Source organism: Balaenoptera physalus, assembly GCF_965194825.1.
Source record: "Balaenoptera physalus genome assembly, chromosome: 16".
Classification (NCBI taxonomy): domain Eukaryota; kingdom Metazoa; phylum Chordata; class Mammalia; order Artiodactyla; family Balaenopteridae; genus Balaenoptera; species Balaenoptera physalus.
Window position 1 is genome coordinate 92,762,908 of NC_138898.1, and position 68,963 is coordinate 92,831,870.

Below are 68,963 nucleotides of genomic sequence, written 5' to 3' on the forward strand. Positions count from 1 at the left end.
GACCCCAGTGGGACCCCCACCAGCCACTCCACAGAGAAGCTGTTCCTGCAAGACCTGGGGAGCTGCCAGGCACCTTTGCTTTGCATACACGTTTCTTGGCACAAGAAGGAGCGGAAAAGATGTTGATGTGACACACACTCACACGTGTACACTGGCGTGTGCACACACTCTCGTGTGCACACCCATCTGAACACACTTGCAGGTGTATGCTCTGCTCAACCATGCGCACACGCAATGCACACTCATTCACACCCACGCGTGCACACTCACCAGGGCTCACAGAAGCACACCTGGCAGACACACACACATGGCCCGTGCACGCCCAGTGTCCAGACACACACAGAGCACCCCAGGTGGGGAACCCTCTCTGCTCCCAGTGGTCAGGGCCCAGGGCAGACAGGACTTCCCGTCACACCCGGTGGACGCAGCGATCCCACTGACGGTGCCCTTGGCCTGGACCAGTATCTGAGGGAGGCGACGTGCTGAGCCCCTGACCCTTCCCCGCAAAATGCACCAGGCCTTCCTCCTGTGTCCCTCCTCTGGCTGAAATGCCAGGCTCCCTGCGTGTGGATGGAGTCCAGGCTCCACTGCCGCAGAATCAGTGGCGTGGCCTCCCCAGGCTTCTTGTGGGGAGCAGACCCTCCTGTCCCCATCACCTGAATGAGGCTCTGTCATCCAGGATGCCCGTAAGTGGGCGGGGGGGGGGGGCAGGCGGTGTAACCCTCAGGAGCCTGGCCCCTCAAGCCTCGGGCTTTGCTGCGCCCGCCATGTCTCCCACACCGAGAGGCCCTGGGACTTGCGGTCTGTGGCTCCCCATCTACATTTGAAGGGATGGAGGCAGGTATGAAGCAATTAATGGCAGGAATGGATACAGATCCCCTCACCATCTGGAACTCAGTGCTTTTCGTGGGTGTCTGAAGAGACAGCTGGTCTGAACCTTCTCTTCTTGCCCCCAGTTCAGGGACAAACAGTGTGGTCTCTTGGATCGTGGGTCCCTGGGCTTGGTGGGGCGGAGGGCACACATCAGCTGCCCCAGAGGACGGCGGGCTCCTGGGTGAGAAGTGTGGATGGAAAACCACCACCTGATGGGCAACAGGGTGAGGGCCGGGCAGGAACCCAGGAAGGGAGGACCCATCCTCCCGCCTCCCCACTCGCATCCCGCACAGAGCCAAGCAAAGTCGGAGGACGGAGAGCTCCAAAGTTCCCACTCCATTTCCGCTTTTTGAAAACGGCACAGCCGCGCAACCTCTCTCAGTTTATTATAAATCTAATACTGTGAGTTTCAGCTGAGTGAACTCACGTCTTGTTTGGACTCTGGGCCTGAAGTCGCCTAAAGCTGGGGAAACGTAATTGCACAGCCGCACGTGAGGACAGTTAATTTGTCCTCAGCGGCAGCCTGACAAGCTGTGCCTTCGGTTCTGGGGAACCGGTTTCTCCAGAACAGCAAGGCCCATTTACATAAGATGCACTTGGTATTTTTAACAGGATGAAAACAAGCAATTTTGCAAATGTTTATGGACTGTTAATTTGGCCAAACGCAGAAGCAAATCCAGGTAACAGACTGTCCTTCCTGGGTTCCTCTTGAAGTCAGGCCTGCGGGCCTCACACCAGGCTGACCCCCGTGGTGGGGGGCGAGGGCAGTGCTGACTCCCGCCTGACTGGGGGGGCGGAAGGTTAGTCTGCTCAGGGGTCCACACCCTCGAATTCCCAGATTCGGGTCCCTGGCACTTGCTCAGGGGTCGAACGCTAGTGGACGCAGTGAGTGGGTGGAGGGGCCCGGAGTGTGATTACCTCTAACCTCCTGGCCAGAGGGTGTTACCTCCTTCTCAGCCAGGCATCCTGGGCACTTGGAGTGGGGAGGGGGGGCCCAGGACCTGCCCCCCTGAACCTCAGTTTCCCCATCTGTGAAATAGAGCTGTGTGTCTGCCTGTCGCTGCTCACAGGGCTGCTGGAGCTGGCAGGACAAGGCCACTCGTGTTTACATATAGGCTTGGCAGTCGAGGGCTCTGGAAAGGGGAGCCACCCCTGTGGGGATGAGGGGAGGCGGCCGGAGGGGGCATCCACCCCCCCTTGGTTGTCATTACCCTGTCCTCCCCTCAGCCCTGCAGCACCCAGCTTGGGTGCAGGCCCCTCGCTCGGCCGGCTGCTCTGAACAGGGACACCCCGCGGTCCGTGGGCGGGATGCCGCACAGCCCGGCAACCTGCTCCGCACAGCGGCAGCTCGCACGCGTCTCCCACACGCAGCCCCCTGACTTTGCTAATGGAAACCTGGTGATCCATGACGCGTGTGGCAGACATCTGCTTGGGGTAATGTGCTGGTGATGTACGTATCGGTGATCAATCAGCGGATTTGCAAGAGAGGCATAAAGTGTTTAATTATAATTGCGTTGGGCAGGTGTGGCTGGTGGAGGCGACATTTGAATAGGTCAGGCCAGCCCTCGCCCCGCTGTGTTGTTGGGGATTAAATGCCATTCACTCTGAGGGCTGGGAGGCTTTCTGAAGTCGCAAGGTGTCACACACTGGCAAATTGAAAATGTCCCTTTGCTTCTAAAAACATGATTGATATCCTTTGCAAAACAAATGCTACACCTCGCAGTACACAGATCTCGTGGCCCGGTGCCGCCCCGTGGCTGCGGCCGCCGTGGGCCTTTGCCCAGGAACGTGTGCAGGGAGGCCTATCCGAGGCCTCCTCCCACTCCAAGGCTGGTGCCTCCAGATTGTCTGCTCAGGGCAAAGCGTCTTCCCATCTCAATGAGGCTTGATCACCAGAACGAAACTCAGGAAGAGAACTCGAAAGATAAAATGAAACGTTATTTGCTCAGTTGGTAGCAGAAAAATATATCTTCAGATACTCTATATGCCGTATACTTGTGTATAGAACCACCTGTATCCTGTCACCACCTGAATTATACCTGGTATAATTTAAGATGATGCTTTCGGCACAACTGACAAGGGGGTATAAGTAAGAGGAAGGAGACAGACATAACACATGCCCACGAGGCACACGCGTGCTCACACGTGCACGTGACCACGGCACGGAGGAAGCCGTGTGTTAGCAGCCTGACCCCGGAGTCACACGCCTGCGTCCTGGACCTGGGCCTGCTGTGCTGCAGGTCCCCGACTTGTAAATGGGATGAGGGGAACAGGGCTGGGGTGCTGGCCAGCGGACAGTTGGCACTGGGGGCTCAGCACTGTGCCTGGCCAGCCCTGAGAGCCCACAGACACTGGCTGCTTCCCCAGCAAAGAGTGCTGGCGTGGGTGTTTGCGAAGGCACGGTGATCTCCATGTTACAGACCCTGGTCCTCTCCTGTTGACAGAGGCTGCCTTTGGCGGCCTGGCCAGGCCGAGAGGACGCTGGCGGAGCGAGTGGGCACATCACCGCCAGTGCCCCTTTCTGGAGTCAGGGCTCGGCACCTCACATGAGTTACCCCCCTCTTCTCAAACCAGTGAAAGGAACACGTGGGGTTTCTATTTACAGGGCGGGTGAAGGAAGGAATACTGTGATTTAATGAAATGCCCAGCCTTCTGAATCAGACGCGAAGCCGAGTGTAAGCGTGTATTTTGCGTGATTCAGCCTGTCTAGGCTGCTGCCTGCCTTCATCTACCCCCAGCCCCAGTTCCTCCGAGTCCGATAAAGCAAGACTGTAGTTCCCAGTCGAGACAGCCGGCCTCCTTGGGTGTGTTTTTGCCGTTTACAAAATTAGCCAATCATTGTCACCTAGTGAATCAGATTAGGTGTAATCCATACTAATGTTCAAATTAAGTCAGGGAAAGCAATTAACTCTGCAAAAAAGGGCTGGTGAAAAATGATAAGGTTGGTCAAATAGTTTCAGTGTGCATAATTGTGTTTTTTAAATGCCCATCTTTACACGGTAATTAAATCATTTACATTTCAAATGGATGCACCCACCTCCAATGCTTGTAACTGTGCACTCCCTAACCATACACCTCACAGTGCAGCGGGAATTTACCAGCTGTCTGCCTCGGAATGTCTGCTTTCTCGGGAAACCAGCTGGATGGACTGTACCAGAATAGGGCTTACTCCCTGCTCAGAAGAATCAAGAAAAGTGTGCTTTGCCCCCATGCTGTCCCAAATTTGGACCTCCCTCCCTTCCCCCTCCCACCCTTCCTTCCTTCGTTTATAAAAAGTACACAGAAGTTTTAAAACAATCATCAAATATTCTGCCCACAACACGAGATGCATTTGTCACTTCCAATCACATTACCCATAACAGGGACACAGTCAGAAACCTTGGGCCACATTCACGGGATTGATTAATAGCTGACTCGACCGTCTGCACTTTATTATTATTGCTTTCAGCTCTAAAGGAAGATGCCCACCAGCTTCACTGACTGGACACTTAGCTCACCGGCAGCTTCGCGCGCATCCGTCTATGAAGCAAACGCTCCAACGTTACCTTGACTCTAAGTGAATGTGACCCTGAACCCACGTTCTTAGTCCTCAAGCAGGATCACCCGGTGAGTCTAGAGCAAACCCTTAAGTCGTCAAACGGGAACCCGATGGGTTTCATCTGAAGGGATAAAGCCACAAAATGGAAATGAGTGCCTTTCATCAGATCACCGTCTTTCCCTCCAACCTAGGCTGGTTTCGGCGTTCAGCCTGAGTCTGTGGAAGTCTGTGGGATGTGGCAGAACCTCATTTCTCCACTTGAGGTGGGCCCGAACCACCCACAAGACCCCAGACTGATTGGCTGCCAGCCCCGGAGGGGGAGCAGCCTCAGCCCCTCTCACATCGTCCAAAGGTGAAGGTTCATTTGCTGGGCCTCCTCCAGCCGAGGGTATCTGCCCTCCTGCGCGTAGGGCGACCTGAGCCCGGGAAAGGGGTCGGGGGCGGAGAGGATGTAGTCGATGCTGAACTTGATGTCCCTGTGTGCCTCCCTCCCCAGGGCGGCGGGGCTGGCTGGGGTTGGGGCCTCGCGGCGGGGGACGGGGTTCCCCCTCGCAGTGGCCGGCTCAGGGGGACCCCGGGGCGCTTCCGCGTCTGCCGCGTGCGTCCCCCTCGCCTCCTCGCGCTTGGGGCCGCGCCGCCGCCGCCGCCGCCGGTAGTTGCCGTTCTCGAAAAGGTCCAGTAGCGACTCGCAGCCGCCGGCGAAGGTCCAGTAGTTACCTTTGCCCTTCTCGTGTCCATGGGTCCGCGGCACCTGTGCGAGCGAGGGGCTCAGCGCCCGGCTGGCTCCCAGGTGCGACCCGCCCGTCGCGCGCGCTCACTCGGGGCCACTTAGGGTGAGCCCTGGGCAGCCCTGGAACGACACGCCCCGGCCTGGGGTTGGGGGCGTCGCCTGGTGAGCCGGTGGAGGCAGCCCAGTTTGCTAGGAATGAACTTTCCAGCCACCGCCGCTGCAAAGTACACCCCCGCTCCCCCCCGCCAATCAGGGATGACCTGGTCCAGGTGTTGCAAGGCCTGGGACCCTCAGGGGCCGCTCGGGGGCGGGGGCGGGGAAGGGGCTCACCTTGACGAAGCAGCTGTTGAGGGACAGGTTGTGGCGGATGGAGTTCTGCCAGGCGCGCTGGTTGGCGCGGTAATAGGGGAACTTGCGCATGATGAAGTCGTAGATGCCCGACAGGGTCACCTTGCCCGTCGGGCTCTGCTGAATGGCCATGGCGATCAGCGCGATGTAGCTGCAAACAGCGGCGCTCAGGCCAGGCGGGCGCCGGAGGCGGGACCCCGGAGCGCGTCTGGAGTCTCCCCGCCTGCCCTTCCCGGCCGGACCCGCTCTGCTCTGCCTTCCCGCAGGGCGCCGAGAACTCCCAGCGCCGCTCTGCGCAGACCCCAGAAGCTCTCCCTCACACCTGGGGGTTCCCCGGGGAGGGTGGAGAAGCTTCTCGGCTACCTCCAAACGTGCGGACGAGAAGAGACCCCTCCCTCATCCCAGGTGGGTCTTGGCCCCCTCGCGGAGGCAGGCTGCTGTCCCCTGCGGCCCCGCCCCGGCTCCGCGGTCACCTGTACGCCGGCCGCGTGAGCCGCTTCTCCTCGTCCGAGCTGCCCGCGGGGTAGTCGTCGGCGTCGTAATTGAAGCAATTGTAGGGATACTGCGAGCTGTCAAACATCGTGGTGCGCCGGCGCCTGCGGGGCCGCCGCTGCCGCCGCCTCCTCCGCGCCGCCCGCCGGCGCTCCAGGTCTGCGCGGAGGTTCTCCCTGGCGCAGCGCAGCAGCGTCTGAACTGTCGGCTGCTCTCCTCCTGAGCTGGGAACCCGGGTTTCTGGGGTCCCCCCGCCCGCCCCCACCCCGTCCTCTCTCATCCAATCCCGGAGCAGGGGAGGCCCCAGTCACAGGTAGAGCGGCCGAGGGGAGCGGAGCGGGCTCGCGGTGGGCCTCTGACCGGCGGCAGGAGGAGGGAGCCGTGCGCTGGGTGGACCGACGGGCAGGGCGCCCACAGCCACCTCTCCGGCCTGATGCGCCTCGCGCTTCCCGCGCCGGCCCCAGACTTCAGGGCAGAGCTCGCTGGGTCCCCCAAGCCTGGACCCACTCCAGACATGTAGGTTCTTCCCTGGCTCCTGGCTCCCCAGAGTGGGCTCCTGAGCTGCCAGGAGCCAGGCCACAGAGAGGGCGGGGGCTATCGCCCCCTCCCCACCAGGCTCTGCACCTCCGGCCTGCAGCCCCAGAGCAGCAGTGGTCCAGGGTGTGTCCTGCCTGGACACTGGGTCAGAGCCGGGCCAGAGACACAGGGTCCAGCACATCCTCCAGCGCCCTGTGTCCCCGATGCACTGTCTCTCACTGTCCCTCCTCCAGGGGCCCGGTGCGGGGCTCTGAGCCCAGTGGCCACCTGCTCTGTATCCGGCTTCTGCAGCCTGGGGTGAAGAGCTTGCACTTCTCATCAGCCAAGCCACTGCTTCACTGGTCCCTTCTGGGGGGATTGGGCCACCGGTGGGGGCATGTGGGAGAGACGACAGGGGTAGGACGCTTTAGGAAGAAGAAGTGAGGTGGGATCTTAAGGGGCCCCCTTTGTTTCAAGTTGGACGTGCCACCCAAAGGCATTTCCATGAATAATCCACAGAATTCCGGCCACGAGCCCTGTCTGTGAGTTTCCATGAATAATCCACAGAATTCCGGCCACGAGCCCTGTCTGTGAGTTTCCATGAATAACCCACAGAATTCCGGCCACGAGCCCTGTCTGTGAGTTTCCATGAATAATCCACAGAACTCCGGCCACGAGCCCTGTCTGTGAGTTTCCATGAATAATCCACAGAATTCCGGCCACGAGCCCTGTCTGTGAGTCCGCCCAAGGCCAGGACACCTGGATGGTCTTCCAGAAGATTTTACCTTCCAAGCTGCACCTGGAGCTCTGAAATGACCTGTGCTCAGTCCAGCCCATTGGCCCAGGAGGGCCTGCTGCTGCCCACCTTGCTGAAGAAGAGTGGTGGGCCTGCTGGGGTGGGGCGCGTCCAGGTCCTGTGGCCCCGGGGGCAGCTATGCCAGCGCCCTTCCCGCTTTGGCTCCTGTTCGGGTGGGATCTGAGGTGCACTCGGGCTCAGATGCATTCATTGGCTCCACAACTTCCTCTCTACCAGGTGTCAAAATTTAAAATGCTGGAACGTGAGAACAGAAATCGGTACAGCCCTTGGGAAAACATTTTGGTTGTTTCTTTAAAAACTAAACTTGCAACTACCACGTGACCCGGCAGCTGCACTCTTGGGCGTTTATTCCAAGTGAAGACTTAACTTCACACAAGCACTTGTGACACGTGTTCATAGTGGCTTTATTCCTCTTTTCCCCAAACTGGAATCAGCCCAGATGTCCTTCAGCAGGGAAGCACTGGACAAGCTGGGGTCCAGCCACATCAGGGGCACCACCAGCAGTGCAGAGGGACCAGCGACTGATACAGCTGAGACCTGGGTGAAGCTCTGACAGAGGCAGGTCTGCACAGTGAAGATAGCAGGACTCCTACTCTCACAGCAATAAAACCAGAAATCTGCACAATCACGACTCTTCTTGAATCTGTCAGAGAACTAAGGTTTCAGGGCAACAACTCAAGCCCCGGGGGACAGGCCCATCAGAGGAGAGCGGGGCTGAAGGCCCACTTGCCTGCAGCAGGCGGGCGGACAGGGTGGTGAGTCGCTGAAGCCACGCGAGTGCTGGCGGGAGAGCCCGGAGCCCTGACAGGACAGGTGGAAGCACGCCCTGCTCTCTCGTGGACCGGCTCTCTCAGGGACCTCACTGGATGCACGGGAGGAAGAGAGGGAGCAGGGGGCCGTCTGGAAAGGTCTCCTGCGCGCCAGGCCTGGGGGTGTGGAATCGCACAGCTCCCTCCCGGAACAAAACAGAATCTGCCCAGGGAAGGTGACAGCCAGCTGTTGCCCCGTCCCAGAGGTGCTGCAGGTCCTGAGACAGGGAGGAGCTTCTGAAGCATTAAAGAGGGGACGGTGGAGGAAACAGCTCCATTTGTTCACTAGTTTAATTGAATAGAAAATGAAGGCTGGCTGGTTAGAAAACCTCCCAAACGTGTTTTGGTTTCCTAGGCTTCTGAAACGTGCTTGACTTACTTCTGAAAATAACATTAATTTGGGGCCCGGCAGAGAGAAGGAAGGCTTCTCTGGTCTTTAAGCCAAAAATTCCCTCCAAATACCACTAATACTGGCAGGACCAGATGCAGTCACAGGCCAGCAGTGTTCTAAGATTCTTTATGCTTTTTACGCTCACTCACTTCTCAGGACAATCCTGTGAGTCAGGCCTTTTGTTTAGTCCCCTTTACCGGGACGGAGAGGGCGAACGGCTCGCCCGAAATCACAGCACTCGTGTGGGGTGGAGCAGGATTTGAGCCCAGGCCCTTCAGGAAAGGACGTGACAGCAGTTCCAGGGGTTGGGAGGCGGCCTGCGGGAGCTTGCACGCCTGTCCACCGGGAGGCCTATCCGAAGATGGGGGAGACCAGCCGGAGGGGCTGCAGCCTGTGTTTGGGAACAGTCCTGGACCCCAGCAGCCCTCGCCCAGCATGTCTGATGCAGAAACGTCACAAACGGTACAAGAGGAGGGTGTGTGGGGGGGGAGACGGGACTCACGTGATTGCTATAGCGTCTTAGAAGTTACTCATACGCTTTTGTGTTTTGTAGTTAAAAGCTGTGTTTGCTACAGAAAGTTTATAAAGTAGAGAAAGGTGAAAAAATAAAAATCCTCACACATGGCAGCTCTCCCCCTTCACAATAGGTCCAGAGAGAGGGGCAGGAGCCCGGGGTGCCCTGTAGCCCAGCTTTGGCCGTGACCTGCTACCACTCACATATCCTATTGGCCTCAAAGACAATTTGGGCACCTGGCGGCGGGGGCTCACCCGGCGTGAATATCAGGAGGTGTGGACCCCTGGGGGCCTGCTTGGGGGCTGCTACCACACACGGGGAATTGGGAACCCTCGACCCCAACGGCGGGGACTGCGTGCGGTCTGCAGAGGATCAGGAAGGCTGGAACGATGGGCCGGGCCAGCCTGGACGCAGGGCCGGGAGGGCTGTGCCTCTGTGGAAGCTGACCGTTTCAGTGTCAGGAGAGCAGGCCAGGGCGGAGGGGGCTGAACCAGGCAGAGCTGCCGGCCTGTATGTGCTGGAGCTGTGCTCCTTTTGTCCTCACGTGGCTCCCAGTCTAGTGGGAAGTGGGCACTGGCCAGATGACCTCAGAAACACATGATCTGACGGGGGGGGGGGCATCCATGGGAGAACGCACTGAGGTCACCCAGGCTAAAGGCTAGGAAACCTTCCAGGATGAGACGTTTGAGCAGCACTTGGAATAAGAATTAATGAAATAAGGGTGGGGCGGGGGCAGACAGCTCCAGGGTGGAAGGCTGCGCTAAGACCCAGGGGCACCATGGAGATGGTGCTTCTAGAAGCTTCTGGAAGGCCAGAGCTCTTCAACCCTCCAGATGAATTCCATATTCTTCTTCTTCTTTGGTGTTGGAAGTATGTATCAGTGTACAGAACTTGTATTCAACACTCACTGAAGAATGACCCACTGACTCTGTAGGTATTTTTTGGCCCAGGCACTGTGCTAGGTCCTAGACAACAGGGGACCAAGGTCAACAGCCCCCTCACCTGGGCTCCGGGCCTGGCCTGGGGGGCTGGTGGGGCCACCCTGAGCCCCTGGACACTGAAAGAACAGGCTGGCCTGGTGGGGGCCTGGGGAGCCACTGGTAGGGCTTGCTGATGGTCTGGCTGGCTGAGGGACCCATGTGCCAGGCAGCTGAGGGTCTTTGTACCCCCTCTGCTTCTGAGGTGTTGGATTCTGATCCTGAGGACCTAGGGGACTTCTGAGGCCAGACTCTGGTCATCTCTGCCCTGGGGAGGCTGGTCTTGCTTTTCTCAGGTTCTCCTCTAGGTGGTGCAAGGGGACCAGACATGGGCTGTGTCCTCAGCGCAGGCCTCCCAGGCGCCCCCAGGACGGCAGTGACCACAGGAATACATCCAGCTGAGTGTAGCTGGGGTGCTGCGACCTGCAGCAGGGACGGGACAGAGCACAGGCCTTGGGCAGGGCTGGCTGCCTGGAGCCGCCGCAGCAGCCTAGCGGGGCTGCCCTGGGCCTGGTGTGCACCCCACAGACCCCGCACTGCAGCCGGCCCCGAGGCCCCCTCATCCGGTGTCCTCTCCCCGCTTATCCCATTAAAGCCGAGAGGCCAGGAGCTGCCCCTCCCCTTGGGGACGGGATGGACACTGTCCCAGGCCCTGGCCAGCCCACACCCCAGCTCCCGAAAGCCAGCTCCAAGAAGAGTAAGAAAGACCCCTCTGTGCAGGTGGGGACCCCGCTCACAGGGGCTTTGGAACTCTGCTCTCCTGATGAAGGTGAGGTTCATTCAAGCCCCCTCCGGTCCCCCAGGCCAAGGCTTCTGAGGCGTCTCTGCTCACCTGCTTCTGTCATGGTCCCTTTGGGTGGGGGGGACATTGACTCTAGGGAGAGCTTCCTGTGAGGGCTGAGCAGGACCTCCGGAGGGTGGCCTGGGGGCCATTGCGTCTGGCCTCCCGGGGAGCCTGCACCTCTGGGCATGGTCTTTGGGGGACTGGCCCCAGGAATGTGCACATTTGACTTGCTCCCAGGTGGGGAGGGCCAGGGCCCATGAGGGCCCTCTGCCAGCCCCCTCCTCGGGCCTCCCTGCCTTTCATCCTTCTCAGGCTTGTGGGTGGGGCCTGGGAGTGAGGGTGAGCCCACCACCTGCACCCCTGGAGCCCCACTGACACTCTCCGTCCCTCGGGCCCACGGGGCAGGGGTCCTGCACGCGTCCGCAGCTATATACTGATTTATTTAGTCATTTACTTGTTTTAATTCAGGAAGTGGTCTCTGCCCTCAGAGGGGTTGCCTCCTGCCTCTTGATTCTCCACAACCAGGCCCCAGGCCGACTGAAGGAGGGTTTTTGTTTTGATTTCCCCCCAGTTGGTTTTTTTAATCATGTTTGAATTCTTAACCCTTTCTCCTCAGCCCTGTGGCAGGTGCTGTCCTACTGTGGGCCAAGCAGGCTGCCTAACTCTTGTGGGGAAGCAGACTTTCACCTAGAGGAATTTAACCAAAAACCTTTTCTTTCATCTTGTTCCGGGCTTCCTCCAGCCCCCTCGCCCCCTCAGCCCCTCCCTCTGCAGATCTGGGCCCCAAACACCACAGGCTCCCGCGTTAATTCAGGAAAGTCCCTTTACCTGTCTGGGCCTCGGTGTAGATGGTGAAAACGGGCAGAATGGAATTCAGATTTTACCTGCACGGCTGTCGTGAGCAGCACACGGGACAAGGCAGGAGGGCCCTGGGCTGGCGGCGTGCCGGTCTCGCCGGGCTCACAGCTCAGGCCCTGCCCCTATCTCTCCTCCCATCCAGCAGCTTTACCTGCTGTTTGAATTTGTATCAAAGTAATAGATAAACACAGTTTTAAAAGTCAAATAACACTACAGATCAGATCATGGACAAGAGCAGACCCCTGCCCACCTCACCCCTGTTCTCGAAGCAAAGACCCAGAGAAATCACTTTCTGTAAGTCTCCCTGGGTGTGTTGTTCTTTGTCTCGTTTGTGCATTACCTCCATGTTTCTAAATGACAGGCTTTTCATTTTTAAGTTTTACAAAATACCTACCAACTTCCTACCTGAGAGAGGACCAGCCCCTCCCAATTCAGTTGCATCACATTTTCCTTTCGGGGAAACAGTGCTGATTGCTGACAGGGCCATGTCTGTGAACCTCAACGCGGCCGAGCCAGACCGTCCTCGACTGTGTTTCCTTCCTTGCGTGGCTGTCTCGCGGAAGTAACCCGTTCTCCCAGCTGCCGTCCTAGGCCTGTCCTCACCCTGACGAGGCCACAGCCTTTTCCCACAGAAGGACTGGGTCCTCGCTGTTCCCGTTTTCCTGGGGACTGTACTCCGAGCCCTGTTTGGTAACTTTCATCATCACGCCGGGGTCCCACCCCCCGTCCCGTTTTCCTTTTTCTTGACTTCTTCCTGGTCCCGCACCCCCCGGCAGCGTCCCTGGGGCCTCGAGGTGTGTGCGCACGGTCTGTTCGCTGCATGTCTGTCTGTCTCTCCCAGCCTCACCTCCCGGCTTCCCACTGGCGTCTCGGCCGCTGCCCCAGCTCTGGAGCCTCTGAGAGCACTGCTTGCTGTGTGCTAAGGGGACGAGACCCTGTGCTACCCGAGAGGTGTCAGTCAGGCTCCTCCGAAGCTCCTCCCAGCAAGGCCTCGACTCCCGTGTCTGGCTTTGCATCAGCCAATTGTAGCGAGAATCCTGTTAACTCAGTTGGACGAGAGACCCCTGGCCCGCCATCACCGAGAATCCTGGTTTAGCCAGAACCCCTGATGCAGTGATTTCCCATCCCCCACCTCCCCTGCTCCTTGGCTGTCAATCCCTACCTTCCAGGCTGCACTGGGAATTGAGCCAGTTCTGCACTGAGGCCTTTGTTTGTCCCCGCTGCAATGCTGCTGAACGAACCTGTCTCCATGGCTTTAACTGCTGTCCAGCTCTGGGCCCCTTGGGCAGCTCTGCAGAGCTCAGAACCTCCTTTGTGACACTGCTTGGCCTTTGAGGGGTAGCAGATGTCACCTAACGTGTGCCTCTTTGGCATAACCATTATTCTGAGCTGATTATTTTGAGAAACAATGGCGCAGAAATTGCCCTTCTGGGAGGGACGTTCGCGTGGTTAAGGAAATCTCCCTCTGTGAGTGTCTCTCTCTCTGTACCTGAACGGGGGTGACTCTGCATCAGGAGAGGCTCTTACTGGGGAGAAGCACAGATTTAAATCCACGTGACCACCACACCCTCATTTCTGTTCTTCTTCGTCACCCCCATAACTGGCTTCCCCCACACCCTTCTTCTTTTGTCTTTAGCTCCGGGAATTCTGAGGGGCTGAGAAGCTCTGTGTCAGCAATGGGGGACAAAGACCACATGTGTATTTCTGATCATGCCCTGGGTGCCGTACCAGGACACCACAGACGGCGCAGCTGAAACACAGACTCTTCTCTCTGTTCTGGGGTTGTTTCTGGTGAGGCCTCTCTCCCGGCTTGCAGGCGGCTGTGTCCTCCCCGCACCCCACATGGCCTCCCCTCCTGTGCGCGTGGGGAGATCTGTGGGGTGGCAGGTGAGGGAACCTCTCGTAAAAGGCACAGGGGCTGTGATTTCTCTGCTCCATGAACTGAGGTTCACGTGAGTCCTCGCCGTCCTGCAGGCTCCCTCCAGGGTTGGGCCCCGCCCACACGCCCCAGCCTTCGGGCTGGGAGGCGGCCAGTGTCCCCTCCCTCCAGCAGGGCGTTGGGGGACTGGCTCTCTCAGGCCACCCTTGGCTCAGCCCCTCCCTCGCCGTCCCCGTGGCCAGTCCAGCCACCACTGTCCTGGCTCCTGCTGGGTAAACACGGTGCCCACGTGATGCCAGGCCTGTAGAGACTCTGGGGCCCACGTGTGACTTCAGGGATCTCCACTCAGCTCCCTGGGAGCAGCCGCACCAAGAGCGGGACAGGCTGTCCCCGCCACCCCAAGCCCCTCCTTCCAGCCTGGACACTGGGCCACACCTGGTTCTAGGACTCACTCTTTTGGAGGGCGGGTGGGCAGGCAGCTGAGCACCACGGAGTGAGGGACCCAGACCCCAGCGAGGCCCCAGCACACACTTGCTGAATCTTTATTGCACTTTTACCACATTGCAAACTATTCCACGAAAATGCCGTGAAAGTAACCAGCTGCCCGGCCACATGACCATGTCACACACGTGCACAGGCTTCCGAAGCAAGTCAGAAGGTGCTGTGAAGACAGCCTGGGCAGCCAGGAAATGGGTCCTTCACGTCGCCCAACGCCTCCGTGGTGTTCATCGGTCGACGTGAGTCCGTGACAGCCTCAGGAGCCTCCTGCAGCCCCAGACAACTCTCAGCCCCGGGGAGCGAGGAGAGTTTTTACTGTACGTTCGGTCCAGAGTGGGAGCCCTTCGCAGGAGCACCTGGCCCTGCTGGGCGGCCCTCCGTGGGATTTGCTGGGTGGTCGGGGTCTGCAGAGATGTCTCTATTTATGTACATTTACACCAGGTATAAATACAAAATAGTAAATAAAGACTTCCTTTCCATACGAAAGGGTGGTGGCCCACCGCCAGGCCGCCGCTGTCCACGGGGGCAGCGTGCTCCCGCCGGCCCGCCCTGGTCTGCAAAGTGAGGAGCACGCGTCCCCGGGCAGCCCGTCAGCTCCTGCGCTGGCCCGTGTGCCCGGCAGCTGGCCTGGCCACGGCTCGCGGTCACTACCTCCTGGCAGAGGCTCTGTGTTCGGGGCTTAGGTCGTCCTCCACGACGTTGTGCAGGCCGTCCTTCTCCACGCAGTCCCTGACCGCCTGCAGCACGACGCGCAGCCGCCGGTCCAGAGCCTCCAGGTGCGGCTGGTACAGGACGGGGGCCACGCGGTCCCCGCGCAGGGACTCGGCCATCAGCAGACTCAGCTTGTGCTCCTCCTTAGCCAGGAGCTGCAGCCGCAGGTACGTGGACCTCCTGATCCTGCAGGGAGAACGACGTCAGGCCGGCACCGGGAGGAGGAGCCTGGCCGTCAGCTGCAGCTGCCCCGAGCAGGGGCGCCGGCTCGGCCCCTGGCCCACTCCAGCCCCGGCCTCTCAGAAGCACGCGGTGAGGGTCCTGCCTCCAAGAGGGGCCCGTGTGGGCCCAGCGGTGTCCAACGGGCCCCCGTTATTCCCGGCAGATGGTTGGGGGGAGGGAGGCAGCCCCGGCTTGGCTTGCTCGTTGTCTGGGCCGGGCGACACGGAGCTGCCCCGGAGCCGAGCAGGTGTTTAGCCCCACAGCCTGTTTCCCCATCTGCTAAAGGAGGGGCTGGGTTGGGAGCCCCGAGAAGGGTGGCAGAGTGGGAGCCCGGGGCTTCGGTGTCTTCCTCTGCAAGGTGGGCTACTACGGTGACAAGGAGCTGGGTCCTGGGAGGAGCTCTGGGAACTGCCGGGGTGGGGACGGGAAGGCTTGGCCTCATCTGCGGCCGCGGCAGCCTCTGGCCTCCTGCGCAGTGACAGGGCCAGCCCAGGGGTGGGGCCCTCGGGGAGGGGCAGAGCCGCACCTGCAGCACTGCTGTAAAGGCACCAGGATGGAAAGCTCATCATGGGAGTATTTTCCAAACCTGCGGGAAGAAGAGCAGAGCTGTGGAGAGGCCGCTTGCAGGGGGACACCGTGCGCAGAGCCCAAGCACGGGGACAGGAGCATCAGAGCAGGCGGTACCCGCGTGGGCCCTGCCAGGCTGCGGGGTCTGTGGGGGCCTGGCAGTGCGGCCTGGCCCCTGCTGTCCAGCCCCAGGTGCAGGGCCTGGGACGAGGCAGGTGCCTGAAAGCAGCCTGACCTTCTGGCCACTGGACTGAGCAGAAGTTCAAAAGCGAGAGGTCCTGGGCAGGCTGAGTGGAGAAGGCTCGAGGGCGGGTCAGCCTAGGGTCTAGCTGCAGGGGCATCTTTTACAGCTGGGAACGAGTGACCCACAGACGTAACTGCCTAGGTGCCCAGAGCTGATTCCCCTGAGGCATCTGAGAACTTGCAGCTCTGACCACTGGAGTGGCCTGTCCCCTGCACACACACCCACTCCAGGCCTCAGTCTCCCCAGCTCACAGGCTCACAGGAGTCCTGGCCAGAACCCTGTGTCACATAGGGGGGCCTTTGGGGCTGTGCCGTCCCTCCCCACGGAGCGCCTGCTCCCCCAGGCCTGGGTGGGGACACGGCCAGCCCTTCCCTGCGTCTGGAAGGACTCACCCTCTCCCATTGTCCAAGTGGATGATAAACGTCTTGTTCCCAAACTTCTCGAAGGTCTCGTAGTGATGGCGGTCCATGTTGCCTGTAGGGACAAGCCTGCTGGGAGCCTGTGTGCAGCTCAGAAGCGTCCCCTCCCTCCCCCGTCTGGCCTCCAAGCCGGGGGAACCGGGTACGAGCAGGACCGCGGTGGCTGGCTCTAGGGCAGGCCGGTGGCCCCGGACGTACCCATGAGGAAGTCGAAGATGGTCATGTCCATGACGTCCAGGATGCGGTGGCTGCTGTCGTAGGGCGGCGTCTGCTTCACCTCCTCGCAGTAGTCAGGGTCTACTTCCCACCTGCAGGGGAGCCGGCATGAGAGGCGCAGGCTCCTCTGTAGACAAGGAGGACCCAACCAGCCTCTGGGGCCGCCCGGCTCGGTACACCGGGTTCACGGGGCAGCAAGAGGGACCGGGTGAGAAAAGGTGTCACCGCAGAACAAAGTGTCTGCAGATGACACCCGCCAGCGGTGGGCTGAGGCTGCATTAACAGGAGCACGGGGCTGGGAGGTGATGGAGCCACACCACGCGGAGGCCACGTATTTGGGGGGGGGCTGGACAGCACACTTGCAAGGACGTCTCCGTGGCTGGAGGGACTGTGTCTCTCTTGCGAGAAGAGCAGGGGTCTGAAGCCTCGTCCTAACACGGAGAGATCCCAGTGGCCAGTGAGTACCCAGTTCCCAAGCGAGGGGCCCATCTGAGCATCTGCTCCCACACACTTGGCCCCGCCGCTCCTCACACCGAGCTTGTTCCCTGCTGCAGGTCGGGCAGAAGCCAGCCCTCTGGAGATCCCAGGGAGTCAGGATCCTGGAGTCCCCGGCCCAACGTGCCCCCGACTCACTCTGCCTTCTTGCGCTTGTGGTATGAGCGTCGCCAGGGGTTCCGCCAGGTCTTCCTCTTGGCCAGGGACAGGTCAGGCAGAAAGGCAGCCAGCGAGCCCTCGATCTGGTCTGGCTTCCCGCACAGGGCATGCTCCGTGGAGCAGTAGTAGGAACACTCCCCGTAGAAGCAGATGTTGTTGGCTGTGGGTGGGGGACACGCCGTCAGCGGGGCCCCTCGGGCAGCGTCCCCGTGCGGCCCCTCCCGGGCACCCGTCCTGGGCCAGCGTGTCTGCACCACATCCGACTCGTCCCTCCCCTGGGCAGGGCTCACCCACACTCTCACGCTTGACCTCAGCCGCCTGCTCCAACCCCGCATCACAGACCACGGGGCCACACAGCTCGGGACTTAGAGCTCGGATCTGAACCTGAGCTCTTTCTCGGCACCCTCGAAACTAAGTCTGGAGTCTGTGGAGATTCTGTCCAGTGGCTTGAAAAAGGCCCTCATACCAAGAAAAAACAGTGAGACTCAGCCGGGGGGGCGGGGGAGATGCTCGCAAACCGTAAGCATCCAGTATTTGCACACAGAAGGGCTCCTACGTCTCAGTAACGAAAAGATGAACAACCCAATCAATAAAGAGCTCCTACGTCTCAGTAACGAAAAGATGAACAACCCAATCAATAAATGGGCAAAGGAGTTCAAAGGGTATTTCTCCAAAGAAAATATAGAAATGGTCAACAAGGACACGAAAAGATGCTCGACACCGTTAGTTACCAGGGAAATGCAAATCCAATCCACAATTTCTCAACCAGTAGGATAGTTTTGATCAAAAGAACAGATAATAACTAGTGTGTTGAGGGTGTGGAGAAATTGGATCCTTAACACAGTGCTGGTGGGAATGTCAAATGGTGCAGCTGCTGCGAAAAACAGTCAGAAAGTTGGACACAGAGCTACCACGTGACCCGGCCATCCCACTCCCAGGCACACGCCCGAGAGGAATGAAGACACACATCCACACAGACACTTGCACACAGGTGTTCACAGCAGGCCATTCCGGCAGTCAGAGTGGAACCAGCCCACATGCTCGTCAAGGGATGGGCAGATCAACACAGTGTGGTTCATCCATAAAATGTAACAATATTAAACCACAAAAGGAGTGAAGTGTAACACCTGCTACCACGTAGATGAACCATGAGCATTATGCCCAGTGGCTGAAGCCAGGCACCGCTTACGTGCAACACTGGGAACAGGCAAATCCACGCGGAAACACTGGCGGCTGCCAGGGCAGAGCGGGGGTGACTTTGAATAGGGACGGGGTTTCTCTTGGGGTGAGCAAATGTCCTGGACTCAGAGAGCAGCGACTTGCACAGCACTGAGAACGTACTAGAAAGCACTGAACGGCACACTTCAGGTGTTGGGTTTACGACGTGCGGGTTATATCCCCACAAAGAAGCGTGATTTGAGGAGCACTGGGCGGGGAGCAGGCCGCAGCCACGCCTCAGTGCTGGGCGTGGCGGGTCTGTCCGTGCATTTACCAACGGAACCATGTTCTCAGGGTCAATCACTTCCTTCCTTTGCTGGGGAAACACACCCCGAGACTGGGGTGTGCAGAAATACAGGGCCAGAGCCCCAGGCACCACTGCAAGCCCCCTTCCCTGTGCGAACGGCTGGTTTCCAGGCCAGGGGTCCCCCCTCCTGCTGCACATCCTGCCCGAGTGACACTTGTGACCTTCTCTGGCTACAGGCAGCAGTCACACCCCTTGGAATGGAAGCACAGGCTTGGCGGTTCCTCTGAACACTCAAGAGTCTCAGCCAGGTCAGGACACGGGGATGGGAGCCAGCTCCCACACACCCCCTGCGTCCCCCACCTCAGGGTCTCGCAGCTGCTGCAGAGTCATGACTGTCGGGCGATCAAAGGAAGATCAGCCTGAGATCTCGTCTGTGTAGACACAGTTCAATCTCAGCCCATTTTCAGGAGGAAAATACTTTCCTGAGCCCTGGAATTTGTCCCTCTAATAGCCTAAGCTGGCTTTAGATGGATTCATGTGAAAAGAGAGGCAGTCCCTTGGGCCCACGGCCTCTTCCTCATCAGAGACCCAAATCCAGTCTCTAAAGGGACGTCCAGGGTGGGGCTCCGATAGCCCATAGCCTCTCGCTTCTCAGCTGTGCAGCCTCGGGGGAGGCCCTTCACCTCTCTGTGCCTCGGTCTCCTCTGAACGGGGACTGCAGCAGTTTTGAGGCTGAGTGTTAAACTTGTGACCCGAGGGAGGAGTGAGGGGCCGGTCACGGCAGCGCCCTGCACGTGGAGAGAAGGGGGCTTGAGGAGGTAGTCCTGGCTCATCTTAATAATGACACTCAAGACAGACAGCTCGGGGTGGCCGGGGCCAGGTCACCAGGAGGGCCTGCCTGCTCCAGCCCCCAGAGGACTGGGATGAGATGCGCTGCCTGGGCAGGGAGCCTCGTCTCGGAGAGGATCAGGAGGTCCCAACACCCGCCAGCCTGAGGGTCCCGGAGGGTCCAGGCACGCCCTTCTCTGAATGTTTCAGGGGTTTGCCGGCTGGAGGTTGCCAAGATGTCATATGGGGCAGGGCTTCTGGGGAGGGGCCTGAGGATGCCCGGGTGCAGTTCTGGAAACCCCTCTGGCCCTCAGTGGGACTCTGGACACTGACCACAGTGTGTGGACAGAGGCCCAGTGACCACCCAGCCAGACAGCGGCCGACATGGCAGGAAAAGAGCCGATTTAAAAGTGGGGCTGAGTGGCTGGGAGGGGGCAGGAGAGGCTTCTGGGGGGTTCACACGGGGCCCCTGTAGAAGCCCACAGATTTGCACAGGAGGACGCGGGCTGAGCTCGGGATATGAGGCACGTCCATAGAAATCTGCCGGGAAAGCACAAGAAACATGTTCCGTAGAAGACGTGGGCTCCAGCTGCTGGCCTCCGCACAGCCCCACAGTGGCAGGCACTCAGCTGTCCCACAGCCCAACATAGCCCTGCACCTCCGGCCACTCACTGCTGCCCTGGGCCCACTGGCAGGAGGGCCGCCTCCACCTCTCACCCCCTCGGGCTCCCTGCCCTCCACTCAGGCCCCTGGAGGCGGAAGGAAGTTGGAGTGGATTAAAGTCTCCAGGGAAGCTCGGCATCTGTGGCGATTTTGGCCTCCGATGGGTGCAGAAGTGCAAGCAGAGCCAAAGTGGTCCAAATGAATCCCAACAGATTTCATTTTCCAAAATGAGATCAAAGCTGTTTCCTGTTATCCTGCTGCTTAAGAGAAAACCAAACCTTTCGCAGGGCTTTCAGGAAGAAATCTGGCTGACAGAGCAGGGGCGGTGGGAACAGAAACAGTCTGGTCAGAGCGGATGGTGTCAGGAGTGGCAGGCCAAGCTGCTCCGAGGAGAGGGTTCAGGAGCGCGACCCAGGCGGGAGCTCGGGCGCCAAGCAGGATTCTCGGATAAACCCGCGGGGCCTGGGAGAGCAGCTGGGAGCTGGGAACCTGAGTGGGTCCAGCTGTCGGGAGCGACCGCAGAGTGACGGCTCTGCTCAGGGTGAGGAAGGCTGTCGGCATCAGGCCGTGTACGCGGGGACAACCAGGGACACCAAGAGTCACGATCCGTGCGGAGGACAGGGTGGGACTCCCGCATCTCAGCTCATCTGCTTACGCTAACGACTGACTCCATCTTCTGGTTGTAGAAAGGAGTCCCCACTCAAAGCCCAGGCCAAGGCTGCCTTTCCCCAGGAGAACACGGCGCGGGCATCAGCTTGGAGGCCCCTCTGCCCCAGAGGAAGTGAAATCCAGCACAGAAACCCCTTGATTTGTGTCCCTTTCTCGAGATTTCAAACTTCAATCCCTCCCTCTCCTTGTGGCAAGTTATATCATCCCTTCTGCTCAGGGCCCTCAACTGTCGGGACAGAGCTCAGAAATGAAAGAGAAAATGTGGGGACAGGCAAAAGTGTGGGTGACTCTCAAAATAACCATGTCGAGGGAAAGACAAAGAACATGCCCAACGCCACCCACCCTCCATTGGCAGAAGCAACACAGATAGAAAGTGGGTCCCAGGCCATCTGGGGGACGCAGGGGCGGGAGGGGACTCTGGGGGACAGACACGGTCACCATCTCGACCATGGGGATAGTTCAGACTCCAAACGTCAGTTAAGCCATTTAAAAATGGGGATGTGGAAACGACGGGCCACCCCAGGGCCTGAGCGAGGAATCCCACGCCGGTGCCGTGCTCGGCGAGGCTGGGGCTCCTGCCGCTGTGGCTGCGTCACCTGAACCCTCCCACCTGTGCCATGACGGAGGCAGGGGCACACGCCCCCAGACAGGCCTGTCCCACCCATCCACGCAGCTCGGGCACAGGCAAGGCGACCGGAAAGCCCTCAGAGACCCCTCCCGACACAAAGGCTCTCACCTTGCCCTTTGCTTTCTGGTCACACGGGTGAGACACTGACGCAAAAGGGAATGAAAACCCTCCTGCCTCGGGCGGGTGGGTGGGTTTCTGCCCTACTTTCCTCTCTTTATGGGCGCTGAGAGGAGGAACCAGTCGAGGCTCTCGGTGGGCACTGGATGACAAGGATGGGGCTTCATGAAATTAAGGACGTGTGGGCCTCAATTCTGATGAATTTAGGAATGCAGCCAGGAAGCGTGCCGAGTGTGTCAATCCGAACATCAATCTATGAGAAAGGAGCTTCTGGGCCGGGCTTTTATTCGCCAGCAGGTCCTCAGACACAGACAATCCAGGGCCTCGTGTGGCTTCTGTCGGCATGTACTAACTGGGGTGGGTGCCAGGCACGGCCGAGGCATTCCTGTAGGGGCGCGGGGGGCGAGGTCCACTCTCCGTGGATCTTGGTGTCCCAGCTGGGCCACTCCACTCTGCTTTGCCGGCGTCACTGGGACAACTCAAAATGTTCCAAGATGAAATACAAGAGAGTTCCCCACGGCTCAAGCCTAGTGAGTGTGGGCGCCTGGGGCAGCTCAGCGCAGGGCCTGGCGCAAAGGAAGTGCTTGGGAAAGGGACGGGCGGATCGTGGAGCCCCAAGTGCCACATCTGCACAGGCTGGGGCAGGTAACTCAGCAGAGCGTGACTTACGTTTATGTGTGCATTTAAGGTTTATAATATGAAGTCTTGGAGGTTTTCATAAACGTCAGCACCTCATGGTACATGGAGCGTGCAGGGTACCCGAGTGCGAGCGGAACCAGGGCCAACCCTCCAGGGGACCAGGTGAAGTCGCTGCTCCCCGCCGGCACTTGCCACTGTGGGAGGGCCTTTCCGGGATGTTTTAAATCTGGGGGAGTCCAAAGAACGGAGTTCCCCTCTCGCTGGACCACCTGCAGGACACCCCCCAAGAGGCTGCGGATATCCTTTTGCCTTTGGTAGAAACAGCACCTATGCCAGCCCAGGGGGCGGAGTCAGGAATGATCAAGACCCTTCTGGCAACTTTTAGACTTAGGGTGTGCGGCACGCGGTGACTCGGAACACAGCAGCTGAAGCCAGCGCTGCACGTGGTGCAGGGGCAGGTGACCTGGGGAATGAGGTTACCTGGGGAGTCAGGTTACCTGGGGAGTCAGGTTACCTGGGGAGATGAAGAAGGTTCTCCACAGCTTCTTGTCCCGCGTGACGTCCCGGATCTCCTTGGTCATGTTGACCATCCTGCCGGCCACGGGAGGGACCCGGCGGAAGTCCAGGATCCTGGCAGAAGGACAGGAAAAGGAGTCCTCACCTCCGTACCCTCCAGCCGCTCCCACCGGAGCTGAGTGGACACCTCACTCTCCTCCGTTAGTCCCAGACCCCTGACGTTGGCTGCCTACCTTCCTCCCCAGCAGCAAGGGGCCTGTGAGGCCAGAAGGAATTTGCGTTCTGCTGGCAGAGCTGCCCTGAGACAGGTGATCATGGAGGGAAGGAGCCCAGTTTTGTGAGACTCATGACCTTCGGTCTTGCCAGAGAGGCTGATGCCCTGTGAGTCTCCTCTTTTCTCTCCTTTATTCCTGACGGCCGGCTCTCTACCCTGGGTCACCTGGGCAACTCCTGTCGGCCAGGCACACAGCAGGGCACGGCCATGGGGTGACAATGCCATGAGGGTGCCGGCGGGAGGGCTCACCTGTCCAGGTGGAAGGCAGCGATCTCTGCGTTGTGCCTCTCGTAATCGGAGAAATAGAAGAAGTCAGGGGGTGTCTCCTGCTCCCTCGTTTGCCTGGAGAAAATGGAACAAAACAGGAGTTTATCAAAGGGAAATCCTCCCAGTGGAAGGGGGCGTGGGGCTTGTACCAACTCCGGGGAGCTGACTGTCAAATTCCCAAGGATTCTGGGAACAAGTCGTTAGATGTAGTCATCGTTAAAAATTAAATTATATAGGGAATTCCCAGGTGGTCCAATGGTTGGGACTCCAAGCTTTCACTGCCGAGGGTGCGGGTTCAATCCCTGGTTGGGGAAGTAAGATCCCACAAGCTGTGTGGCACGGCCAAAAAAAAAAAAAAAAAAAAAATTAAACCTACAGCTAAATAAGTTGCATTTAAGAATAACCACTTAGATCTCACGATGTCCCAGCTATTTCCTGAGCTGAGGCTGCTCCTCTTGTCTGCAGGTGGAAACCCGTGCTGGGACACCTGTTCCCAGCCCACCTCTGCGACCTCATGCTGGGAGCCTGAAGCCTAGAAGTGTCTGCACTGTGGAAACAGGCAGACTCTGCCCATCAGGCTTTAATAACCACAGGGGCTGGTCATTAAATGATGATCAACACCCCCCACCACCGCCCACCATCCAGGCCACCAAACGCAGATTTCTCAGGAGAGGCTGCTGGCGAGGGTGGCCAGGCAGCAGAGGACCCGCCCTGAGCAAGAGACTTCCCAGGTGTGAGCCGGGGCCCGGGTCAGGTTGTGCAAACTGACCCCAACCTGCTCTCGCTGCCCGGCCGCTGCCTGGACAGAGGGCTCCCCGGGGGTGTGCAGGAGGCACGAGGACTGCAGGACCCGTCTCTGAAGCCCACGAGGTGACCGCTGTCCGTGTCCCCAGGGCACCCTGGCATTCAAGACGAGTGGCCTGCCTCCGCCCCTGCCCTGGGTCTTACCATGTCCCTGAGTGGAGGTGAGGTCACCACACTGTCTCCTGGGCCTCTGCTCTGAGGCCTCCGCTCCGCTGTTCCATCTCCCTGGAAAAACCTTCCCTCCATGTCTCCCAGCGGCTCAGTCGGCGTTCCCAAATGTGTGTCCCACCCCACCAGGCCCGCAGGCGCCCAGCACAAAAGAAGTCCTCAATCAAAGGAGTTCGGAGTCTGGGTAACGGCCCCGCTGGAGCGCACGTGAGCACCGTGAAGGCTCAGCAGCGCTGCAGCCTCGCCCACGGGGTTCGCAGCACAGCACCACGCTCTGCACTGTGAGGGCTGCTGGCTAAGCTCTCAGCGCACGTCCCCCCGCCGCCCGAGGCAGCTCCTTCACAAGCCTTCCACGGCGCCACGGTGAGCACGGCCACCGCTGGTCCCTCCCCTCCCAGGCTGGTGAGCAGACAGCCGTGTGCTCCGCCCCACACCACCTCCGGGAAGCCCTGCGCTGCACTGGCCGCCCCCGTCGCAGTGTGTGTGGGCAGGGGGGCACCGCCTGGCCCTCCCCAGACTCCACGTCTCCCCAGGATGTGAGGACTAAGGAGCGCCAGGAGCCTGTCGGCTCTAACGTGCCGGGCCCCACCGTGAGCGGCAGATAGCCCCTCCGCCCGGCCAAGGGGCAGGAGGCCACGTGCAGGGCTCTGCTGAAGGGTGGACGTCACCCTGTAAACATCAGTGCTTAGCAGGCGCCTGGGGGCAAACACCGTGAGGGCCAGTGTTTGACCTCACATTTTGGGACGTGTGCCCACTGTCCAAAGTCATCCGGGAGCAAACACGCTCCCTGCATGAGATCCAGGTCCGTTCCGTGCCCTGCCTCCACTGCCAGGGACAATTTCCCCAGGTGGCCACCTGGCGGCACCAGGGAGGAAACCCAACCCTCAACCTCATAAGAATTTACCAAATGCCAGCGATCTTCCCTGAGCTGGGAAACACAGAGAGTCAAGGGCCTCACATGATCCGGCCCACACCTCCCACTCAAGGCGGAGGCTGTCCAGTATGGGCCTGAATGCGCCAGCGACAGGAGACTCACCACGTTTCCCCAGGTAACTCTCCCAGCCTGTCTTCCCTGAGTCCTTACTCTCCAAAATGCAGCTCGAGTTGGCCAGAGACCCCCCCCCGACCCCGAGCATCTGGACCCAACTGCCAGCCGACGTCACTGCTAAACACACTCGCACACGCACAGGTACTGAGTACTGGAGAGCCACCCTCAGGAAACTGAGGCCACGCGGGGAGGACCAGACCCAGGCCTCAGTCCAGCGGGCTGCACGTCCACTGGGGGGGTCCCTCGCTCCCTGTGCTCTCAGAGCTCCTGACGGGACGCGCCCCTTTCCCCGTGCTTCCCCAAACGTCACCTGAATCAGCCTTTCCAGGAACCAGCTTGTGGCTCTGCGAACAGACCAGCGTTCACAGTTCCAGCCGGTGTAACTCTGGCCTGGGCAGGACTCTGGCTGGGGACAACCCTGGCCTTGCACCAGTCCCTTCGTGAGCCACTTAGGGATACCCTGCAGATGGCCGCTGGTGACCGAGGCACAGGCCACCTAGTCACCCGGCTGAGCTGGAGATGGCTGGCGTGCACTTCCCAGTCGCAGACCCTGCAGGGGGCTGGCACCCAGGGCGGGGACTGCTCGGCGCCCGGGAGAAGGGAAGGCCGCGCTGGCCAGGGCTCCTGAGACATCAAGGAAACCAAGTCCCGGCTTCCTGGTGGAATCTCCTGGCTTTTAAATGCCGGCAAGTAAATTTCCTTTTTTAAAAAACACTGTGGGTCGAATTAAATATGTGAGCCTCCCTCACTGGAAGCCGCCCATACCCTGGGTCTGCAACGGCTGGAGGGCTGGGTATTTCTGAGATTGAAGGTGGTGGTTGGCTCAACTGAGAATCCCTGGTCGAGCCAAGCACTGTCTACACAACACTGGTTCTACGGACTTTGACGTTTTAAGTGGAAAAGGTCTGCTGCAGATTTAAGCCAGATTTCTTCCCTGCAGACCCCAGAACAGCCCTCCCCTCAAGGCAGCGTCTCCCAATTGCACAGCCTGCAAATCCCACCCGATACGTCCCTGGCCTTTTATTTTTTCAGTCTGTCGTGGAATTAAGAATTATTTTCGTTGGAAAATACATCACAACTCACCACCAGCTCCTGGGGCAGAGCCCCTCAAAGAGAACCCTACAAAAATGTACGAAGCTGTGGGCCCTCAGAGGCCCCGGAGCCATGCCCGGGGCTGGCAGCACAGCTCTCGCCTGTGCTGTCAGGGGATCAGCCATCCTCGCCCCACCCGGGGGCTCCGGGTCACTGACTCTGCTTCTCGGTGTGGTCTGCACTGCCCTCCCCAGCCCAGCAGGACTTTCCTCGGCGATGGACATGCTCTATACCTCACAGGCACACCCAGATGTTGGACACAGGACCCGACTTTCACATTTTATTTTAATTAACTTGCACATTAACAGGCACACGTGGCTGGTGGCTACTGTCCTGGACAGCGCAGATCTAGCGGACGGCCTTTCTGAGGCCTCTCTGCTCCCTCTGACCGTCCCTCTGTCTGCCCGTATATCCTCACTGGGTGGAAGGTGGGGCCTGGGTCCTTCTCTGCCCTCTGTCTCCCAGGCTCTGCCTCTCCACTTAGCTCATGGCTCCCCTGACCCAACAGGGCTCTGCCTGCCCTCCCAGTGGACCTTCCTTCCTCCACTTTCTCGGCCAGGCCATCATCACCATCACCAGTGCTTTGGCCTTTGTTCCCTCTCCCTCACCCTGGCCCACCCCTCTGAGCAGGTCACACACGTGGAATGCAGGTGGCTCTGAGCCCTGCTGCTCTGGGAAAAGCAGCCACTTCCTGAAGGCACTGTGACCAGGTTCCAGAACAGTTCCTGGTTCCTTCCCATCTCCCGCCTTGGGGTTTTCTGGTGACCTCCGTCCCCGGGCCATTCACAGGAAGGCAGCTCTGCTTACCTCCTGGCGGAGGTCCTTACCAGCCAGTTCACGCCTGGGACAACTCAGGGAGTCTCAGAGTTCTGTTTATCTGCCGTGGGGAGGACGCTGGCACACCTTAGGGCCCAGGTGCTGAGCAAGGGACAACCTGGGAGCGTCTGTGGGATGCCAGGGGCCAGGGACACCGGTCCCACTGGGGAGGCTGGGACTTCTTTCCTTGCACTGAGTAGGGAGAAGGTGGACCATGAGCCCCTCCATGGGGGGCCGGCCACCTTCCTGCCGCTTCCTGGGCTGCACTGGGCAACAGCAGGTACTTTGGAAAACTACTGAACCCAAAGCACCAGGCAGGAGACTGGACTTGGCTGAACCGGGTCACCTGGCAGCCTCTTCTTCCTCCAGGTGTCCCGGCGGAAGGTGCGCTCAGGTGCAGGAGGGCAGGTGTGGGGTGTGGCCCGCCCCAGGCTTCTTCCTGGGAGGGGGGCATGGAGATGCGAAAAGGAGATGCTATCGGACCCTCTGGAGTTGGCTGAGCACCCAGGGCTCGCCCTGACGAGGGGTGGGGAACCCAGGGGCCAGGGACCAGCGCTTCCCGGAACGGCACCTGGAGTCCAGGAGTCACGGCCCTCCCACACTGACTGAGAGGGAGCAAGGCCGGTGGCAGCCCCTCCCCTGGGATACACTGAGACCTCACGGGAGGAGCCTCCCGGGGCCCACTGCCCTCACACGTGGAGCAGCCGGCACCTGGAGGCCCCCTCCCGCTGCCTCGGAGCTCAGTGGGGCACCCTGGCCTCGGGACTGCAAGGCAGGAAAATGAAAAGGTGTTAAGGCTGACTTCCTGGTCAAACAGCAGCTGAGGAATGAGGCAAACCACGGATTAGGTGCCTGTTGAAGTGAAAGATGGCTTTGGCAACGGCAACTGGGGTTAAAAAGGGAAGAAAGGTAGAAACTGGTGGAAGTGGGAAGGGCCAGGGTCCGAGGAAGGTTCGGGTTCACTCCTCCTCTCAGGAAGGCCCTGGAACTTCACACTCCGCCTGGCTCAGAGAGTCAGATGGAGCCCCAAGGCCACCAGAAAGCAGGCACTGGAGGGTGGTCCCTGATACCCTCAAAGCCCAGACCCGCTAAACCCTAGTGAGAGGCTGCTTGGGACCAGTTCTAAGGGCCTCCTGCATGTCCCTCTCTCCTCCCTCTCCAGAGCTGACCACACCCAAACCGCCTTCCTTTAGAGGGACTTCCCTTAGCTCGGAAGGAAGCACAACACTACCTGATTGTGGTTATTCACACTAAAGTGAGAATGACTGCTATGTTGACCTCTCCCAGGAAATCTGTGATCTAAATCCCCAGAATCTGTGAATACGGGTACTTTAAATGGCAAGAGGAACTTTGCAGATGTGATTTAGTTAAGGATCTTGAGATGAGGAGATTATCCTGGATTATCTGCATGGACCCTATGTCATCAAAAGGGTCCTTATAAGAGGGAAGCACAGGGAGATCTGAAGGCAGAAGAGGCTACACTGGTGGCCCCGAAGATGGAGGCTCTGGGGGGGAATCTGTTTCCTTTTTAGCTTCTAGAGGCGCCTGCATTCCTCGGCAGGAAGCCAACTCCAGAGCCTCCAGAAGCCCACAGCCCACAGATCCATTTTAGATTTCGGACCTCCAGAACCATAAGAGACCAAGCTTGTGTTGCTTTAAGCCACTAAATTTGTGGTAATTTTTTACCGCAGCAACAGGAAAGGCGTATGGAATCTTTGGCAACACCAAAGCAGCACAAAGGACACAGTGATTTAGCAACCTTGGAGAGGTTGTGAAATTCCGTCTGTTTCCTCCAGATCTGGTCACGCTGAAATGCACTACACTTTTAAGAAGTGACGCAGAATGTTTTGAGAGAAGTACCTCTGTTTTCACATAAGCCGAGGGGGCAGAATTCAACGCGCATCATGTGCCCTCCCTGGGCTGCACGATTTGTCCTTGGGGCGCCCCTCAAGGCTCTGATCTTTGCCCCTGTTTTAATGACACAGACGTCTGAGGTTGGGAAAGGGGGAGCGACGTCTGCAGAATCACACGGCTGGAAATGGCCGGCCCTGGGTCAGGACCCGGGTGTCTGACCCAGTCCTAGGCTCTTTCTTTAGCTCCCAAGGTCAGACATGGCTCCGGGCGTGGGTCTCGAAAGCCTGCGTTTCCTCTGGGATCAGAACCACCTCTGCGCACAGCGAGGCCGGAGGACGCTGGCTGCCGGCCGCCAGGTCAGGTGCCTAGGCTCACAGGGGACAAGGGGCTGCAGCCCCAGAGGTGCGGCTGCAAGAACCGCCCCCACGTCCCCAAGAAAGGTCCTGGCTCCTGGTGGGAGGAAGGGCCCACCAGCGTGTCCAGTTCCTGCCAGACGCTTGGCCCAGCCCCCAGCAGGTCTGCACCGCTGCACCCCTCTTAACAGCTGTCAGACCCTCATGCCCTCCCATAGACCAACAGCCCCCCCGCTGGTCTCACTGCTACTGTCAACATCTCAGCGTTCTTTAACTTGTGGGAAAACAGAAAACTTGCTCTGATTAAAAACAGAGTAAATTGGCAGCTTATGACCAAAACCCATGAAGGAGTAAAAGCCAACATTTTTCCGGCTCTTACTCTGAGCTGAGTGCCTTGCTACGCGCTTTCCGTGCGTTCACTCCCTGGGTCCTCACGACCCCTGTGAAGTGTCCCCGTCCTACAGACGTCCTACAGACCTCTACACAGCCAGTGAGAGGTTTCAGCTCACAAACAGAGGGGTCCCGATACAGGGCCCAGCGCTGGGGTCCAAGGCCCTGCTTTAGTCCAAGGGGACCCCTGGATTGAGATGGGGGGACTGGGCTGGGGAGTGGGCTGGGCCATATTCTCTCCACTGGACACCTGGGGAGGACAGCTGGCGGGGAAGGGTCTGCTCACACAGGCCTGCCACCCTCTCCAGGCCGACGGAGCAGGTGCGCCCTTGGTGCCTCTGTGAAGTGGGGCAGGTAAGACGGCTCGGGGTGACGCCGCCAGGGGAGCAGAGCCCCGCCATACCCCCTGCTGCTGGCTGCCCCACCAACGTGTGCAGAGACGGACTTGCCGAGCTGCACACGGCGAGCCAAGGCCAGCTGAATGGGGATGCGGGAGCCAGGAGAGAGAACAGCAAACCGTCGGGTGAAACTTTGGAAAAAGGGCAACTGTGCAATTTGCCCAGGGCACACACAGCTGTCACAAGGCTTTTCCGTGTCCTCGTCAGAGCTAAGGGCCCCCGAGATCCCTGAGCCCAGATGGGAAACTGAGGTCCAGAGAGAGGTGGGCCATGCATACACCTTTTGTGTGTCATGAAGAAGGACCGGCATCCCAGACCCAGCAAGACAGAGGCAGAAAGAACAAGGGCACTTCCAAGGCCACGTGAGAATCGCGAAAGGCACACCTTCAGGTGTCACTGCAGGTACCCGCTCGGCCCTGGAGACGCCCACAGACAGATGGCGGTGCTCCCAAGGGTCCGACCCTGGGTCCCCGTGCACCCAGCCTCCTCTGACCCTCTTCTATCCATTATTCAGTAAGCTACCGATGACAGCAAACCCTCCCGTAGAACTTTCTAGCACCCGGCTCTGCTGTCAGTGTTCCACCCACAGTGACGCACGCAGGTCAGGACTCTGGAAGGCAGGCAGTGTGACTAGACCCACCTCACAGGTGAGGCACTGTAGCCGGGTCACCCGCTGGGAAGCGGCAAAGCCGGGCGAGGCACGTGGACCGGAGAGCCTGGCGGCGTCTGTATCCCCACCGCCTCCTGGGATGGCTCCTCCTAGTTCCAGGACCTGGGGGCCCAGGAGGCACGTGGATGGGTGTCCTGCAGCCACTGTAGCAGATGACCACAGACGTGCTTCACACAACAGGAGTTCATCCCTCACGGTTCTGAGGACTAGGATCCAAAATCAGGGCGTGGGCGGGTCTCACTCCCCCCAGGGGCTCCGGGGGTGGGGGTCCCTCCAGCCTCTTCCAGCTTCCTTGGCCCCAGCTCTGCCTCCATCACCACATCCCTCCTCTGGTTTCTCTGTGTCCAAACCAAGGACACACGTGACTGCATTTCGGGCCCATCCAGGAGTCCAAGGTGACCACCTCACCCCAAGATCCTGACTCTATCACTTCTGCAAAGACCCTTGTCCTAACCAGGTGGCCTGATGTCCCGGGGGCAGAGGCCACCGTGGGTACGAGGCTCTGGCTCCCGCCCCCAGGCCAACCTCAGGGGCAAAACACCCGAGGAGACAGACACTTGCTCGTTCCTCCAAAACACGCAGTGGATCCGGACTCACCCGGCGCAGGCAAGGAGGCAGAAATCAGCCCTTCTGTCTCGGACAATCTTCCCATCACGCACACGGCAGACAGCGAGCACCTTGTCATTAAGGAGATATATTAAGCTGTTTAATGTCAGGTTTTCGGCTGGTAGACGTTCTGGAAGGGAGAGGAGGCCGCTCCCTGGCAGTTACCTCGGCGAGACCTTCCCGTCAGTATCTCCTGCCAGTTTTGGCAACGCTTGTCCTGGCCCCTGCGGGGGTGGGGATCTGTTTGGTAAAGTACGCTCTCTTCCTATTCAGAACCTCCAGCACCTGTTGTTCACTCCTACCAACCTATTTTCTTTTGGGGGAGGATTTCCCTGAAGGCTATAGGCCTCATAATGACCACACTCAAGGAGGGGTTCCCCCAGCAACTTGTTACTCGCCCACAGACCTGCCCATGCCCCGACCGGCCACACCGTGAGCCACAGCCAGAGCATCAGGACCAGTCAGCGATTTGCCGCCATCAGGTGATCACGAGGGGCCTTCACACCCGCTGATCCCCCTCCCCTTGGGTCTCCAAGAGACACAGCGACAGCTGTTCAAAGTAGGACACAGGGGACAAGTTGCTCACTTATGGTTGGGTGGAAAAATTAACTCAGAAGAGACTCAAACTTCTTATGGTCAATTTCATGAAAACCAATTTAAAAACAATTCAAAGATCTGTAACTGCAAAGAAAGTCTGAAGTCGTTTCCATTTAAAAATAATTGCAGTGACTCAGACTTGCGTTCCAAAGCAAAGGGTCGGGGCGGGGGGGAAAGAGTTTGCTTGAAAGTTTAAGATCTACTGTGTTTTAAATACTTTTCTGCCAGCTCATCCGGAATTTGGGGACGTGACTAAGGAATGAAATTAGAGTGGAAATGAATGCTCTGTCCCTGGCAACCATGAACACAGGCCCCTAGTTCTTCTTTCTGTATTTAAGCCTCCGTCACTCATCTTTTTATTCAAGGTAAAACAAGATGCTCAAATCTACTAAACCATGTATTAAATATTTAGCACCAAGGCTACTGCTGTGATGTTGTTTTTCCTGCTGAACGAAAAACAAACTCAATCCCGAGCATAGGGGTCGATTCCAGCTTACTTTCGAGGCTTTTTAAGGAGATGTCAGGTCTGCGAAATTTCCTTTTACGGTGTAAAAAACAACCAGCTGATCAAACTGCTCTTGAGATGCCCGACTTGGTTTCTTCTCTGGCATGTGGGAATGAAGACCAGAGTTTCTTTCCTTCTTTTCACCTTCTGCCCCTTTCACGATAGCTCAGGGACGGCCCCCAGAGACCCTAACACCAGGGAGAATCTCCACTCTGCCGTTCAGGAGGATGTTTGCGGAAAAAAATGACTTGCTTGCTTTGATTTGAACAAAGGGGATAATCTTTTCCAGAAGCTCCCAAGGAAACATTTGTCATGGTCAGCTGGGGCGGGCGTCCTGACGAGGCTGGGGGCGCTGGGAGCCGGCACAGCCCCCCACCTGCTCGATGGGGGCAAAGCAGGGCGCGGGGGCCAGAACTGCGCTCTCTGCAGGTTTTACTGACTTCTTACCATTTACCCATTTCCCTGCCTGCTTCCCTGCTACTGTTATAGAATTGTTAATAATTTCCTTTTTCTTTTATTTTGTCAAGCAAAGGAATTCCCAGCTGCAGGAGCAGCCGAAGACAGTGAACTCCCGTGGTTGCCCAAATCAGGCAGTTTTGGCCGACGGTGAAACAGCAGGGTGTTTGGGGAGCCGGAGTGACCGTGCCCTGGCCACTCGAGCCCATGGACAGTAGCGGCCCAGCATCACGGCCAGGCCAGCCGCATGGAGCCACCCAGGAGCCCGGGGCAGGCGGTCCCCTTGGCCACGACGCTGGCCTCGCAGCTCTGCGGGCGGCCATTCCCTCCCCGAGCCTCTGGGTCCTGTCTGAACGGGCGAGGATGGCGAGCCCCCGGGGCTGCAGTGGGGACCAACTAAGAGAATCCTCCCAGTGCTCAAGTGTGCCAGCGCCCACGGCACGTGGGAGGCGGTGGTGCTGTGCTGTTCTCGAGGTCCCCCTGCCTCGGACCCTTGGGAGCCCCTGACTGGGCAGCACCAGGCCAGCCTTTCCTGGGGGCTTAAGAGCTCAGCTGGTCGGGGGCAACCACGTCCTCCACGTGGGGACGTGGGGACGCTTGGACCCCGGGGAGAAGGCTTGCAGTGGACCCTGGAAGCGAAGCAAGGATTGGAGCGGGAGAAGCCCCTTCTCCAGAGACCCTTCCCCAAGGCCTGGCACCACGCTCCTCAGGCAACAACCCCCCACATCTCAGGCGAGCCCCTCTGTCCCCCAGAGTCTTCTCCTGGCCTCTCGTTTCCTCAAGACACTTACTCTCAGTGATGGTGGATCTCGAAGGTGGACAGCTGGCTCCCGATGGTGCCGTCGGGCAGAGAGCCCAGGGTGGCCGTGCAGCCTCAGCCGGGGTCCCGGCTGCTCTGCCCCGAGCCTCCACTGGGCCAACAGCTCCGCCCCGCTGCTGACAAGCACGGGAGAGTCTCTCAAAAGCCTGTGATGGGTTGTTACTTGTTTTTCAATTAATAAAGTCCACGGCTTTCTGACTATAAAAGTAACCCATGAAACTGGAGACAACCTAAGTGCCCTACAACTGGGGGCCTGCAAGGTGATCAACCACGTGAGACTTGGTGTCTGTTCATCACTCCCAGTGGCGTGGGGGCGGGGGGGGCGCCGTGGAGATGCACCAAAGACCAAGGACTGGACCTGGAGTAGCTGCTGGAGAGCCCCCTGCGTGCTCAGACCCTCACAGGTCAACCGCGGGACCCGTCCACCCCCCCCAACCCCGTCACAGGGCCTGTGCTGGCCGAGGAGGCCCTCCTGGGCCTGGCGCACCGGGCGCTGCCGCTCTGGACGTTTTCTGTTTGCACCACCCGCAGAGGCCAGGACGGCCCTCAGAGGTCCTGCTCCTTCAGGCAGGGGCCACGTGGAGACACCGGGTGCTGCTCTGAGCCCGTGGGAGCCCCGCACGGCGTCCCTGCTGGGCTGCACGCGTTAACTGCAGGAGCTTGGAGCCCGAAGCTCCCCTGGGTCCACTAGGCCCTGTGCTTACTGGAGACATAGATGGGTCACACCCAGGGCTCGGCGGCGGGTCAACTGAGGTTGTGGACAAACTGCAGGGCACTGGGCAGCCCCGGATACGGAGCGGAGGTGGGGCCCTCCCCTGAGGTAAGTGCAGGAAGGGGGCTCTGGGCGCCAGCGACCAGCTGAGGTGATGAGACCAGGCCAGCGGGGTGCAGAGTTCCAGAACGACCCAGCGACCCCATCTGTACTTAAATCCCACAGTGGCTCAGGGAGGAAACAGCCAGCCTGGCTGCCCTGCTGTGTTCCTGGTGTGCCCCCTGTTACAGGCGAGGACGTCGAGGCCCAGGGGAGCTCAGGGCCCACAGGAGGTGGCACCTGACTCTCTCAGCAAAGGAGGCAGCTCTGCGGCTCACAGCCCAGCCCCCGCTGTACAGGATCCATGCGGCATGTCTGACGGGAGCATCAAAAGAGATTAAATATAGGAGAGGCGCTGTTTGACTCATATATAAATTGGTCCTGGAGACCAACACGCAGTACAGGGTCATGGACAACAAAACTGCATTTTACACATTAATCTGGGACGGCCGCTAACCATGCAGGGCTGTAGCAGCACTTGTGCTGCAGTATAAGCGTGGCCATGGCTCCCTCTCTGGCGGCCAGGGGAGCACAGCATTTCATTGGAGCCTCTTTAAATCCTCTCCTCGTAAAAGTGATGAGTGGAAATAGCGTGCAATGGTTTCATGCTTTGATAATGAGGCACAGAGCCCCAGGTCCACCGACGCGGTGGCCACGTGGGGACCACGGAGAACACCACCGTAGCCCCTCTGCCTGCCAGCCCTGGAGGGAGGGGGGAAGGAGGAGGTGTCAGGGAAGAGCCAGCCCCTCCTGTCGCCTCCCACATCGGACAACTGTTCCAGGGACAGATAACCTCACAGAGTCAAGTCCCTTGCGACTCCTGCCCTGTGTTGGCCCCGGAGAAGCTCACCTCACGAGGTTGTAGCGAGTGGGCTCCCCTGGGCTGGTGCTCACGACAGCTGGATGCGGTCCTAGCGCGGAGGCGCCCCAGCAAGGGGCAGGGCCTGCTCAGGGCCCGGCAGCGGGTCTGGACCACCGTGTCACTAACCAGAGGCAGTGCAAGCACTGGGAAGACAGCCGAGAGGGCGCCCGTCTGAGCGCCACACCCAGCTGGACACACTGGTCATTGGGGGCCCTTGGCGGGGCCTGAAGGGCAGGCAGTTCAGTGAGGCTGCCCGCTCACGCCCCTGGGCCCCAGCCCGGGGCCTGAGCGGGGCTCAGCAGGCTGAGGTCGAAATCACCAGGGGAGGCCCTGCCCTCCAGCACTTCCTGTTCTCAGGCCTGCGCCGCCCCGTGGCGGGCCAGGCTGGGGTTGGGGGGCGGCTCTGGCTTCTGCGGGGAGAAAGGCTGGCTGGCCAGAAGGTGTTTCTGCAGCTGCCTCTGTGCGTGCACCTCGGCTACGAGGAACTCCTGGGCCTCCAAACAGCTGCTCAGGGATGGTTTCTCCGGGAGATGTGTGCGTGCACACACACACGCGCGCACACACACACACACACACACACACACACACACACACACACACCCCTGTTCTTTGCAGAAGTAGTGCAGGTACTTAGAGCCTCTTCACGTGCAACGCCTCCGGGAGGAGTGGGCAGCATGGCGCCTGCCCAGCAGAGACCCCGCGTCCAGGGTCCCCGGCCGGCCGAGCCCCGGCCTGACGGTGCCTGACAGGCCTGGGACCTGACGTCTGAGAGCCTGGAACCAAGCCCTGGCCGGCCTCCCACTCCCGATTCACCTTTAAACCCTCGGAGCCTCAATTTCCTCCTCCTTGAAGGAGAGCTGGTGATAAAAGTAAAACGCGACGTGTCAGCTACAGGGGCTACTGGCTTCGCCGGCCAGAGCGGAGGCTGTCAAACCCTAACAAGCCTGGGCAGGTGTGGGAACAGCTTCACTGGGGGGCAGAGCTGCGGCCGAGCGTGGCAGCCGCAGGGGGACCAGGCCGTGGCACGAACAAGGGGCGCGTGGTGGGCAGAGGCAGCCGTGTGTCCCTGCAGGGCGGGCAGCAGCCCCCGGTCGGACGTGCAGACACAGGCCCCTCCCCCCGCAAGGCCACACACACGGCTGTCCCTCCAGACCAAGGCGCCCAGAGCTGGACAGAGGGGAGCTGCTGCCCGCAAACAAAGGGAGTGAGGCCCCAAGGGCCAGACGTGGGGTTAGGCCTGGCCTGGTCCACAGGGACAGGGCATTCACGGCCCGTGACCTGTCCAGGCTCTGTGTACAGCCGTCACAGACATTGGCGTCCAGCCTGGGCACCACGCCCTGCCCGGGAATGAGCTGCTGGAGTGTAGACCACAGGATGGCTGCCCCGGACAGCAGCGCTACTGAAGCCAAGCTGACCAGAGCCCAACCCTGCCACCCAGCACTGTGCTCCTGGCACATCCCTGCCCCCAGATGAGCCCTCAGAAGTACGAGAGCGGGCAGGGCGGCTCCACTGACAACATCCTTTCACTGAAACCGCCCACAAGTCCATCAACAGGAGAAGGAAGAAGAAACCGGAGGTTTTCACACAACCGAATGTGGCTTGGCCACGAGAACAACGGGCCACGGGAGAGGCATCTCTCAGGCGCGCGGGCAGCATGGACGGGGGCAGGGGGCGGGGATGCACTCGCTGGGAACCGGGGGGCAGGAGCCACCCTGGGAGGAGGAAACTGCAGGGGCCACAGGGGTCTGGGGGCTGTCAGTTGGTCCTGACCTGGTGTTGGTTACCTTGTCACCTGGTTACTGGCGTGTGTTGTAAACATCCGCTTACCATCTGTGTGCATTTCTATATGAATGTTCCAACTCAACAGAAACGTACATTTTAGGAAGGTGGGAAAGTGGGGAATTACAAGTGTCGGTAAAGCTAAAATTGTATTGGATTTTACCAGCACTGATAATATTTGCCCTTTATCTAACTGGCCCTCCTCATACAACATACAGAGGAGACCAAGGCAGGCGGGGTGGCGGGTGAACCCGTCAACAGTGAAGATGAAAACTCTTTCCTACCTTCGTCACCCAGGCACTGGGAAGAGGTGTGGGTATACACGGAATATAGTCTTACCTGGACGTTGGAAAGGGTTGAATTGTGTCCCCCAAAAATGGTATGTTGAAGTCCTAACCCTGGGGACCTGTGACTGTGGCCTTATTTGGAAATAGGGACTTGGCAGATGGGATTCATTCAGAAAAGGTCATAGTGGGTCAGGGTGGCCCTGAGTCCAGTGACTGGTGTCCTTATAAGAAGAGGGGAATTTGGACACAGACCCGCAGGAGAGGCCATGTGACAACAGAGGCAGAAAAGGGAGTGACCTGGCCACAAGCCACAGAACGCTAAGGATCGACAGCCACTCCCAGAAGCTGGAAGAGGCAGGAAGGACCCTCCAGAAGCCTTCGGGGGAGGCGGTCCTGCGACACTGTGGTTTCTGCTGCGGCCTCCGGAACTGAGGAAGAAGAGCTTCCTGATTCTCTAAGCTGCCCAGGTCGTGATGCTTCCTGACGGCAGCCCGGGACACTCACACAGTGTGGACGCATAGGCTTAGAGCTCAACTGTTGTTATGAATTAAGGAACCAGAAATGAACCCACACGTTAATGACATCAGAGACGATGATGGCCACTGCTTTGAGATGCGAGTAGGGACAGTGCAGTGGCCACTCCAGCCACATCTACTGCTGGCCAGTGCCCCTAGGGGCCCTCGGGCACTCTGAGCTTCAGTCTCCTTGTCCACAACAAGGTCTACGGGGTGACAGTGGCCTCCCTGTCTGGGTCCGAGAGGCACTGTGCCTGGCGTGGCGCCCTTTCCTGCACCCACGACCTCGGCCCCATCTGCCTCCAGGCTGGGGGGGTGCCTTCTTTGGGGGCGCCTTCCACTGTCCCGACAGCTCCTGAGCCCTGGATGACAAGTGCTCAGTAAGCCAGACTCGAAATGACCCATTCCAGACTCACTGAGCCCGGCCCGCGGGGTTTTTCTCCTTTTCTTCTGCTTTGCGAGCGATGCTGGCTGGGTCTGTGTAGCACCAGCGACCGACCGGCCCGTCTGCACTGCAGGTGTCGTCCTGCTGCTGGATTATTTTCCCCTCAAAGCTACCGCGGGGGCAGGGGTGCTTTCCTTCCCTCCCTGCGTCTGAACACGCTTTGGATCCCAAAACACACACAGCACAGAGGGCGCTGTAGCTCCGGATTCCAAACGCTCAGGAGGCGGCCCAGCTGTTTTGGTGAAGACGGACCGTTAAAGCAGCCTCGCCAGGCCACGGGCAGCGACGGGTCGCCTGCTGGCAAGTGACCTGAGCAGAAGCACGGCTGCAGCTCCGTTTACAGCCTGCGTTCAGCTGCTGTGCCCTAAATAGCCACTGTTCAAGTGCACCAAATATTCATCATCCCTCGAATGTCTGCGAGTCAAAATTGCAAACTCCAGCACACCCAGACAATCAACGAGCAAGGACTGACTCGGGGAGGGGACTGCAATGGCTCCTGGAGCCCCACCGGTGCTGAACTTACTGTCTTCCTTACCGGAGATACAGAGGTCTCAGAAGGGCAGGGTCCCGAAGCCTCCTGTAATCCAGCCTCGTGCAGCGTAAGGCAACCGAGGCCCAGAGAGGGGAGGGAGTGTTGCAAGGTCACACAGCAAGGATACTCTCTATGGCTAGGCCTCACCTTCTAGGCGCCTCCACGTGCACCTGCTCCCTGCTTGGACCGCCCCCCCACACACACACACGGCCCCGCAGGCCACTGGCACCTAGGTCGGAAGCCTTCACTCTCTCAGCCCCGACCACGCCCGTCACTGTGCCCAGGGGGTCTGCCTCTCCCAAGCGTCTCTAAGAGCCACGCTCATCCCCCATCCTCACGCCTCCTCAGGCGCAGACGCCAGCACCTCTCATCTGACAACCGATAAGCCCTCCCACCCTCCCCACCTCCATCCCCGCATAACGTGGCTGACTGACTCTCCTGGAAAAAATCCAAACATCCAGGCCCAGATGCCCTGCAGAGTCTGGCCCCTGCCCCTCTCCAGCTGCCTGGACTCGTCTCCCCTCGAGTTTTGTGCTCAAACACAGAACTGTCCCCCAGAACTTTCTGTGATGCTGGGCGTGTCCAACACGGCACCGCCAGTTACATGCAGCCACTGATGCCTCAGGTGTGACTGGTGTGACCGAGAGACTAGGTTGTAACCTCATCTCACTTAAATTAACCTCAGTATAAACAGCCACATGATGGAGTCCTCTGCACAACAGCACTGGTGCTCCAGACTGTAGAAGCCACCCGGTCCTGGAATGTGCCGCCTCCTCCAGGCTGGCCTTCTGGCCTGGGGTGGTGTCCACCTGACCGTCACACTTGTGCTCAGGCCTCAGCTGGAGGTCACGTCTGAGAAACCTTCCAGCTGCCTCCCAAGTGCTCACCAGCCCTCAGTCTCCCGTCTGCCGTCAGTGGCTCGTTCTCTAGTTCGTTCTGCAGACGTATGTGTAGCACCAACTGAGGACCAGGCCCTGCGCAGTGGGGCAGACACACTGCTCTCCGTCCCGCCCTGAGCAGCAGTGCCGGGCCTGAGTCACGCCTGCATTCCCTGCGCCTGGCAGGAGGCCAGGCCGGGCTCAGTGTTAGTGGGGTGGCTGAACGCAGATTTCTGCCAGGAGGTGGTCACAGCTAGTGTTATGTGCACACCTGGAAGCTTCCTTTCCAAGAAGCAGGTTGAATCCTGTTGCAAAGCCCGCACACTCCGGTGTATCTGCCCAGCCCCACCCCGACTTGCCAAACACCAGCTCCTCCTGGCTTCCTTCTGTAAACTTGGTGCCCTGCGTCCTAAACCAATCCAATAGAGTTTAGACCTCACACCTCTTCCTACAATGCCTTTGTTGACAGATGGATAAACTGAGTCCCAGTAAGGGGGAATGAATTTACTGGAGGTCACACAACAATGGCCTTGCCAGGCCTGCTGTCTCTGTGGATACACCAATGCTTCTAAACTTCAGCCACACACATCACCTGCACCACTATTACCCAGCGTGTACATTTTTCGATATTAAAATCTAAATACTACACCAAAAGCACGACCAACAACAACATAATAGTTAAATCCAACATCCTCAAAATGAGAAACCTGTGCCTCAAAGGACACCACGTATGTGATAAGGGTTCTTATATCCAAAATATATAAAGAACTCTTACAACTTACTAATGGAAAGACAACCAACTAAACAACGGCAAAAGATCTGAACAGACATTTCTCCAAAGAAGATCTAAATGACCAACAAGGACATGAAAAGACACTCGACACCATTAGTCAGTAGAGAACTATGAGTCAGAACCTCAAGGAGACACCATCTCACACACCCACCAGGATGGCGAGGACCAAAAAGGTGGATAAAGACAAGTACTGACGAGCAGCACGTGGAGACGGCTGGTGGGACTACCCGTTGCGCAGCTGCCGAGGAAAAGCGTCTGCAGCTCTTCAAACAGTTACACTTAGTTATGATGTGGCCCAGCAATTCCACTCCCAGGCATACAGCCGGGAGAAATGAAAACGTATGTCCACCCAAAAACCTGTACATGAATGTTCATACAGCATTATTCATACAGCCAAAAAGTGGAAATAACTCAAATGCCCATTAACGGATGAAAGTACAAGTAAAATGTGGTCCATCCACACTGTAGAGTATTGTTCAGCCACAGAAAGGAAGGAGGCTCTGACACCGGCCACAACATGGATGAACCTTGAACACATGATGCTCAGTGAGAGACGCAGACACAAAGAATCAGATAGTGTGTGATTCTGTTTACGTGAAACTCCAAGATGGGCAAGTCCACAGAGGCAGAAAGTAGGCTAGTGGTCGTCCAGGCCTGGAGGCAGGGCAACATCGGACAAGGTTTTTTTCTGGAGTAACGAAAAGGTTCTAAAACTGTGGTGATGGATGCACCGTTCCGTGAATATACTGAAAGCTATTGAATTGTAGACTTTAAGTGGCTGAATTATGAAATATGTAAATTACATCTTGATAAAGCTGTTAAAAAATCTTACTTTAACACTAAAGCAAGAATACTCAGCAACTCATGGGCTAATGTGCTATTTAAATATTTTTCAATGTCTATTAAAAATATATACCCATTAAACTTTAAATGGTGGGGCTTCCCTGGTGGCACGGTGGTTAAGAATCCGCCTGCCAGTGCAAGGGACACAGGTTCGAGGCCTGGTCCGGGAAGATCCCACATGTTGCGGAGCAACTAGGCCCGCGCGCCACAACTACCGAAGCCCGCACTCTAGAGCCCGCGAGCCACAGCTACTGAAGCCCGCGCGCGCCTAGAGCCTGCGCACAGCAACGAAGACCCAACGCAGCCAAAAACAAAAATAAATAAATTTAAAAAAAAAAAACAACTTTAAATGGTCATGCACATACCACGTAAATTACACTCTGCAGGCCCCCCAGGCTCTACCTCCCACCTCAGGGCTGTTCCTCTCTAGACCCTCTCAGCATACATCCTTCAAGATCTCAGAGGAAAAATACTACCACCTAATTACTTCAGAATCTTCAACTTACAAAGCTCTGGGCACACCTGGAGACAACTTACTGGACTGTGGACAATACACCACCAAGACGGGGGGCCTGTGTGGCCGACGGGGCAACAAAGACATTGTGGTTTTCGGCTATTGTCCCGGATTCCTGCCAGGGAGGGGTCCAGGCCCACCTGTCACCTGGCCGTCCATGCAGCATCCGAGCTCGACCCCGCCTGGCACACCCTCCTCCCCGCACAGCTCCATACTCACTGTTGCAACATCAAGAGGCCTGGAAGGGGCCCCTCTACTCAAGCTACAGTCTGAGAGGGCACAGAGGAGCCCACGGTGGCCAGAAAGTTCTATGAGGAGCCCCCTCCCCTCCAGAACCTTCCCCAAGGAGCCCACGTGCAGCCTAGGCCTCACCTTGCCCAAATCACCCCTCATGAACGTTGGGGTTCTGTGTGAACGTTGGGGTTCTGTCCTGTGTGAACCAGGCTGGCCGTCCGCCCTGGTCACGGATAGCTGCTCCTTCTGGGGGGGCCCATGCCCTGGAGCTCTGCCGCAGTCCCCACCCAGCCCAGCAGCCCCACATGACCTGAATGGCCTCATGGGCTTTTGCGGGTGCAACCCATGCTTTAAAAACAATGAACCGTCTCAACAGTGCAAAAATGGCCCTGTTTGAAACTAACCAAAGATGGCAAACAACCTCGGCCCATGCGGGACAAGCAAGTGCCAGGACCATCAGAGTGGACACCACAAGCCACAGGTGCTCATTTCGGGAGTAGCCCGGCTTCCAAACGTTCCTTCTCCACCATCCCCACAGTTTTCAGATGCCACTGAGGGGTTCATTTTGATTTTGGTACCACAGTTTCTATTTTATCTAGAATAGGGACCAGGGGTCAAATCAGCTGACCCACTAGTTTTAGAAAAAAAGTTTTACGGGCACGGCTATGCGCATTCACAGACATAGAGTCTGGCTGCTCTCGGGCGAGGAGAGCAGAGCTGAGAGGCTGAGGCACAGATCACACGACCTGCGCACTCCCGACCACAGCCCCTCACACCTGACCCCCAACCGGCCCGGCACTTACTTCATGGGTTTGAACAGTGCTTGCCCGTAGTTCTGGAAGGTCATGATGAGCTTGAGTTGTGTGCCCCCCGACTTCATGGCTGCAATAGGAGGGAAAGAATACAGGGTCACCTGCTGCCTCGGGGCAGGCCCGTGAGCTTGATGATGCACTGCTCCAGGGTCTGGGGGCACCCCTGGGTAGCGGTGGCCTGAGGCTGTGGGGTTAGGTCGGGGTATGGGTGCAAATGTGAGGGTCGTGGCGGTGGAGTGGTGAGGGTCCGCGACCAAGGCCTGGGGCAGGCAGATGTTTCAGGGTCAGGAAGCGCCAACCAGGGGCCAGAGGAGCCGTGCTAAGGAGGGTGGACGGGGCCTGGGAAAATGGGCCGACGGCAGAGGTGGCGGGAGGGTGCCACACTGGAGGGTTGGGTCTGCGGTGGCCCCAGCTGGCGCCCTAGACGGTGTCTCCGCTTGCCCCGACCTCGGCCCCCTCTGTTGAAGGGGGCTCAGCACACCCACCCAGCCTCCCCCATGGGGCTGGGGGCAGGGCTGAGACCCACTGGTCGGTGCGTCAGGGGACTCAGGTGAGCACGGGACGTGTTGCACCCTCTCCCGGGGTTGCTCTCGTGGTGACCGGGGTCACGCTAGTGAAGCACCTGGAACAGCGTCGGGCATGTTCAGGTCAGCGGACTTCAGGGGCGAGAGAGGCAGGACCTCAAGGTCCAAGTTCCCAGATGTTTCAGGGGCTGCAGGGCTCCATGGGCGCCGAGGCCAGACCTATCCTCCAGGTCCCTGGCCACCTGCCTGACTCCTGCTGCCAGGTCAGCAGCTCCATCTGAAGGGGCCCTGGACTCAGCATCGGAGACAGTGTGACCCAGGTCTGTGGGTGAAGCTCCCCGAGCCTGTACCCTCCCCATTCCTAACAAGATCCCTGACCCGCATTTGGATGGGCCACCCTGACTTTAAATGAATGAACTCCGTCTTCTGGAGACTGGTGGACCACACAGACACCTCCGTGTGGGAGGTGCTGCCAGGTGCCAGCAGGGCCAATGACGTTGTGCCCTCGGCCTCGGCCAGTACATCTGTGAAGTAGGACCAACGTCTGTCCTTAGGGGTCACGGTCAGGACGCTGGTCCAGCTGTTTTCACAGCCCCTGCCTTGATTTAAGGGTCAGAAGAAGCGAGGCCTGGCCCAAGGATGGCTCAGATTTGGAGAATGTGACACCAGGAGCAGCTGGGTTCTCTGTTCTCCCCGCCACCCCACAGCCACGGAGAAAGGCGAGAGCGCGTCCATTTACAGGCACTGAGGGGCCAGCCCCGTGGGCACCTGCCCCACGTAAGCCTGTGCTCCAGCCTGGGTCCTCGGCCCAACTCAAGGGTGCGGCCCAGACTTCAGTGCGTGACACAGGCCCCAGGATGTCTGAGAAGAAACAGCTTCCATCCTGGAGTACGACTGACGCCGTGATTTGCTACAATCCAGCGCACCCCTCCTGGGGGAGTTCTGCTTCTTGAAAGGGAAACCACAGCACTGCCCCAGGTGGAAACCAGCTCCCGCCCTGGACTCAGACGGAGCCCAGCCGGAACACACGCCTGCGGGATTCCGGAGCCGTGGCTGCCAACGGTTCAGAATGGACAAAGCAAGCGCTGGGGGGTGCAGCTGGGTCAGCACCGCACAGGCTTTGTTTTTGACCTTCAACTCGACAGCGGAGAGAGATGAGGAGGAACTCAGCTATTCACCGCCTTCTCCGGGTCCCCTGGGGTGGCCTTTGTCCTTCCTCCAGGATGACTGAAGGCCCCTCGGCCCTGGGCTTGGGCGTCCAGCTTACTGGGCATTTTCAGTTCCCTTCCTCCGGGTCAGTCGAGCCAGGCTCCTGGGACTGGGGCCCGAAGCGGCGGTGTTCCCAGGGTAGGAGGGCGACTGCAGCCTTTCTGGGCCCAGAGCCACCTTCCTGAGGAGCCCTCGGGCGGCCCTACGGCCCCCAGGGCTGCTGTCCTAGCAGGTCAGTGAGCGCCCAGGACTTCTGTCCTGCGGAGCCGTCTCCACTGCTCAGCACCCCCATGGCTTTGTCCCGATCTGGATGAGCAACTGTGGGGTCTGTGCTTCAGGCCAGAGGCTGCCCGAATCCTCTCCTGCTGAGTGACTTCTTTTTAAGTAACTCCAAGTACAGAGTAGTTAATTGTGTCATTTATTCTTTGCATCCATGGTTGTGCACAATAGTGATTTAATTATCAACACTATCACTGGCCCAGCCAAAGCCTCCGCAGGCCTGGCTTCAGGGTCCCGAGGCTCTTTAAAGGCGGCTAATAGCCATTACCAAGCAGCCGGGAGCCCGGCTCTAAAGAAATCTCCGCCGGCCACGTGCGTTTTGTGAGTGGATCAAGGGGTTCTGAACGGGAGCCTTGACGGAACCGTTCTGAGGGAAAGCATCGGGGGCCTCGCAGGACCCGTTCTCATCGCCAAACCATTTCTGGGCTCATGTTCCAAGACTGAAGTGACCGCTTGGGTCCAGACACAGCCCAGAGCTGGGGGCAGAGATGTGTTGACCGTGGGCAAGCCTGCCCTCCCGGAAGCCTGTTCCCCGATTTGCAGGATGGGGTTGGGAGATCGGCTGGATTTTTAGCTCTTCTTCCATTTTAAGCTCAAAAGGATGGCGCTGCTGAACCCTGACTCCCAAGGCAGGTTCCCGGCTCCCATGGGGCCTCCGAGGGCTGCGCCCCCCCAGGTCGCAGCAGTGCCAGGGGCAGGGCCTCCAGCAGCAGACAGCTCTTGTCTAGGGACCCCGGTCTGCAAACCCACCCAGTGGCTCTGCTAAGCCAAGGGCCCAGTCAGAGGCTGCTGTCTCAGCAGCTGGGTGTTCAACAAAAACGACCAGCTGGATGTGGGGGCAGACACCCCCGGGAAGGCGTGCATCCCCGGGGACGCCTGCAGCCTGGCTGGGCCAGCCCCTCTCCTGCTCCCCGCCCAGCAGGATCCTGGGCCTGGACACTTGCAGCCATGCTCCCGGAGGCTGCACTGGGCTCCAGGTGAGAAGACGTCCTGCTTCCTCAGGAAGAGGGGCTCCTCTCAAGTGTGAACTTGCTGGGAGCACCTCCAGGCACCTCCAGGCCCAAGGCCGCACATAGCGGGGCTGAGCGTCCGGTCGAGGCCTTCAGCAGGCTCCAGCTTGCCCAGTGCTGGCCGCCCCACGCAGAGGTGACCAGCGGGGACGCTGCCTAGCCTCTGCTCCTACCTCTTCCTCTTCCTCTTCCTCACCAAAACCTCTCAACAGCCCCGTGAGGCAGGTTTCACGGGTCCACACCCGTCTTCAAAATCTCTGGAGCATAAGTGTTCAGGGGTTTTAAAAATCTCAGATGACAAGAGTTGTAGGTGGTGTATCCATCCCCCAGATTCTGTAGCCCTGAGCGGGTCGGGGGAGAACCCCGGAATTAAATGCACTCCATGGGAACATTCACTCCAAGTGAGAAAAACAAGGGCTTATAAACAGTCTCTCATTTTAGGTTTTGCCTCCATGTCCATTCATGTTGGGTCGGGTTTTGCTGTCAAATGGGTTATGATTGCAGATCTGCAAGCTGGAGATTACACGGTCGAGGATATGACCACCTCTGTGATCCACAGGAGACGCGGGGAGGTCCACAGAAGTTAACCCATCTGCCCAGAGTCACGCTGACTCGTGACTGGGGCAGCTAGGACACGCCAGGCCTGCTGTTCGCTGTGGGTGATGACACCCGGTCCCATCAAGTCAACCTTACCATGCTCATCAGGCACCCGTGAATGCCAGCCTGGGCTCTGACCGGCCCACGGCCCAAGGAACATGCTCCACTAGGACCAGCTAGGCCAGGGCAGCCCAGCGGGTGAGGTCAGCTCAAACAGCCCACAGGACACAGATGGGCAGGCACTCACCCAAGGTCACCCTGCCAGGCGCAGAGCAAGCCAGAACTCTGCGACGTCAGGCAGCCTAGGCACCATTGCCCAGGACAGTTGGACCAAAGGGGGTGGGGGTGCCCCAAGGCCAGGCCCCCGGCAGAACAGGGGAGGAGGGTGCCCAGGGCGGGCAAAGCTGCCTGTGAGCCCCCGAGGCCTGTCCTCTGCCTCCAGCGGCTCCCTGGGCTCCTGGGCTCTGCTCTCTGCACAGGGCAACGTCCAGTGAGAGCTGGGAGGCTGTCTGTCCCCTGAGGGGTATGGTGAGCCTGGCTGGCCTGTGGGATCCTTGCAGCCCTGCCCCTAACCAAGACCCTGCACAAAGCCCGAGGTAATACTCTACAAGCCTGGATGCACTGTCCATCTTCTTGAAATAAGATGCAATGTGCCTGAGCCCACTTGACAGATGGGACACCGGGGCAGACAGCAGCCTGCAAGCATGAATGCTGCACTTCCCTAAACCCTAATTTTAAAATGCTGTTGTCATTTTCCCGAAAGGCCCACGCTCCCTGCCCCCTTCCATCACGAAAGCCTTCGCCCCATTCAAGACCTGGTCCTCCCAGGTGGAGGTCACCTCCTCGCTAATCACTCTCGACTTTATCTGTCCATCAGCATGTGCAGGTCAGGATGCAGCAGAAGCTTGTTGAGGCTGGATTCACCCCCAACTCCCACTGCCCAGAAAGGGGCCCTGAGATGCAGGAGGTGCTCAAGAGAATCCACTGAACAGACGACAAATGGTCATCGCATTGGATGTTTCTCTAACAGCCTCGTCTACTCAGGAGAGAAGGGGACACCCCAGCTGTGGCCTCTCCCACGCGGTCCTCGTCGTCCACACGGATTGCCTTCCAGCACAGGAGGAGGGCTGGGTGGGGCTGGGGGCCGGGAGGCACTCAGATTCCTCCTGGGCAGCAAGAAGGAGGGGAGACCACCGTCGTGCCCCGGCGAGTTCTCTCTCAGGGTGAACAACTATATGCTAGGGAGAGGGTGGTGCTGGCAAACAGCTCAGCGCCGAGCGGAGACACCCAACACAGCCTCTAAAGAGCTCTGGAAACCCAGGCGCCAGCCTCGCAGGCAACCCCCAGCTCCCTGGCCTCAGCCCAGGTTAGCAGAGCCCTTTCAGCCTCAGGATGGCCCAGACACCAGTAAGACAGTGCCTGGAACCCCCTGCTCCCAGCACTTAAGCTCCTGGGGCCTCCCTCCACCCTACGCGCCTCCTGGGACTGTTCCTCCCATCCAGGGCCTCTGCCCACCCCCTCTGCCCTTGGAGCTACTAGTGACTAATCGGGACCTTCACAAACAATTGCCTGCAGGCCTGAGAACAATGGCATCAAACCTCCACACTCAGAAACCACTGCCGACACATTTTCCTGAAATCAGTAACTGGATGCCCTGAAACTTCTGATTCAGCAGATCCCAAAGCACTCAGAGATGTCTCCTCCGAACTACTCAGTGTATGGGGCTCTGCCCTGGCTAGAGTTGAGCCCTTGTCACTCCCCGCCCACACGAATCCCAGGAGCACCTGGTGGGCTCTGAGGCAGAGCCTCCCCAAACAACCAGAAGATGCTGAGCTCTCCAAGGCGTCTCCCTGCAGCTGCCAGGGGTGCCTCTTCTTAACCCGCGGTGGGGACCTGTGGTGCGCCCCCCACAGCAGAACAACAGGACTGGCCGGGCGGCGTCTTGCCCTGCCTTGCTCATCTTGCAACAGCAGAAAGCAGCCTCCCGCTGCCCCCAAATACCGACAGCATCGAAGGCCTGCAGGCGCCTCCTCTGGGAAGGCTGCCAGTATAACTCGCCCACGAGGTGATGCTCCAGCAAGGAGAGCTGGCCGGGCAGGGAGGGCACCTACCAACACTCGTGATCTTCTGGGCGCCGAGGTCACGCAGCAGGGCCTCCACCGCTGGGTTGTGCCGAGAGTACAACTCATAGCGGTTGATGCCGATGTGGAATTTGAGCCAGTTGGGATAGGAGTCCACGGCCGCGTCCCCCGTGGGTAGGAATTCATCCTCAGGACCTTCGTGTGGCCTGCACAAATGAAGGTGACCCAGGTCAACAGGGAAAGAACAGAACAGCAAGGTCTCGAGATGGATGGGGGAGTTGGCATCGATGCCAAGGTTTTCACTTTGAATCCAAACAAATATAGATTTATTCAGAGGTGCCTCTACTCAAACACGACCCTGCGACGGCCGCACTTTTTCTGTGGCTGTTGTTCCACCAACTAACAATATATTTGAAGGCCTGTAATTCTCACTTCCCCTTGGGAGACGCCACAGACAGCTATAACTAAAGCAGACCAAACACAGACCGTCAGCGCTAGGCCCCGCCGCGTCTGTCCCAGGGTCACTGAAACAGCCTGACAAGCATGATGTCAGCCTGGGGTGCGAGGGGCTGCCGGCTTCCTGGGGGCAGATGAGCCCAGTCTGGCGGAAACCCTCGCTGGGTGCTCTGCGTTGGGGCAGCAATGATTCAAAAGGCTAAATTTGATTTTCAGGAAGCAGCCTTGGGTGGGGAGAGAGGAAAGTGGCACTCACTCCAGCCGAGGCCCAAATCGAGGACCTGCTGCCAACATGGCCCAGCCTTGTCTCTTGAGCCAAAGGGCCAGTCTGGGGGAGGACAGGCCCTGTTTGCTGCTGGAGGTAAAAGCGGAACTTGTCTAAGCGCTAATTCACCTACAAGTGAGGCCTTTTCAGCCCCAAGTTCTGCCCACAACGGACACGATGGGCTACGAGAAGTTGCCCAAGGGCCCCATCCCTGACCAGTGGCTCTGGGCTGTCTCTCCTGCAAAGAGGCCCAGGCCTAGCACACTGCTCTGCCTCTCACATTTCTGAGCATTTCCGTGAACCTGGCCAGCAGACAAAGCTCAGAGGCCACCAAACACCTTGGTGTGTTTAGACAGAAAACACTGGGTCTGGTCCAACTGCAAAGGAGAAAGGATTTTTGAGATGTTTTGGAAACCTGGCCTTTCCCCTCTGTTGCTTGTGTAACCTTTGCAGGTACTTATTTATCCTGGCCTTGCTGTTGGTTAATATTTCACCACCCAGGGCAGCAGCATCTGCTTATTTTGATCTGTGTGGCTGAGGAGGGCCTTGGGGGAGGAGTTTAAACCAGGACAGTTTAAAGAGATGCTCCTGGGGGCTGCTACTCGCCTCTTAGGAAGCTGTCACCCCCTTGCAGCCTGGGCAGGGGCAGAACACCCTGGTTATGCCTCACGGGGGCCAGCATGCCCCTCTGCTAATTTTTTCTCAGGGACTGGTTTACAAGGCTCATTAGGCCTCTCCAGACCTTCCCGACATGTCCACCAGAGCGGTGTTGCCACGCACCGGCAGGCAGCAGCTTCCCAAGGAAGCACCTTCACTCACTGCCTGAGTCCCTTTGTGAGCCTGTGACCAGGGCCTTGCAGGTCAGCACTGCTTTCCTGCAAATGCAGAGCTGACTCTTCCCGGCTCCTGCCTGCCATGTCTGCCTTTCAGGCCAGTGGCCACAGGAAACAGCTCCCAAACCACCCAGCAGCCCTTCTCAGGGAGGCAGTCATTCTGGAGACAAAGGCAGTGCCCAGAGCCCGCACGCTGCCCGCCCCGCAAAGCTCCCCTTCCTGCGGCCTCTGCCATGGGGTCCACGCCCTCTGTGAGTCTCTGACCCTGAGCCTCCTTACACAGTGCCTGGGATGTGCAAGGGCACTTTCTGGGAAGGGGCACTGGGGTGGATCTTTATTCTCACGGGGCGCATGGCTGCCTTGGGGGTCGGGCCTGCCAGCACCCACCTCAGCAGCCGCAGCCCCACTCACCAGGCTGGGTTCTCTGCTGCCGCCGCCTTGGGGTTGAACCTGATGTCGCTGTTCACGTTGAAGAGGACGTCGTCCTCCGTTAGCGGCGGAATGGCTACCTGGTACAGTGGGTGCTGGAACAGCCTGGCCAGGAGGGAGCCGTCCCCGCTCGGGCCGGGGGGCGGCACAGGTCCACGCGGACCGGGGTCTCTGAGCAGCGGCCGGTGAGCGGAGTCTAAGGGTCGCAGGGCGCCGGGATCCTGCCCCGGCAAGGCGCCCTCGGCCGGTTCGGCTGCGGGCGGCAGTTTCTCAAGCGAGTGGGACGTGAGGTTGGAGGAAGGGTCGGAGCTGAAGTCCTGCAGGATGCGCAGTGTGTGCTTGTTGGGCCAGCCCGCGTCGCCGGCGGCGGAGGCTGCAGCCGGGGGCTCCCCCGGGCGTCCGCGCGCCTGGGCCCAGCCGGGTGCCGCCGCCTCGGCCGCGGGCTGCGCGCAGGAGCAGCCGGGTTCCCCCGAGGGCTGCGCTCCGCTCCGCTCCAGCTTGGGCAGCAGATCCAGCACGATGTGCAGCGCGCAGGCCACCAGGAACGCCATCAGGATGAGCACGCGGAACCTGCGCACCAGGATCATCTTCATGGCCCGGCGGGCGAGCGGGGCCTGGAACTCCGGGCGCCCCCAGAGCGCGCTCCGCCCGTGCCCTTCTAGTCTTGGCTTGGCACGAACGCGGTGCCGCGGCGCGGATCAAGGTTCATCTGGCGTCGGCCAGCTACTCGTCCCGGGGCTGTCCCACGCGTAGGGCGCCCACCGCCAAAGCGCCCGCTCGCCGGGCCATTTCGGGGCCGTTCCCTCTCGCCTCTCCGGAGCGGCCGCGCCCTCAGCCGGCCGGGCCCAGCGGCCCTCGTCCGCGAAGCTGGGGGCGCAGCTCGGGGAGGCCCCGCGCACGTAGCGGCCCGCTTGGGTCTCCGGGGCCGCGGCCGCGCTCATCAGGCGCTCAGGGGCCGGACACTTAGGCCCATCCCGGCCAAGGCGCGGCGGCCTGGGGTGGGGGTGGGGGGTGGCGGCGACCGCGCGGCGCAATCCGATCCGAGGCTCGGCGCAGTCTCTTGCGCTGCTCCGTGGGCCGCGCTAGGCGCCGGGCCGGCCGGGCGGAGAAGGGGCGGCTCCTTCGGGCAGGGCTCGGTTCTCTCACGCTGCGGCCCGCAGGCGGGGACCTGGAGGGGGATGAGGGCGCAGGGCCGCGGGGACCGAGGAGGGGGCGGGAGCGGGGGGTGGCGCACGGAGCGTCCGGCGAAGTCCCCGGGCAGGTGCACCGGCCGTCCCCGGAGCGCAGCCCCCGCACAGCCGAGCCTCTCCCCGGGCGGTCAGATATCCGAGCGCCGCGGAGCCGCCCCCCGCGTCAGCGCCCGCAGATTGGCGGAGCCGCAGCCCCGCGAGCCCGGGCCTACGCTGCTCCCTCTGTTTTCTCCTCCCCTCGGCCGCGCCCCGCGATGCTCTGCAGCTCCCGGCCCGCTAAAGGGAGGGCGCTTTCTTCCCGCGGTTTGACCAGAGAAGACAGAGAGGAAAGCAGACGGCGCTGATCCCGCGCTACGGGTTCTGCCGAGAAGGGCTCCCCGGCCTGGCTGCCGCGCCCAGGACCTCGGCCCGCCCGGGGCAAGCCGCCGCCAGCTGCAGCCTCTCGGCTCCTCCCCGATAAGCCGAGGGCCAGAACCCAGGCCAAGTCCCTCCCCGGAGGCGCTGGGCGTCTGCGCCGCCGGATGAGCTCCCTCTGGGCGGCGACCTTATGCCCCACGCCCCCGCCTCGGGCGGGTGCCGCGCCCCAGGCGGCCGGCGAAGGGGAGGAGGAGGGGGCGTTGGGGTCGCCACCGCTGGAGACGATGAGAGGAGCGGGGTGTTGGCCCAAACCCGGAGGGGAGGCCCGCACCGGGGCGAGGATCCTGCACGCTGGGGCCCCATCCCACCTCGAGGGGACCACGCCTGCGCCTTAACTATGGCGGCGCCGGCGCCCCAGTTAGAATTCGCTTGGCACAGAGAGGTGCCCGGTGTGTGCGAGAGGTGGCACCTCCCTCGCTTTGGGCGGGACTGTGTGTGTGTGTGTGTGTGTGTGTGTGTGTGTGTGTGTGTGTGTATCAATTGGCCTCGCCAGATGCGCAAAATTGGCCACCTACAGCCAGGGGCGCGGTACTTCTGTGCCCACACAGCTTCTGGACCCCCAGCCCCCCATAGGGAATATTTTTTAAAAATTTATTTATTTAATTTATTTATTTTTGACTGCGTTAGGTCTTTGTTGCTGCACACAGGCTTTCTCCAGTTGTGGCGAGCGGGGGCTACTCTTTGTTGAGGGGCATGGGCTTCTCACTGCAGTGGCTTCTCTTGTTGCCGAGTTCGGGCTCTAGGCGCGCGTGCTTCAGTAGTTGTGGCCCACGGGCTTAGTTGCTCTGTGGCATGTGAGGTCTTCCCGGACCAGGGCTGGAACCCGTGTCCCCTGCATTGGCAGGCGGATTCTTAACCACTGAGCCACCAGGGAAACCCCCCAGTAGGGAATACTAATGTGCATTTCAGCCTAAAGTCATAGTTGGGAAGGTAAGTGAACCTGGCCAAAGGAGACGTCACAAACACACCTACCACCAGGCTCACTGCCCCCTGCCCTTCAGGGGCTGCAAGTTTCCAAGGACGAAGCCTCTCTGGCAGGACTGAGGGGAGGCCAGTCTCTGGTGGGAGACCTGGGGTGGGACCCCTAGTCTCCCATTGACTGTACTGCCTTCTCAGGACTGCAGTTTTCTCCTGCATGAATTCAGGGTCCATTTTCCCTGAGACTCACCATTGAATCTCAGTGCCTGGCCCAGTGCCTGACATTCAGAAGGCGCCCATTAGATACCTGGGGTGAAGGAGGGGAGTCCCAGCCCAGCAAGTCAGTGAAATAGATGTTTCTGAGGCCATCTGAAGTAAGTGAAGGGTTGGGCCCTCCTGGAACTGGATCTGGAGGATGTGTTGGGGCCAGGGCCGGGGGTGGGTGGGGACCAGAGGGTGAAGGTGGATTTGACTGGAAATGGAGCATTTGGGGGCATTTTCATCCCCTGGAGATGGAGCTCCTCCCTACCTCCCTCTCACACTGACAGCACCATTTGTGTGCAGAAGAGGTAACTTTGGACAGGGTTACTCAGAGAGGCCAAGGAGGTGCTGTGCAAACTGAGATGGAGGTTGAGAAGCACCCCCCCCATCTGGGGGAGGGGGAACCAGGCAGGAAGGAGCTTAGGCCTGTGGTCACCACAGTGTCTCCCTTGGCCTTGGGGTTCTATAGGCTCCGGCACCCCACCCACCCACCCGGGCCTCCCATGTTCAGTGTCCTTAGGGTGGATGTGGGGTGGGCGGATCCCATGAACCATGGACATTAAGAGTGGGGGCCTCACTGGGGCTCCCTGTGCAGTTAGGTTACCTCTCCCCCCACCCCCATCATTCTCTTGGGACATATATTATTTGGACCTCACCACTGGATGGCTCCCGTGCACAGTTCTTGCTTTATCTCAACTATCACCTTGGAAAATCATTGTCTCACTAGCCTCACCCCACTTCCTCTCCTCCCACCACTCTAATTATTTTCCCAGCAACGCCATCACCATGTGAAGATGCTGTACCGTCTTCTGTTCTCATTTATGGTTTGCATCCCCTAAAATGCACATGCTCCACTAAGATCAGTGCCTTGTTCACACCCGTGCCCTGGGCAGATGTAGGGCAAGTGTCAAAGAAGGGACCACAAGCCACCATCCAGCTTGGAGTCAGGTGTCAACAGGCGAAGGTGACGTGAAAAAAGCCTTTGAAAACAGAGCACTCACCACAGGAGGTCAGAGTATGGAAAACTCTTGGCCAGGTCTTTCTGCCTGGTTCCTTATATTTTGCTCTGAGCAGTAATTTGATTTGGCTTAATGGACTCATCCAAGGAAATATACACATACACACACAGACATGCACAGATGCACACATACACATGCCCACACAGAGAGGCACAGCCACAGACAAATACACACACACACTCAGAGACATACACACAGGTACACACACATGCACGCAAATGCGCAGGGTCCGAAGCTCCCTTAGGCCTCTGCTGTACTGTCCCTGGGCAGAGGCCAGGACAGGTGGGGTTACTCCAGGAAGCGCACCAGGGGGTTAAACACGGCCTCATCCAAGACTGAGGAGTAGCACTGGGAGCTTTTTCCTCCCAAAGGCTGGCGCTCCGATAAACCAGTGTGAAATATGCCGGGTGGTGCCAGGAATTACGTAGGAAAATAAGGTTGGTACCACAGAGAGGGAATAATGCACGTTCTGGGTGAGGGGACTGCTATTTACAGGGGGACGGCCCCTGAGAAAAGGACGTTTGACTAGAAACCTGCATGGGAGGGACTAAGCAACTTGGAGGTGTGTGGGGCTGGAGTCCTTGGCAGGACCGGCCCTGGTCCCGAGTGGGGTCACCTGGATGTTGAGCCTTGTGTTTGTTGAGGACCCTGGCTGGGCAGGAGCCACTTTCTCCACCGTGTGGCCTCACCTGGGCTTATCCAAGGAAATCCGACCTGAGGCCCCGGCTTGAGGCGCAGCAGCTGCCCTGCAAGGGCAGGAGGAGGATACTGGGGCTGCAGGGGTGGGTGCACCTCACAGGAGGTGCTGGGACTGGGCCAGAGGACAAATGGGGGTTCCCAGTGAGGAGGAGTGTTCCAGGCAGAGAGAGGTGAGGTCCCTGGGGACAGACACAGGGGAGACGCCACCTGCCTCTTACCCGTTTAGGGCCCCTGGTTCCCCCACGTGCCAGGTGCTCCTTCCACCCAAAATCTCCCCAGGCCGTGGGGAGCCGCCAGTGGGCCTGGCTCAGGGGGCTCTGTTAGTCTTTTCAAGCAGAAAGGGCTGCCGGGGGCGCCTGGAGACGGGAGAACAGGGCAGTGGCTGCTTTTGTGCAGAAGGGGAGAGGTGCACACACTCGCTTGTGGGTGTCATGTGAGGGGTGTGGGACCAGCACTGGAGTCTAATACAGTGTCACCTGTGAAGTGGCACCCGGAAACCTGGGACAGGCTGGGAAGAGACTTGGGCCGTGAAGTTCGAGCGTGCATTTGGGGCGGGAGGGGGAGGACTGTCCCAGGACCTGTGGGCCGACAGCTGCAGGGTGACAGTTGTCCTGCAGGGCTGGGGAACATTCCAGGAGGGCCCAGGACCCTCCTTCCTGAGTTAGGGGGGTAAAAAGGGGAGCAACATAGCCTGCAAGTTGGCATGCCTCCTCCTTCTGGGACACCAAGCCTGCCTTCCCCACTGCAGCCCCTCTGTACCGGGCCAGCCCGTGTCCAGCCTGGAGTGGACAAAGGAGGGCTGGAGGGACCCGCCCACCAGCTCAGGTCCCAGTCACACCCCTGTGTTTTCCTAAGGATGACTCATCCCAGACCCACCAGGGAGGCTCCTGGGCTGTTTACCACAGGCCAGCCCTGGCCGCAGGCTATTCTGGGAGCTGGGGGTGGGGCTAGCTGGGCTGGTGGAGAAGGCTTGTCTCTGGGCAGCTGGGGGGGGACATCCACGTGTGCCCAGGTATCACGGGGTTTGGGGTTTTAACCCTTGTCAGGGGGAACTGGAAAACATGGAAAGATTCTTGCCCTCCCTCGCCTGCCTGGGACTTGGGGCCGTTGGGGTAATGGGCCTGGCGAGAGGGATTTACACTGACCACTAGCAGGAGGGACGCCTCCATAGGAGAGGGGGACAATAAGACCAGTGTTATCTGTGCCGGGCTTGGGGGACTCTGAGGGGCGGCCGCAGTGGGGTTAGCGTCCTGTGGACGAACCTGGCCCCACTGGCCCCACCAGCCAGCCCACTGAGTGCCTCCTGCTGGGACGCTGGCCATTCATTCTCCTGTCCTCTCCTCACGGCCACGGCCTGAGGGCTCTTTGGAAAATAGAGCCCCTTTGTTCTGATTAAAAGTGACAGACCAAGAAGCCAAAACAACGAGCAAATGAAACAATAAAAAAGCTTGACTTTATTTTGCACATTTTGTATCACTCAAATACATAATATATTATTTTCTATCATATATGGAATAGCCACCAAAAACTGTCCATCTACTGACTATAAGGAAAATTGTCAAGAAATTCCAAAGGAAGAAAATCTACAGTCTGTTCACTGAGTATGTGTGTGTGTATGTGTGTGTATGTGTGTGTATGTGTGTGTATGCACACAGACACGTGTACATACAGACACATAAGCATATATAATCTACAGTTGGTTCGTGGAGTATGTACGTATATATACCATATACATATATACAGATACATATGCATACATCATCTGCAGTCCGTTCACTGAACACAGTGCAGTTTAATAAAAAAAAAAAAAAACTAAGCTTTAAAAATATTTCTACCTGGAAATTAATACCACAAATAAAAACACTGCTATATATAATTTGGGGGTTATGAAGGAAACCAAAAGGCAAATTAGACCATTTAAAAATGAACACAGGGCTTCCCTCGTGGCGCAGTGGTTGAGAATCTGCCTGCTAATGCAGGGGACACGGGTTCGAGCCCTGGTCTGGGAGGATCCCACATGCCGCGGCGCAACTGGGCCCGTGAGCCACAGCTACTGAGCCTGCGCGTCTGGAGCCTGTGCTCCGCAACAGGAGAGGCCGCGATAGTGAAGGGGCCCGCGCACCGCGATGATGAGTGGCCCCCGCTTGCCGCAACTGGAGAAAGCCCTCGCACAGAAACGAAGACCCAACACAGCCAAAAATAAATATAAAAATAAATAAATAAATAAGACCCGGTGCAACCAAATTAATAAATAAAAATATTAAAAAAAAAAAATGAACACAAATGAGAACGGCACCTATTAAAACCTGTAGGATGCCACCTAAGGGGTACTCAGAGGAAACTTGGAGTGATAACCGCATTTGTTAAAAAATGATAATGACTAAAAATAAGCGAACTAAGCTTTCAGTTAGAGAAACTAGGAAAAGAACAGTAAACTAAGCCCAAATAAAGACGGAATGGATTCCTACAGAACAAAGCAAAAACAAATGCCATAGAAAACAAACAACGGTGGAGATGGTAAATAAAACAAGAAGACATTTCTTTGAAAAGACCAGTGGAAGAGTCAAAATGCTGTGAAATCTGATGGAGAGGAAAGAGAAGAAAAAGAGGCCTCTAAGCGAAGGGGCGGCGTGGCTAGGGGAGTGAGTTCTGGTCCCGCGGATCTGTGGCCTCGGGAGAAGCAGGGGAGAAGGCGGAGTGCTCGGAATCTGGTGGCGTAAGATCTCCCGTGCCCAGGGAGCATGGCGGGGCGGGGGCGGGGGCGCTCCAGGAGGGCCCCGCAGGGTGGGGGATTTGGCAGATTGAGAAGAAGGGGACAGTTACTGGGCAGAGCGTCCAGGGCACCTGGGGCAGAAGGGGACCTCTGGAGGGCGTCTGCAGCACCCATCTCCCAGAAGCTCTGGTGCAGGTTTTGTGGGTCTGGGTACTGGCTGGGCACTGTTTGCTGTATTGGCCCAGCTGTGGTGTCCAGCTGGCACCATAGTGCACTCTGTCCTGTGAACACACAGATATCACAACGCAGGCGCCTTCAGATCGAAATGGAAAGGCATGCAAGCGTATTTGGGGTGCTGCTTTGGGACCACCTGAATCATCCAGGGCCATGGCCCCCGGGATGGCAGGGTCTGGGCAGGATGAGGACACAGTAATTAGAGACGTTATTAATTTAGTTGTCTCTTTCCTTTCAATAATTGAGGGATAATAGATGTCCACTGCTAACCTGAATAGCAGAAGCCAAAATTGATAAGACTTACTAAATATTTTTGTCTCCAAGTTACCAGTGACACCATTTTGTCTTTTCCGGGGTGTAGGGGAATAATTTTAGAAGGAGGCATTTTGTAAAATTAAAAGGCCTTCACCAAACATTATTTTATGCATGAATGTAATTTACAGGTTTAATGATTAGAGATGAAAATGCAAACATCAGACAAATAAGATTTGATATTTAAAGGCAAATGCAAGATTCAAGTGAGAGAATAAATTACAGCAAAAATTCTTATTCAGAGCTACCAAATTTCTGGATCTGGAGCAAAAACCTCACGCTGACAAGCCACATGGTGGGACGTCAGGTTCTCCCTGGGGGAACAGCCTGCTGTGGGGCCCATTGACCCCGCCCCAGCTTCAGGTGCACCCTGGTGGCCCCATCCAACACCCCTGTTGCCACAGTGATGACTTCCAGTAATCAGCCCTTTTTGAGAACTCCATCTCCTCCTCTGCCAACCCATGAAGATTCCACATCTCCTCTGGTGTCGGGGGGCAAGCCTCAGGCTCTGCCCTTGGCGGGGCATGGCCAGAGGGGTCCCCTCACAGCCCTGGCCAGGGAGGACCCCCTGAGTTAGGGTTTCACGTCCAACCCAGACAAAACCTGCTGTTCTTTATGGTGCCATAGAAACGGATACAGGACAGAGCTCAGCTCCTCCTCCCTGGCAAGTTGGAGATCGCTGGCATTTCTGGCCCTGCCTGCCAATGCGTCTGGGGGCAAAGGGCACAGGAGCACAGCTCTGCCACTTGTCACTCAGAGGGACAGTGGCCTGTGCTCCCGAGACTGCTTGCAGGACCACAGGGGAGGGTTTAGGAAGGGTCAGACAGTGAACACGGTAAAAGTCAGGGGTGTAAAATGGTTTCACATAAATAATCTGGAAACAGCTGCCTAGAATGTTCTTTACATTGGAAAGTATGCTTTGAGGTGATTATTCAGGATTTTATAGGCCATTGCTTGCCTGAGCCCCAGGCTGGCTTCTGGCTTTGCAGAAAAGTGATGTCGTGTTTTACGAGTGGTAGATGGCTTTTATCACACCTCTGCATCATCGCTATGGTGACAGGGCTGTGCGCTGCCCTGGGACGGGGTACCGCATGGCTGCACGCGGGCAGACTCTGCAGATCGGGCCTTGAGCAGGGGCCCCTGGACGAGGCCTGACCAAGTGCGTTCCTCTCTGCAGCTTCCCGGCCGGTCAAGCGGCTGCGGCAAGGACAGCGCCCGTGCCCCCTGCCCCACCCCCGCAGGGATGGCATCCACTCCAGGGCCCACGGAGGCCTCTGGCCTCCTTTATCCCCACTTTGCTCTGCAGTCACCTGCACAAACTTCCTTGGCCAAACCCCGCTCTCTCTATCAGAAGACAACAAAAGCAATTCTTCTTCTTCATCTGCGCCCCTCCAGTCCAGGCCCTCATCGAGGGGTAAAGGCCAAAGCCTCACTCCCCTCTGCTCGCTCCCACTGGACGCGAGGTCGACGGATGCCTGCCTCCGGGGGGCTCCCGTAAGCTTGACCTGCCCCAGCCTCCCAGGCGCTGCAACAGAATTTGGAAAGAAGGACTGAGTTCACTCCAGGGAAATCACTGTGTTTGATCCAAAGAGGCAACAGCTTCAACTTCCCCTCAGAGCTTTGGCTCCTCGTCGCCACTCTCTCCAGAGATTAAAGGAAAACTTGGGCCCACCAGAGGGGGCCCAGCACCCAGGACCCCAGCTGAGCCTCCAGGATGAAGAGTCAGAGAAAGGCTCAGAAGCATCGGCCAGGGCAGGTGAGGCAGGGCGGAGCCCCGGGGAAGAACGGCCCAAAGGCAGGGGCAGAGGGACTGAGGCGGCAGAGATGTGAGTAGGGGGTCCAGACCGTTCTCTAAAGGATGCCAACAGCCCAAGCCCATGTCTCCAGCTCACAGGAGGGAGGAGAACCGGGCGTCAAGCTGGCCCACTTCCCTCGGGCGCTCTGTGATCTGAGTGACCACAGCGTGGACCCTGTGCCTCCCAGGCCGCACTCCCCACCCCACCCCTGTGCCTCCCAGGCCACACTCCCCACCCCACCCTTGTGCCTCTGAGCAGAGCCCACTACAGGCTGCTGCCCCCAGACAGGATCTGACTGTGGTCCACGCTGGTGCCATGCAGAGTGGTCTTTATTTTCTCAGAGGAGCCAGGGAGGGGCCCCTGAGAGGCTGTGGGGACGCTGAGTTCTCTTTAGAAAGCCCCCCCACCACCGACTGGCCCTAGGCCTCAGGGGACTTGGAGGGGATGGGACCCTTCCCTGGGACGCAGCCTCTACAATGGTCTGTGCTCCCCCATCATGTCTGACTCTCAGCCTGGCCTCTCATTTCAGAAGGCAGGTGTGGAGGAGATCTGAACGATGTTTTCAGATGCCTCAGCAGTTTGGACTAAAAATAGGGTCAACGAGAAGTGGAGAAGCAGGAGCCGAAGGCTGGACAAGCCCTAGTGGCCACAGTGACGCAAAGCAATGGAACTTTCCAGAAATCCCACCCTGCAGTCCTGGAGCCTTCGCCCCAGTGCTGAAGTCCCCTGCCCGATCCATATCCTTCACTCTGCAGAATGGTTGGGGTAGCCCCCAGCACTGGGGTTCCCCCAGCAGCCTCCCAAGGCCCCGCATCGCCTACAGTGGGGTGTGGCCTCCCCGGAACACAGGGATCTGGAATTGCTCCCCCGGATTCTGGGCACAAGGCCAGCACTACCAGGCAGCAGGGGGCCAGGTGTGACTGGGGGGACGTTGTCAATCCCGAGTCCCCGGGAAGTGACCTCTTGGACAAAGTCACCAGGCTCCCAAAGGGCTGATGTCGCCCTCGGAGGCCTGCGGGCCTGGAGCCACGCCCACCGTGAACCCAATCCAGTGTCTTAGGACCAAGAACAAAGTGAATATTTGGGGTGTGGCTAATGTTATTCTAAATACCTATGGAACCAGCTGATCTAAAAACAAAACCGTTTTCTGAAAGCACTGAGCTCAAAGAAGCCGAGTATTCCTTCCCCTCCCACCAGGGGGCCCGGCTCCGCCTCCCTCATGGTCGCTGCAGGGGGCGGGAGGGGTGGGGTGGGCTGGGGGCCTGTGTCCACCTCCCTTCAGCTCCCTCCGTCCACACAGGTCTCACAGGGTGGTCAGGCGAGTTTATCAGAAACACCACAGCCTGGGCGGCTTAAGTAACATTTATTTCTCAGTCAGGAGGCTGGACGTCGAGATCAAGGCGCCGGCATATTTGGCATCTGGTGACGCCTCACTTTCTGGTCACTAGCCGGCTGCCTTCTCACTGTATCCTCGTGGCTGAAAGGGAAAAGAGCTCTCTGGGGTCTCTTCTCACCAGGGCCTTGATCCCACTCATGAGGCCTCCACCCCTGGGACCTCATCACCCCCCAAAGGCCCACCTCCTGCAATAGTCATGTTGGGCATCAGGTTTCAATACACGAATTTTGGCAGGGACCCAAATGTTCAGTCTACAGCAGAAGTGGTGCAGGACCTGCCTGGGTCTCATCTCATCCCAGAGTCCAAATCCTTTGGCAAAACAGAAGGGGAACTGACCCCTGCCTGGACCAGCCACCAGCCCGTCCGCCCTCCCAGTGGACGGCACACGGCTTGGGAAGAGCTGGGAGGGGAGGCTGAAGGGGAGGGGACAGCCAGCAAGCTCCTCTCCCAGCAGAGAGACCCTGAGAGACCCTGGAGGACCCCTGCCAGCCCAGCTGTTGGCCCAGGCCCTGTCCACCTGAGGCCCAACCTCCACCCTCTGCCCGCACCCTGCATGCCCGGCCCGGCTCAAGGAGAGCGCGGCCACTGCATTCACACTCACACCATCTGCAAACCCCTGGCCATTTCTTCATCCACGTGGGGGCCGTCCAGCTGGCCTCCAGGCCTCGGTGCTCAAAGCAGTGTCTGCTCCAGCCATGATCCAGCGGCCTCCTGGGCAAGTTACTCCCAGTCCCTGGGATCCATCATCTCTCTTCTGCCAGGAGGACCTGGAGAACCAAGGATGCTTGGCTTCCTAGCCTTGTCGGGCTCTGCCCCAGCCCTCCATGCAAGCCCAACACAGGAAGTCGGGGTGTCTGGAGCGGAAGAGGGCGTGGTCTGTGACACGGAACATTTTAGCCTCTGCGGGTGTAGCTGGTGGGAGGCTGGGCCCAATAACACTTTATTATGGACACTGAAATTTAAATTTCATATAATTTGCACGTCAAGAAATATTCTTCTTTATATTTTTTCCCAACCACTTAAAAGTACAAAAATCATTTCAGTTTGCTGATAAGCAAAGATGGAGGCAGAACAGGGGCTCAGATCTGCAGTTTTCTGCCCTGGCCTTAGATGGTTCTTTTTAAAGAGACCCTTTGAAAGAGACCCTTTGGTTTCCATATTTTAAATACAGAATATTTTATAAAGTTTCCATTTATACACATTTTTAAAAAATGTTACTCTAGGACCACACTTGCCACTTGGTTTGGAATTCGTAGATTCTGTCCTACACTTTTGGGCCTGAAGCCCCGCCCCAGGCAGCCAGTCCCAAGAGCCTTGGGGAGGCAACTCCTGAGACCGCAGCCCCTGGCTCACATGTATACATGGGGCAGGGCACCCCCCCATCCACCCTCCCACAGCTCGTTCCATCCGAAGGACCCAGGACGCCTGGAACCTCGCAGCAACCCCCAAGGCCAAGGGGGTGTCCACCAGCTGAGGGAGGCCAGCGGTCGCCCAGGCTCCAAGTGAGGTTCAGAAACATCGGTTTTCCGGGTCAAGCTCTGCTCGCTCTGGACCTTGTATATAGAGGTGTGCATACACCTCAGAAACACAGGGCCTGGGCTGGGGGCCGGTACACAGCCATATGCAGGTGTGGGGACCAGAAGACAGTCCCAGGCCTTGGCCCCGGGTCCTTGCAGACGTCCTTCTGATTCAGGAGCCCAGTGGGGCCTCGGGAGAGTGGGGAAGGGTCAGTGTGTCCCACATCGCAAATTTCAAATGGACACCAAAGCAAGGCCGGGAGGACGGTAGGTGTGACGTCCGTGCCTGAGTGTCCCACTGACACACGGCCTCCCATGGGTGCTGGAGGATCCCCGGCCTTCTCGGTCCCTGTGCAGGGGGATGGGTGCAGCTTGGGGGCAGGGAAGTGGGGGTCGTTCCCCTAATACCCCCAGATGTGTGGTAGGGACACACTGGCTTCTGGCCAGCATAGGAGGGGTGAGACCCCCGATCCCCTGGGACGGGGTCCGCACAGCGTTTCCAGTCAGAGAACCGCCACAAAAGACCAGACACAGAGGTTAGGCCTGAAGCACTTTTCCAGCCTCCCCCCACAAAGAGAAAAAAAGGCAGAAACTTTCTCTCTAGGCCAAGGATAAATTAGCCGAGGGCAAACACAGCACAATGATCATTTATCATCTTGAGCCAGAGAGGGTACTGGGAATCCTGTCCTGGCCTCAGGACTCAAGGTCAGAGCTTCTGCTTTCCCTCATTATTTCTATTTTTAAATATTGTGCTCAGGCCTCTTGCAAAAATAGCAAGAGGTGAGGACATGTCAAGCGCTAACATGCCTCCCCTTTGTCAGAAAACTGCAGGGATGCAGGAAAAACCGGCCAGGATCTGGGCAAGTGGCATCGAGTCGTCCACCACCAGGGTTGGTGGCCCCCCTGCTTGCTGCACAAGTGAGTAAACTGAGGTCCCCCAGGGCTTGCACACACCAGGGTCAGTCCAGGAGTAAGGCCCTGGAGCCATGGGTACCGGTCCCTCTGAAACGCTGGCCCAGGCGGCCAGAAGGCCCAGGTCCTGGGGTCCTGATGGCAGGGGAGCAGCAAGAGCCCGGCTGCCCACCTGTAGGGCCCCGACCTCTCTGCTCTGACCATAGGGCAGGGCCTTCCCAAGCGGTGCCTGAGAGCTTAGATGCTGGACATTCAGTCCTATCACAAGGAAATTAGGATGTGCCCCTTTGGGAAGAGCTGAGGGACAAGGAACACACATGTGTGCACACACAGACGTGGGTGAGTGTGTACATGTGTACACGTATTTGTGTGTGGATGTGTGCGCGCACATGTGTGTGTGATGCGTGTACACGTGTGTTCGTGTGCTCAAGTGCGTGTGCACACACGTGCGTGTTAGTATGTATATGCGTGTGCACAGCCCCCTTCCAGGCCTGGAGGAGCAGGGATTCTCGAAAGGGCCAGGAAGCCCCTGCTCCTCTCCACCCAGAAGGCTAGGCATCAGCCCCCATCCTGGAGCAGCTTCGTGGAGGTGAGTAAACCCAGGGCAGCGGGCCCTGCTGTACCTGATGTTAGAATCACCAGAGCAGGTCCAAGTCCGCTGGGCCCTGCGAGTCTGGAAAGGGTCACCCTCAGCTGACGCTCCGGGGCCACGCTCCACCTCTCCTTTTCTGTCTCCATCTAGAATGCAGCATCTGGCTCCAGGCCCGGAGGCAGACGGGTGGCCGTGGAAAGAGAACAGAGAAGCAGCAGCAGGACGGCCATCTGCTCTGTCCTCCCGCAAGCCCCCCGAAGGCCCCCGACCCACCCACTCGGAGCCACGTTGGCAGGCTGGGGCTCCTTGGAAAGGACCCTCTGGGGCTGACTGGGGACCTGCCTTACACAGAGGCCTTGTTTAACCCTCTGATCTACTCACCCCTTTGTTAACTGAACACACATCCCAAAGTGCCCACAGGGAGCCAGGCTCTGCCCTCAGCCCTTGAGTGTGGTGCGTCCAGGACGAAGAGTAAGAGGGACGGGGGCTCCCGTCCTTCCTGGGCCCAGGGCTCCCACTCATCGCCAGGAGACCAGCGGCATCGCTGCATCTTCCCTGGGGGTGGGTGGGAGCCCCAGGGTCACTTTCCCAAAGGCCTCATGACCCCCTTGCAGGACAGAGGCTGCTTTCTACACCAGAGCCCTGGGGAGTTGGTGTGCAGACAGCCCTGGGCCAACATGACGTTGCAGAGCAAGGGGTAGCTGCAGGGCAGGCTGACTGGGGGAGATGGCTGTGTGGACCCCTGACAAAGGGAAAGGCACTGCACCATAAAGTGATCCAAAGCCGGTGCCACTTATCAAATTGCCCAGGACCCAGCATCATAATATGACAGCATTTGGCTTCTCATGTTTTCTGTGGTCAGGGGATCTGGCGGCCTGGCTGTGTCTTCAGCCTTGAGGGCTGTCAGGGGGTGGGTTAGGGGTGCCATGGGTGCCCCCAGTCCATGTCATGTGGGCCCCTCTGCCTCTTCATTGGCTGCTCACAGCAGGGCAGCAGCCTTTCTAGAGGGAGAGAGAGAGAGAGAGAGAGAGGTCAGAGCCCTTATTCCCTGATCTCTGAGGAAGAGCCCTCTATCCCCACACTCTCCCATTAGAACCTAGACCTGGGTCCTGGCTACACACACAGCGAGGGGGGTGCACAAGGGTGGCTACTGTCTGGGGTGATAACACTGAGACGTGACACCTTAAGGGGAGGGGACCCCACCTGACCCCAGAGACGCGCCTGCCTCTTGTTCCAAGTGTCCTGCCTGCCATGGCTCAGTTCTGAGGACCCACCCAGGTCTCCACCGAGTGCAACTGTCGCAGCCCTGCAGTCTGCACAACCTTTTTGAAAGTCAAGACCCCTAAAGCTAGGGACTTCCCTGGTGGCGCAGTGGTTAAGAATCCGCCTGCCAATGTAGGGGACACGGGTTCAAGCCCTGGTCTGGGAAGATCCCACATGCCGCGGAGCAACTAAGCCCGTGCGCCACAACTACTGAGCCTGCCCTCTAGAGCCCGCAGGCCTCAACTACTGAAGCCCGTGTGCCTAGAGCCCCTGCTCCGCAACAAGAGAAGCCACCACAACGAGAAGCAGGCACACCACAACGAAGAGTAGCTCCCGCTCTCAGCAACAAGAGAAAGCCCGTGCGCAGCAATGAAGACCCAACGCAGCAAAAAATAAATAAATAAAATATAAATAAATTTATATATAAAAAAAAAGACCCTTAAAGCTATTCATACCATCGACCCAGAAGGAAATTACTCAGCTGAAGGACAAACAAATAAAAACATAATAGCAACAAAAAAAGGCTTCCATTCCTGAAGATATTTGTGACATTACGTGTAAAATATACACATGGAGGAAAAGAACATTTTAGCATTCAAGTGATGGGAGGTGAATCATGGCTGATGAAGTTACTGGAATATGATTGTGTTACGACAGGTTTCAGCATGACTTAGATCCTGAGAAAATAGTGCCACTTATGTGTTAAAACAAGGTGGTTTGTGCACTGAGACAGAGGCCACGTGGAATGTCCACATTAGTGCTGAAAATGGTAGTAGGTGTGAGCAAATGTGAAAAAGAATGTGCTAAAGTAACAGGATTATGGGTGTGTGTTTTCCTCAAATTTCTCTTTAACAGAATGATCCAGGTTTTGCTAACATAGAGGAGATGAGAGGTCAGGGCAGGGGCTCCTTGCTGAGCCAGAAGAGCCTGGGGGGGTGGGGGGGCCAGGGGCGTGGGAGGTGGAACAGGTGGGTCTGAGGAGGGAGAGGTGGGGAGAGGGTCGGGGTGAAGAGGCCCGGCCTCTGGGAACCTCTCAGTCAGGCTCATCGTAATTAAAGAAAGGAAGATTAATGGTGTTAACATTCTCCCAAAATGATGATGGAGAAACTAAGTACTGAAAAAAAAATTTAAGATAATGGGAAATGAGGTGTGTGCATATAAATATTTTCCCTTTAGTCAGTTGTGATCAAGGAAGGCAGTGCCTCGGGCTTTTGTGACAAGATACGTCCCTCCCCCCACCGTCCTGGCCGGCTGTCACTCAAGCTGGGGCTTGGTGGTGAGAAGCAATTGCCCACCGGCTCATTCTATGGCTCATTAAGCAAGCACAGCAGATGCCTAGTCCTGCTTTCGGCCTTGAGGAGAGTTTGAATGTCCGCACTGCTAATGATGCTGGACTTTGCAAAGGTCAGAGCGAACATTCATGGAATCTGTATCCGCACAGAGTCAGGGGCCTGTTTCCTCCTCCTGCAATCCTGTGGGTGTGACTAAAAGCCAGGCTGAAACCCACACAATGAGGAAATTGCACGACTACCTAAGGCACTGGGGAGGGAGTGGCAGGAGTCTGCAAGGGACAGACACACCTGCGTCCCGGGCATCGGGACAGGAGCAGCCCTGACTTAATGAGTCTTTTTTTCAACCAAGGCCACATTTAAGGATTTCATAGGAAGCGGGGTCTTCCCCTGAGGCAGGGAGCAGCTCAAGTCCATTTTCCCTTTGAAATAGTCTTCTTGATTTTTAACATACAAGTGGTTTAGATTCAATGATTTTATACTTGTTAAAAAATATATGTGGACGTGTAAATAAAAGTGGATAAAGGGATTAGTCTCCGAAATTTACAAACAGCTCATTTGGCTCAATATCAAAAAAAACACACACAACCCAATCAAAAAATGGGCAGAGGACCTAAATAGACATTTCTCCAAAGAAGACATACAGATGGCCAAGAAGCACATGAAAAGATGCTCAACATTGCTAATTATTAGAGAAATGCAAATCAAAACTACAATGAGATATCACCCCCACACCAGTCAGAATGGCCGTCATCAAAAAAATCTACAAACAACAAATGCTGGAGAGGGTGTGGAGAAAAGGGAACCCTCCTACACTGTTGATGGGAATGTAAATTGGTGCAGCCACTATGGAGGAGGACAGTATGGAGGTTCCTTAAGAAACTAAAAATAGAGCTACTGTATGATCCAGCAATCCCACTCCTGGGCATATATCCAGAGAAAAACATGGTTCGAAAGGATACATGCACCCCAATATTCATAGCAGTGCTGTTACAATAGCCAATACATGGAAGCAACCTAAATGTCCATCGAGAGATGAATGGATAAAGAATATGTGGTACATATATACAATGGAATATTACTCAGCCATTAAAAAGAATGACATAATGCCATTTGCAGCAACATAGGTGGGCCTGAAGATTATCATACTAAGTGAAGTAAGTCAGACAGAGAAAGACAAATATCATATGATATTGCTTATATGCAGACCTTTAAAAAAGGATACAAATGAACTTATTTACAAAACAGAAACTGACCCACAGACTTAGAGAACGAACTTATGGTTACCGGGGAGAAGGGTGGGAGGGAGGGATAGATTGGGAGTTTGGGACTGACACGTACACACTGCTATTTATAAAATAGATAACCAACAAGGACCTACTGTATAGCACAGGGAATGCTGCTCAATATTCTGTAATAACCTAAATGGGAAAAGAATTTGAAAAAAAATAGATACATGTATATGTATAACTGAATCAGTTTGCTGTACACCTGAAACTAACACAACATTGTTAATCAACTATGTTCTGATATAAAATAAAAAAAAATTAAAGTTCAGCCCTTGATTAATTGAATGAATAAATAAATAACAAAAACTATGAGGATATGTAAATAAAAGTGGATAAAGCATCAAAATGCAGCCGCTGAAGGAGTTGCAAGGGGTAGGGGACCTGGAATCCCTCGACCCTGGTCTTGGAGGGGCCAGGGACACCGCGACAACGCTGCAGGATCCGAGGGGCCCCCTGGA

General features: G+C 58.0%; 2 protein-coding genes and 2 long non-coding RNA genes across 5 annotated transcripts in view; all 4 read right to left on the bottom strand.

Annotated features, from left to right (window-relative positions):
• Positions 1–1,953: 1,953 nt before the first annotated feature.
• FOXL3 (forkhead box L3) lies at positions 1,954–5,709 on the bottom strand. Its single transcript, XM_082428833.1, has 2 exons — positions 5,472–5,709; positions 1,954–5,162 (listed from the first exon to the last, which is right to left on the bottom strand). Exons 1-2 carry the CDS (start codon positions 5,619–5,621, stop codon positions 4,749–4,751), a joined length of 564 nt encoding a protein of 187 aa, XP_082284959.1. The 5' UTR covers positions 5,622–5,709; the 3' UTR covers positions 1,954–4,748.
• Positions 5,710–14,054: 8,345 nt separating this feature from the next.
• Positions 14,055–52,326, bottom strand: FAM20C (FAM20C golgi associated secretory pathway kinase). Its single transcript, XM_082430765.1, has 10 exons — positions 50,671–52,326; positions 48,736–48,911; positions 42,997–43,075; positions 23,106–23,198; positions 22,581–22,696; positions 17,037–17,217; positions 16,386–16,495; positions 16,161–16,242; positions 15,484–15,543; positions 14,055–14,921 (listed from the first exon to the last, which is right to left on the bottom strand). Exons 1-10 carry the CDS (start codon positions 51,279–51,281, stop codon positions 14,672–14,674), a joined length of 1,758 nt encoding a protein of 585 aa, XP_082286891.1. The 5' UTR covers positions 51,282–52,326; the 3' UTR covers positions 14,055–14,671.
• Positions 30,819–33,791, bottom strand: LOC309645538. Its single transcript, XR_014254943.1, has 3 exons — positions 31,488–33,791; positions 31,314–31,393; positions 30,819–30,859 (listed from the first exon to the last, which is right to left on the bottom strand). It is a non-coding gene; the product is annotated as an uncharacterized lncRNA (long non-coding RNA).
• A 9,152-nt stretch (positions 52,327–61,478) lies between the features above and the next one.
• LOC309645862 overlaps positions 61,479–68,963 on the bottom strand; it is a 14,338-nt gene continuing 6,853 nt past the window's right edge. The window contains exons 2-5 of one of the 2 annotated variants that reach the window (XR_014255098.1): positions 64,696–65,665; positions 62,247–62,595; positions 61,826–61,952; positions 61,479–61,724 (exon numbers count right to left, since the gene is read on the bottom strand). This is a non-coding gene — a long non-coding RNA (uncharacterized lncRNA). The remainder of the gene's footprint in view (positions 61,725–61,825; positions 61,953–62,246; positions 62,596–64,695; positions 65,666–68,963) is intronic. The other variant, XR_014255099.1, reaches the window with a different exon arrangement.

Excerpts from the sequence above, each read along its gene's own strand:
- FOXL3 (XM_082428833.1), bottom strand. The coding sequence starts at position 5,621 with ATGGCCATTCAGCAGAGCCCGACGGGCAAGGTGACCCTGTCGGGCATC. Across the intron at positions 5,163-5,471 it reads TCAACAGCTGCTTCGTCAAG|GTGCCGCGGACCCATGGACA; the intron begins GTGAGCCCCTTC and ends TCGCTCGCACAG.
- FAM20C (XM_082430765.1), bottom strand. The coding sequence starts at position 51,281 with ATGAAGATGATCCTGGTGCGCAGGTTCCGCGTGCTCATCCTGATGGCG. Across the intron at positions 48,912-50,670 it reads GCAGCAGAGAACCCAGCCTG|GCCACACGAAGGTCCTGAGG; the intron begins GTGAGTGGGGCT and ends TCATTTGTGCAG. Across the intron at positions 22,697-23,105 it reads GCTGCCTTCCACCTGGACAG|GATCCTGGACTTCCGCCGGG; the intron begins GTGAGCCCTCCC and ends TCCTTCTGCCAG.